Source organism: Onychomys torridus, chromosome 14 (genome assembly GCF_903995425.1).
Source record: "Onychomys torridus chromosome 14, mOncTor1.1, whole genome shotgun sequence".
In the NCBI taxonomy this organism is placed as follows: Eukaryota; Metazoa; Chordata; class Mammalia; order Rodentia; family Cricetidae; genus Onychomys; species Onychomys torridus.
The window spans coordinates 47,496,599-47,568,687 of NC_050456.1; the positions used below are offsets into that span (position 1 = coordinate 47,496,599).

The window sequence follows — 72,089 nt, forward strand, 5'->3', positions numbered from 1 at the left end:
TCCAAATTTTTCTATACTCTGTGACATATGTTCATAGGTATAAAAATAACAGCACCTTTGATGATATGGTCTAACTCACACATAACTCAGAAATTACAAAATACACAAGATAAAAGAGAATGTTTTGGGATGGGCATGGTGGTACTAGTTTTTTGTTCCAGCACTCAGGAGGCAGAGGCAGAAGGATCTGTATGTGTTTGAGGCCAGCCTGGTCTATATAGTACTGTTATAGACCAGCCTGACTACCTAGTGAGATCCTGTCTCAAAGATCAATGATAGATAGATAGATAGATAGATAGACAGATAGATAATAGACAAATAGGTGATAAATACCAAGAGACAGATAAACACACACACACAGGAGAGAGAGAGAGAGAGAGACAGAGAGACAGAGAGAGAGACAGAGACAGAGAGAGAGACAGAGAGAGAGAGAGAGACAGAGAGAGAGAGAGAGAGAGAGAGACAGAGAGAGAGACAGAGACAGAGAGAGGAAGAGAGAGAGAGAGAGAGAGAGAGAGAGAGAGAGAGAGAGAGAGAGAGAGAGAGAGAGAGAGAGAGAGAGAGAGAGAGAGAATATTTTTCTCTTGATTTGAGACACTGCATGCCAGGCACTTGACAATGACTGTCTCAGCTAATCTCTCCACTTCTCTGAGAGGTCAGACTATTATTAGCTCCATTTTCAGAAGATGCGTAGACAGGTTATATAACATGCCCCAATGCATGAGTCAGGGGCCTAGAATTCAAATTCAGGTCCAAAGTCTGAGCTAGCTACCGAATCTTTTGTTGGGTTGTCAAGATGGACGTTCTAAGGGCACATGGGGTGTGGATGGCAATGTCTGAGGAAGGGGGCTGATGGTCAACATTCATGAAGGTGAAGCAGTCTGCTCCTTCCTGGTCGTTCCCTTTTGCTGTTCTTCCTCTTGTCCTCCCTCCTTCTAGACAGCAAAACCAGCAACCATCTCTGGGGGTGCAATACAAGCCAGGACTGAGTCAAGTCCTTCACAGCAGAGTTAGTGGAAGGGAAAAAAAAATACACAAATAAGTGGAAGGGATGGACAGACAAGCCACTCAGAAGACCGGGAGGCATTTCTTAGGATGTGAAGGCAGGCACAGTGAGATGTTCCTGCACACGGTGCCATCTGGTCCTGCTGGTCAGCAGGCATGAGATCCTGGGGGAACAGATTGAGAGAAAGTCAGCAAACTAACATCTCATGTCATTGCGGTTTCACATCTAAAGGGATCCAAAGAAAAGGCTTGCCACTTTGGTGTTTAATGGGTCCAGACAGGCTCCCAACTCCCATGCTTGGAAGCTCACACATTGCAGAAGCTGCCCATGAGGTGCTGGGGACTAGCTGACCTTGACTGCCTGTGTCTAAAGAACTCCTGTGTATCCCACCGCAGAGAAAGGCTGCAACTAAACTGGATGAATCCCAAAGGGATCGGTCTGTATTGTAGGGTGTATGTAAAATTCAAAAGGTCTGGGTGCTGCACAGTTACCACTTCCTCTGGCTTTCAGCAGTTAGCTCAGGAACAAGAGGAGCTATGCCCAGCAACTGAGCACAGACTCTGACAGGGCAGTTCTACCAGGAGAATGCTGGGAATGAGATTTGAGGCACAAATATTCAAGAATATACTTGCTAAATACATTCGCCAAATCCTGACCCAACCTTGAGCTTAAAGGTAGGTCAGCCTGACCTGCAGGTATACATATACGTTACAGGACCCAGAACCCACTGCTATTGTTCTCCTGTAATTGCAAGGCCTTCTGCTCCCCTCCCTGATCAAACAGCAACAGCACCATGGTGACACAACTGTGTCCTATTCTTTTTGTTGCTGTTGTTTGTTTTCTGAGACAGGGTTTCTCTGTGTAGTTTTGGAGCCTGTCCTGGAACTCACTCTATAGCCCAGGCTGGACTTGAACTCACAGAGATCTGCCTGGCTCTGCCTCCCTAGTGCTGGGATTAAAAGGCCCTGTGCCCTACTCTATGAAAAACTTCCATATCCTGTCATGTGCTAACAGTCATCACCCTCAACAGGAGGTACCAAACTTTTGGTTTTTACCTTTATAAAGAGGCCCCTGCTTGGGGCTCCTCTTTAGACTTCCGGTCATAAGAGTGCATGCCCCTGGCCAGGTTTGTGCGGCTCGATATAAACTTCAAATTCATGAAGAGCACATCTTGGTCTCCTCCTCTTGGGAGAGAACAGCCTGGTTACAACAATAACTCATGAGACAGGAAAAGAGTTTGAGGACGAAATGTATAAAGCAGAAGATCAAATGCTCTAAAAGGGGTTGGTAGATGTAGCTCAGTCCTTAGAGTACTTGCTTGGCATGTGTGAAGCACTGGAATCCGTCCCCAGCACTCCGTAAACGGGTAGACTGGTGTAAGCCTGGAACCCCAGGAGCCGAGAGGAAAAGTAGGAAGAACAGAGTCCAAGGTCAACCTTGACTACACAGTGTCACCTCAAGGCCAGCCTGAGTAACATGAAACCCTGTTGTGGAATATTATTTTAACTCAGCAAAGACATGTTACATTTGCTTGTGCTATGGAATATTACTTTAACTGTGTAAAGGTGTGTTACTTTTGCTTATGCTGCATTTGTTGAATGATGTAAGGATTGAATAATGTATGTCTAATTACTTAAAGATGTGTTGCTTTGCCTGCCTAAGGCAGCTGATTGGTCTAATAAAGAGCTGAACAGCCAATAGCTAGGCAGAGAAGGGATAGGCGGGCTGGGAGGGAGAGGGAATAAATACGAGGAGGGATCTAGGCGCAAGGAAGAAGAGAGAGAGGAGAGAAGGGACATGCCTGGGGCAAGAGGTCAGGCAGCCACCAGCCAGCAGACAGAAGCAGTGAAAGTGAGATACACAGAAGGAAGGAAGGAAATAAGCCCTGAGGCCAAAGGTAGATAAAGAGAAACAGGTTAATTTCGGTTAAAAAGAGCTAACCAGAAATGAGCCCAAGTTAGGGCAAACATTCAAAATTAATAATAAGTCATGATTTGGGAGCTGGTTGGTGGCCTAAAAGAAAAAGCCTGATATAAAACCCTGTCTCAAAAAAACAAAAAGCTCAATAACAAAAAATAATTTTAAAAAAGTGAGGTGTGTGGCAGAGATTTGAACTGTCCACAGAGCAAGTTCCCATTGCTGTACAGAGTGGACAGAAGGGCCGTAGCAGCAAGAAAACCAGTTGATGGAAAACCAGAAGGGATGTTGTTGGAACTCATGAGGGGAACTCCCCAGAGTCAAAGGAAAAGCTGAGAAAACAACAGAAACCCAAACTTGTAGCCGGAAGGTTTCTCCGGTCCTGCCTGGGACCCAGGTTCTGCAGCTGCTTATAAAATAATCACTCAGAAGCTTAATATTATTTACACACTGTGTGGCCTATGGCAGGCTTCTTGTTAGCTAGCTCTTATAACTTAACCCATTTCTATTAATCTATATTTTTCCACGTGTTCCATGGCTTACCAGTTTGCTGGCATGTGTTCCTTGGGTGTCAGGCTGGTATCTCTCCAGACTCTGCCTTTCTCTTTCCTGTCTCTCTCCTTGGATTTTCTGCCTGCCTCTAAGCTGCCATGCCATAGGCCAAAGCAGCTTATTTATTAACCAACGGGAACAACATATATTCACAGCGTACAGAAAGGCATCCTATAGCACATGTCTAAACATCCAGATAGCAGGAATTAGTGGACAGCCAGCTTAGAGTTTGAGTTGAGGTTCAAATGAAAGAATGATGCTGTTTGCTCTGGTTCAGACCTGAGGAGAGGACCCTCCAAGACCACATCCAACAGGAGAGAGGACATTTTGCCAAGTGGTGTGTTGTGACTAATAAGAAATATGTTTCCACTAATGTGTTTGTTTTTTGTCAGTTTGGGTGTTAAAAGTCCCATGTCCTGGGACCCCTTAGCCTCAGACACTCTAGGATAGCTGGCCATTCTGTAACCAACAAGGTAATGGGATAGAGTGAAAAATCCCCCAAAGACTTTACCCACACGCTGCTTAGTAATATGGATGTGTAACATTGTGGTTCAAGACACTTGCTAGGCCGACTGGAACCCAGTGCCCTTCTTGCTGCACGAACCGTTGCCATGGTTACTTTCACACTAAGCATGGGGGTTGGAGGGTCGGTATGTATTGTCAATAAAGTGAACCAAATCTATGAATGTTGCTGTCAGAGAGCACTGTCTCAGTCACTGTTGTCACATGCTGTCTTAGTGACTGTTCTATGGCTGTGAAGAGATGCCATGACCAAGGCAACTCTGATAAAAGAAACCATTTCATTAGGGGCTTGCTTACAGTTTCAGAAGTGTAGTCCATTATCAACATGACAAAGGGCATGGTTGAAGGCATGTCAGACATGGTTCTGGGGAAGTAGTTGAGGGCTACATCCTGATCCGCAGGCAGAGAGAGTGAGCCGAGGCCTGGCATGGGCCTTTGAAACCTCAGAGTCCACCCTCAGTGACATACTTCCTCCAACAAGGCCACTTCCACTCCAACAAGGCCACACCCACTCCAACAAGGCCACACCCACCCCAACAAGGCCACACCCACCCCAACAAGGCCGCACCCACGCCAACAAGGCCACACCTACTCCAAGGCCACACCCACCCCAACAAGGCCACACCCACTCCAACAAGGTCACACCTTCTAATCCTTCTAATCCATTCAACTAGTGCCACTCCTTGGTGACTAAGCAGTCAATATATGAGTCTATAGGGGCCATTCTTATTTAGATCAACACAAATGCCATACAGCTGGTGAGTGGCAGAAACAGAGGTTAGAACTAAAATCCGTCTGGCTTAACACATGTGCTATCCACCACTCATGCCCTTCTGTTGGGTGTTCTATAACACTGCCGAGACCCCGATACTTCACAGGTCCATAGGAAGGATGGGATCTGAGTTCCCCACCTTTGGGTGGGGCATATATGTTTGCAGATTCGCAGGCCCTCAGAACCCATAGGTGCTGTCTATCACAGAGCAGGGGTGCTCATATAGTTGTTAGAGAAAGGGTTGCAGAAGCCAGGGAGGCCTACCTTTCAGTCCTGTTGACCTCAATCCATGACCCAGCCTCTGAGAAGGCAGGCCAGGTGCTAAGGGTATGAGGACTTCCAGGATGTCCCTGCAGCCTGCTCTTGGTCTCACTCCTCAGGAAGGATTGTAAGGACCTGGGCAAGACCTTGCTTCCTTCTTAGAACTCTGATATGTTTTAGGTAAGTCTCCTTCTTAGGTCTGTGTAGTAAAGGTCTGTAGCCATCAGCAGCACTGGGAAGTGATGGACCTTTAACAGGTGGGTTAGTTACTGGGGTGTGCTTGTGAAGGGGGTCTTGAGGTTCTGACCCTTCTTCTCCTTTGTACCTGGCCGTGGGGGCAACAGGCCTCCTCTGACACGCACTCTTGTATGATGGTCTGTGCTGTTACAGGACTAAGGCAAGGGAGTCAGTTGGTAATGGCTTGAAATCTCCAAAACTGTGAGAAATCAACCTTTCTCTTCACCATATGGTGGGTACTTACAAACCAGAAAACTTCCTGTTCAGAAGAGGCAAAGGCTATACATCCTCAGTGGATTTTCCTTCTGTATACAACTTGACTGTAAAATGTCTTTTTTTTTTTTTTTCTTCAATATCAAGATAACATGGGTTGGGGATTTAGCTCAGTGGTAGAGTGCTTGCCTAACAAGCGCAAGGTCCTGGGTTCGATCCTCAGCTTAAAAAAAAAAAAAAAAGATAACATACCACCAGAATGAACCAATGGGCAAATCAGTAGAGCTGGGTCTCGGCTAGGCAAGAAAGCTCCAAGAGGATGTTGGCAAGGCTCGGGGTCTCGTGGATTTGGAAAAGGGAGCAGGTCTGTCAGTTGCTCCATGATTGGGGGCACAGACAATGACTGGGATATAGTTGCTGGAACAGAATTCTTAGCCTTAGGTCCCCAAAAGAGCATATGAAACTCTGGAACACAAACATCATTTACCAGTTGGTCAAGTCGATAGCTCATGCATGCAATCCCAGCGTTAGAGATGCCGGGGCAGGAGGATCACGTAAGTTTTAGGCTACATAGTAAGTTCCAGCATAGCCTTGGTTACAGTGTTAGGCTGTGTTTTAAGAAAATAAAATGAAAAAGAATCATTCACCAAGAGATCCTTCAAGCACTCACTGTGTTCTGGCCTTGTCTGCTCCATACTCAGCTGAGACTGCCCAGGCAGAGAAAACATTTGTGTTTTCAGGACAGTGAGAATCCAGCACATCTCTGAGAGCATCAAAGAATGGCATTCAGGACAGCACTGTGTTCTTTCTGGGTACCATTACCTGTCCCTGCAGACAAGCAGGGTCTCTGCTGGAGATTCCCCCATGGAGAAACAGTCAGTGGTACAAGGGCATAACTGTATGAGGTCCCTGTCAACATCCTTGATCATCCATCATTGCCACTGGTCCCTACTCTTGGAGGTGTCCAATATGGAGTTGAAGGGCTGAAAGGGTGGGTCCTCTGGCCTGTCTGAGTTTGCAAAAGGGCCTGGCAGAGGGTTCTTGCCACGAAGAGGTTTCATCTGGTAGTTCTAAGCCCTCTGAGAGTACATACAGCCAGAGGCCCGGACTTCTCTTCAAGTTGAAAATAGGATCATTGAGAAAAGCCTGGGACAAAAATAAACCTGTGTAGGAGGGACAGAATGGGTGTCAGGGATAAATCTAGCTCACCCGAGGCCAAAATTTCACAACCTCCTCCACTAGGAGGGGTCTTTGGCCAGTTGTCTTGTCTTGGCTAAGATGGCATTCCATTCTGCCCACATGGTGGCCCCCTGAGGCTCTTACCCTGCCACTCACAAATATTCCCATTTAGCTTTGAAAATAGCATTCACAGGTGGTGAACTCAAGGCATCCAGAAAGTCCTCAGTACCAAAGGACACCTGACTCCTCACAAATCCCCCTTGAAAGATCATGCATCAAAACAAGTCACAAAGCTGGGAGCCTGGCCATGTGCCTGTTGTCAGTGGAGACAGAAGTGCTTAGGCCTAGGAGTTTAGGCCAGTGTGGGCAATATAATGAAACGATGTCTCAAAAAAAGGGACTAAAGGGGTTGGAAAGGAATGTGGTGAGTGAATCCAGGCCAGGCATAGTGGTGTACAGCTTTAATCCCAGCACTTGGAAGGTAGAGGCAGGAGGATATCTGTGAGTTCTAGGCTAGCCTGGTCTACGTGGCAAAATCCCAGAAAGGACTACACAGAGAGAGCCTGTCTTAAAAACCAAACCAAACCAAACCAAAAAATTAAACAAGAAAAAAATGTTGTGAATCCAAGGTTGTAGGCTGGATGTCAACAGTCTTCCTGTACAAAACAGGGATATGATGGTACCCACCTGAAATGGGAGAACAAAAGAATGTGTGTGGGTACTTGGTGCCTGGCTGCAGTGCCACAGGAACCACCAGGAACCAAGCTGAAGTCAAATGAGACCCAGTTCCTCCAGCCTTTGACCAGCGGCTCCATCTTCTTGAATCACCATCACAAGGAAGGAACTTGACTGTCTTTTGCTTGTATCAACACACAGGGCAGAAACCCACACTGAGAAACTGCTCTGGGAAGAAAAGTCCAAATTCTAGTACTTTCTTCGCTGTTGCTAAACATTAGGTTTTTCAAATGCGAGAAAGATTTTAGAAGATGCAGACCTTGGCTCTCCTATGCCATGAACTCATGAACTCACGTGATCATGAACTCACGTGAACTCGGAGTCTTTACCCTTTGGATTGGATCTGAGAGGGGAAGATGGAGGGGTGGGGCAAAGTGTAAGAAAAGCAGCTGCCTGGCTGGGGAATGAGTGGACTGTTGGCAAAGAGCTTGATTAGCAGGCATGAGGGTTTGACTTTGGGCTCCAGAGTCCACATAAAAATGTTCTGGCATGGTGATGCATCTCTTGTGGTCCCAGGGCCAGGGAGGCAGAGACAGGAGGGTTCCTGGGATTTGCTGGTCAGCTCATCTAGCCTAACCAGTGAGTTCCAGGACAATGAAAGACCCTATCTCAAAAGAGGTGGACAGCAACTCTGAGGAGAGATACCTCTGGCCTTCATATACCAGCACACACGTGTGCACCTGCACATACATACATGGGGTGGGGATAACAGAAAAAAAGCCACTCTCATTGAGCTGGCTACTTAATAAGTCTTACTCTTATAGAATTGTTTATATTAACATGCAAATGACTGTTAGGATGCTTTAGACTAGCCTAGAACAACTTTGTTTTTGAGACAAGGTCTCTTTGTGTACCCCTTGCTGTCCTGGAACTTGCTCTGTAGACCAGGTCTGGGCAATTTTGAAGCCCTCCATTTTTCTTCCTGGAATCATGAAAGTGGGCAGGGTATGGTGTGTGCCAGGGGTCGGGTAGAGGAGCTAGACAGAGCCAAGATACTTGAAGTAGGAAAGGACTACTTCCTCCAACAGCCAGCCCTTCTCAGGGCACGTAGCATTCCTAGGGAGAAGGAAGGAGCTGTTTTTTCAAGTGTGATTTTCATGTTGTGCAAAAGGGTTCTGGCCTTTTAGGTTTTTTTTTTTTTTTTTTTTTGGAGTACTCCCAAGCCTTTTCTAATTATGGGGCATACCAAGTTATTGCCAGTACGTCTAAGCGCTGCTCATCACATGGACAGGGATAGGCAACCTTGTATGCTGCTGAGACTCTGTATCTACCTTTGGCTTGGGACTACAAGAGCTATGGAGCATTGGGGTGAATTCAGGCTGCTAGAGAGGGTCAGGGCTGACAGCAGGGCCACACCCTCCTCACCACCAGCCATCCTGGTTCAGGAAGGTGTGATGCAGATAATGAAGGGCCCAACCTCCAGTAGCCCCTGGGGAAAGGGCCCCAGAGTGGAATAGATGAGTCACAGACAGTCCAGGAACACAAACACCAGTATATTTTATGTGCACAATTATGAAAAGGAAGAGATAGACAGACATAGCAGGCAATGGGCTCACACGTCAGTCATGCGCCTTTCTCAAGAGCTGTCCAGTTGGAAGACAGTCCTATCCATTTCAAAGGGCCTGTTCCAAAACTGGGGCCTCCAGCTCGTCCAGGTGTGGTGGCCTCAGGGTGGAAGGCACACTCTCTGCCTTAGTCATAGTTCATGGCTAGGTCTCTCCTCTCACCTGCCTCCTGCAGCATCACTTGGCACAGCCCAGAGCTTCAGACATAGATTCTCACATGAACTGACCCACTCAGCAGCCTCCTGGGAGACCCATGAAGAGTAAGGGAGCAGGACAAAAGGGACCCACAGACGCTCCCTATGTATTATTGCTGTGAATAAGCACAGGTCATTGTGACTCTGGCGTGAGGAGGGGACAGGGCACTGGAAGCCTGGCAGACATCCAAAGCAACTCAACCATGCAGGGCAGCATACTTACGATCCGCAACTCCGAGAAGGCTGCCACGGGCTCAGAACATCAGAGGCTCCATAAACAGCCAGCGGACTCCCCACTGCTCGGGAAGGCTTGGTGACCCCAACCTTTGTGTCCCTGTGCACTAAGGGGTTGGAGCCTTGAAGATAGCCAATAAAGCAAGAGCTGAAATCTGGGCTACACTTGGTGAGATCTGTGGGTCTGTGGTCAGGCCTTACATACATTGCAGCTTCCCCTGGCTGGGGATTCTGTGCCTAGGAGGAGCCACAGGAGAACGGAAGACCTGCATAAGCAGATCACATTGCTAGTATTGCCAGGCAAGCAGATTCACTCCAAGAAACCCTTCTGACAGGGGACCGAAGGGGCTTGAGGAAAATGGCGCCAGGGAATGCCTGTAAGGTAACATCTGGAGTGCTGAGACTAGGGGCCACCCAATGGCTTTCTCTGGTTGAGAACTGGGGTCATAATTAATGCTGGGACACCTCAGCAAGCCACTAGATTCAGTTGCGAAGGTAAGTGTGAGGTGGCCTAGAGAGGCATTAGGATTCAGGGAATTGAGATAACACAGCATTGGAGGAAGGGGCCTATAAAATAAAGTCTCACCACTTGTAGATGGAAAGCAATCACTCCCATTGGCAGCCTGAATCCCTGGAACCCACAAAGTCCTAGAATCTGGGCTACAACAAAACCAGAAGCAGCCCCCAACACACACACACACACACACACACACACACACACACACACACACACAATGGTGTTTGATGATGTCTACTCAAGGAAACACTTCATTCTGCCCTGGACAGAGAAAACTGTGGGGAAGGATGCCACAGAAGGCTGAGTCTTTCTCCCAGCCCTGCTGCTGACCCTCGCCTGGTGCTCTCTATATGCTTCTTTCCACAGTGGCACCATCCCTTTTTAAATGATCTATAAGAAAGAAAAGGCTGACTGCTACCTCAGAGTCCCCAGGGTGGCCAAGAGGAGACTGCCACGTGGGATGAACACTCTCTGATGGACTGACTCATCCTTTCAAAGAGTGGAGGACAAAATCAGAAGGGCCTGGAATAAGGATTCCACCTGTCCACTGCCAGCAATGGACCCATCATGGGGGCAAGCTAAGACAGCCGCGCTCACAACGCCCATGAGTATGGCAGGGTTAATACTATTTGAGGAACAAGCTCAAAGGGTCAGCCTGGCCAGGAGGAGTTGTAGGAGGAGCAGCCCCGAGAGTTAGCTGCTGAGCTGAGGCTACAGTAGAACTCATCTTTTTCCAGAAAAGGGGCTCCAAAGAACCTTCCATGGTCTTCCACATCTAATTCCCCATGCATCTCCAACTAGATAAACCTGCTCCCCTATTGACCTGTAAATAAACCAATGTGGGCAAATAGGACCTAGAACTCTGCCTTTTCCCCTCCCACTGTGGAGCCACAGAACACCTCTAGGCCTAGATGGGCATTGGGGGAATACTATGCATGTTTAGTAGGATCTCTGCAGGCAGGGGGCGCCAGACGACCATCCCTGGGCCAGGGAGACAGGCTGGCCCCTGGCCCCAGATGAAGGGGGTGAGGAAGGCTGCAGGAAGGCAGATGGGGCCCATTTTAGAGCTGTGCCTCTGGCCACGGCTGTGTTCTGTAGGGAGCTGGGAGAGGGGAATCCAGATATGGTGACTGACAGAAAATGGCTGCCTGCTAGTGGGAAATGTCTTGAACGTAAGAGAAAGGGGAAACGCCACCGAACACACGGGATTGAAACCCCCAAAGCCCAAGGTTGGTGGGGATCCAGCACCACAGGGGCCCCCCCAGAAGGCCAAGGGAGCAGCGTGGGGCCCTGGGGAAGGGAGACGGGCCAGAGGAAGTTTTCCCAGCCCTTGTACAAGAGCAGTGCCACCAAGCAGCCTGCTGGCTGCTGGGTCTCTCTCAGGCTGCAGCTCAGAGGCCCCTGGGGGAGGTATTGGTTGCAAGCAAGCACCTGAATATTGCCTAATAGGACCAGCCAAAGCCCAGCTGAAGCCAGGGGACAGGTGGGGTGGTGGCCCCAACAGCAGCCAAGGCCTCCTCAGACCTTGTCTCCCACCTGTGGCCCCAGAGTTCATGTCCCTTCATCAGGACAGGCCTGCTGCTTCCAAAGTCATCCACGAAGTCCAGTTGTTCATTGCCCAGGCCCCAGCCCCCAGGATGGGTGGAGAGCCATGGACCAGTCCCAGTGTCTTTCTGTTGTCTGGACACCCAACTCCCCAACACCATCCCACTGCCCACCATGTGTGGTTGTGTTTGCCCTACTGGACTAAGACCCAGTTGGGGACAGGGCTTGTGCTGAACCAAGGGGTAACCCCACCAGCTTGGTCTCTCTGTCATTGAGTTCTTAGGAGAGACCTTAGGCTCTCACATTAATCTTCGGACTCAGTCGGTCTTCACGTGGCCATTGGCCAGGGCTGGTGGACTGGCGGGCTCCCCGGGCTCAGCATCCTTGTCAAAGCGTAGGCGGAGGGTATTGCGGATGATGAACTGCTCCATGATGAGGGCCCCACAGAACCAGGGCACAGCGTACTCCAGGGTGATGAGACCCATGAAGTCAAAGTCAAACTGGGAGTAGTCCCAGGGGCAGGCGTTGAACTGGCGCAGAATGAAGCCTGTGGTGAATTCCCAAAAGTAGGTCCAGAGCGTGTAGATGAGGCAGCGCACCAGCAGAGGACAACGGCCCCGTAGGCGCAGGTACATGCGCTCCACAATCAGGATGGAGGTGCCGTAGATGAAGAGGGCCCACACGCTCGTGACCCCCGGGAACTTCCAGTTAAAATTCACCACGAACTCCCAGGCCGCCGTGAACATCACCTCGCAGAAGTAGCCGTGGATGGCGTATAGGTACCAACGGGACAGCGCTGTCAGGGGCTCAGCAGAAGCCATGGTGACGACTTGGACTTCCTGCTGGGGATACAAGGAGACAGATGAGGGGAGCCACCCTGCACCTTCCCCTGCCTTCTGCTGCGCATCTCTGTGGTGACCAGGCTGGAGGGTATTTCAAATCTGCTTTTACTTTTCTCCGTCCTCTTTGGTGCTAACCATAGTTTCAACCTTCTACTCCTTTGCATCCCCTCAGTTCTGTTATCCCTTAGCCAAGTGGGCCTGGGAAGAGACAGGAAGAAAGCCTAACCCACTGGCTTCCCCTGAGCAACTCTACTCAAATACTGTGTGGAAATGTCTACTGAACTCCATCACATTTATGGTCATCTGAAGTCAGTTGAAGAATCAGCTGCCCTGACCCACAGGTCTCTCTCCCTTTCTCACCAGGCCAGTCAGGGACCCTGTTTCTCTCTTTACTTCTTTCCCAACAGTTCCAGGTCACTCATATTCTGAAATCTAAGCAGTCTTCTCTCTATATATCTATATCTATATATTTATAGATATAGATATAGATATTTTTAACAGCTTTTGAGTCTCATATATTTCTCTCATATATGTATCTATATATAAAATATCAATATCATAGCTATATATTACAATTTTTATAGTTTTTAAGTGTACAAATCAATAGCATTAAGAACATTCATAATGTTGCACAATCATTGTTGCCATAATTTCCAGAACCTTTCTAATGTCCCAAACAGAATCTCTGCACCAGAGCTGGGATGTTGCCTAGTTGATAGGGCTTGCCTAACACCATGCAAACTGGGTGTGGTGGTATATACTTGAAATCCCAAAGAGGTAGAGGTAGAAGGATTAGGTCATCTTCAGCTACATAGAGAATTCAAAAGCCAGCCTGAGCTACACTGGACCTTGTCTCAAAAGAGAGAAGAAAACTATATTGTTAAATGCCAAACCCCCACTCCCCCTTCCTCCAACTCCTGGCGGCCATTGTTCCAGCTTCTAAATATGAGAGCTCTCATAATTCTTCTCCTGTGGCTAATCATTTGACTTAGTGTAATATTCTCCAGGTTTATGCAGGTTGTAGCCTGTATTGGAACAAATCCCCTTTTGAAAGGTCGAAGGAATTCCACTGGATGGAATGTTCTGTTTCTCCACTGTTCGTAGACACCTGGATGGCTTCCATTTTTGAACTATGCTGTTACACATGGGTGAACATGCATCTATTCATGACCTGCTTCCAGCTCTTTTGGGTCTATACCTAGAAGTAGAGTCATTAGGCTACATGGTCATGTGTGGTAGCCTTTCTGAAGAACCGCTATACTGGGTTGGAGAGATGTCTTAGCGGTTAAGGACACTTCCAGAGGACCCGAGTTCAATTCCCAACATCCACACGGCAGCTGTCAACTGTCTGTGACTCCAGTTCTAGGGGACCTGACACTCTGGCCTCCGTGGGCACCAGGCACACATGTGGTCTACATTACATACAAAACACAATATACACTAAAAAATAAATTCTCAAGAACTGTGGTTCTGCTTTATACATTTCACATCCTCAGCAGAACATGTACAAATCCCAGTTTCTTTGTATAACTGTCAACATTTGGTTATTGTTTTCTCCGTAACATCCATCCTAAACTAGATACCTAAATAGGATATCCTTGTGGTCATGTTCTAGTTTTAACTGCTACAGTAGATGGGGTTTGGCTCACCCTTTCTCACTCCTTCTCTCTCCAACCTCACTGCCAGTCAAGGCCTGGCTTCCTCCCATCGAGCTTCCCCACAGCCTTGTCTGGCTCCTAGGCCTCTGACTTTCTTCTGTCTTAGAGGGTCTGGGCCACTCATGAGGCCCACTATCAGAAGCTGGTCTATTTACTTTTTGATGCTCGGGCCCTGTGATTCAACTCTAACTTCTTGAATGAACTCCTTGAGTGACTGTTTGACAGTCTTGTTATCCAGCTATTGCCCGCGGCCTCTCCTCTGTAAGCATCTAAACACCTCATCTTTTTTATGTAGAGGGTAGTGTGGGAGAACTCACAGTGCATCAAGAATGAGAAGTTTCGTCAGCTACAGTAGGCATCCGGCTTGACATCTACCAATCTTCTCTCCCAAGGCAGGACAAGGGACAGAGGTTACCAAGATGGCACCTGGAGTTTGCCTACCCAACTGAGAATCCTACCATCAACTCGTAGCTACATAGGCCTCATTGCAATGATACTTATCTACCCTAGTGCAGAAATCACATTTTTAAAAACTTGCACTTAATTAAAACTCATATGAAGCCAAGTGTGGCATCACGTGCCTACAGTCCCAGCTCTTGGAAGACTGAGACAGAAAGATTGCAAGTTCCAGGCCAGCCTGAGAGACACAGAAAGACCCTTTGTCAACACAATTAAAAAAGGGGGAAGGAGAGCAGGGGTCAGTTTGCCTACTTGATTCCCAGCCCTGTGTAAACCGGGCATGGCAATATATGACCGTGATCCCAACACTTGGGAGCTGAGGAGTGAGGCAGGAGGATCAGAAGTTCAAAGTCATCCTCAGCTACATAGCGAGTTCTGTCCAGTCTGAGCTGCAAAAGGTCTGAGAGAGGGTGGTAAGGGGGAGAGAGAGGAGGAAGGGAAGAAGGGAGAGAGGACATCTTACTCCTATTTTTTATATGAGACTGGGAGGGAATGTCATCTGCCCCACACCTCCAGGGTCAGTAAATAAGAGCTTAGACTAGACCCAGCTCTCAATCCCACTCCGGATGAGGCCTCCTGCATAGACCTGTATGCCTCCTGTCCATTCCTCGCTCAGAAACATGTGAGGCTCCCCCGCTTTCCTAATGGAACATGATAGCACCCTTGGCCTGCCATTCAAGGCCCCAAGTGCATCTCTTCTACCGTATTCTCACCACCCAGGCCTCCCTGTCTGGGTCCTGTTCATCCTGTTTGGTGTGCTTTCTCTCATCCTTACAAGCACAACCCCAGTGTCTGGGTGATCTTTAGAACAAATCTCTCCTCTCCCCAGCCACAAATCCTCTTCCTCCTCTGAGTTTCCACAGCACCCCACCCCGCTGATGCTGATTATTTTGTTAAATTCCATTGATAATTTTCAGTTCCGAGCCAGACCTTATCCACTTGGCCAACACAGCCTAGACTTCTTCCTTCAGGAATACAAGTAGATTCCTTCTCTTTCCCGGGAACCTCTTCCAGATGCCCTGCGGTTACCTCAAGCTCTTTCCTAAGTCAAACTCAGTATCTTCCCCCAAACTGGTTTCTCTTCTTTAACCCTTCCTGATTAATGGCTCTACCAAGCAACCAGTTAGAACTGAGAGGCCCTTTGTTATCTTAACCCAAGTTTCTGGGTGTCAGGATCTATGTGTCAGGTCCATTGACACCCCACAGTGTGAACACAGGACTGCATTCAGCAGAGGGATGACAGTAGTTCTCAATCATTAGCAAATGCCACCACGTGTATCATCCCCAAACCATATCCGAAATCACCCATCATTTCCTATTGCAGCTCAGGCTTCCGTGGATCAGAAGATCTCAGCTGGCCTAAGTCATGAGGCTGTGAGTCATGAAGGCTCTGTTCTGTGCTCAGCTGGGGAGGTTAAACTGGAGTGACTATGTCCCATCAGTTCTTATCTTCCTCCTGGACACAGTAGACTAACACTTATCTCATGGTAAGTGGTAAGTCATAAGCCGAGAACAAGCCGGCCCAACCACACAAGTGTTTTTCACTCTGGCCAAGAGGAAGAAAGAAGGGAGGGAAGTCACTATTAATGGTCCAGGGGTACAACTGAAGATAAGGAATAATGTCTGATGTTCTGTAATACAGTAGGTTAGCTAAGGTTGATTGTGATTCATTGTGTATCTCAAAATACTGAGTCAGGAGGATTTTGAGTGCTCTCAAAAAAATGACATGTTCCAGGCAATGGTGCCAATTACCCTGATCAGATTATATATTGTGTACATGCACGGAAATGTCACACTATACCTCATAAATATGAAAATTTACTATATGTCCCTTAAAGAGTTTTGTGTTTGGCAGAATCTGATGTATCCCAGTTTGGCCCTTGCATTCACTGCACAGTGCACAGTGATGCCATGGGAATCGAACCCATGGCTTCCTGTATCCTAGGCAATCAATCAGCTGAGCTGTGTCTTCAGCTCCCATTCAACATCTTTTTAATATTATCATTATTTAAATTGAGCCCTGCTTAAGGCCTGTCTGCGAACATCTCATTGGTCAGAGTCAGTCACATGGTAAAGCTAGTAGCCCCTGCACTTTGCACCTTTTGAATCTCTTGGGAATCCATCGCCTCATGGCTGGTGTTCTGGTTCAACTGTATCTCACCAGGTAGCTCTAAAGTTTCCCAGCCTTGTCTTGCCTACTTCCAGTTCAAATCCATAGCCAAAGTGTCGAGCCAGGGCGACCTTTCTACAAGGCCAGTCTGATATTGCTCCCCATTAAAAATACATTTGTGCATCTTCAACATCAGCATCCCTCAGAGACAGCTGGCAAAGTCCTCCTGGGCCCAGCTCCACCTCTGGATCCTAGCCAGCTCTGTGCTTTGGATCCCAGCATCACTGTCTTTACTGGGATGCCCTTCCCATTTGCTGCCTTTGCACCCCTTACCCCACCCTATCTGCCACAGTCAATGAACCTGCCGTTCTGCAAGGCTCTAGTGCTGTCCACCAGCCTGTGCACCACCTCCACACACCTTGTTCATCTGTCCCAACAGCCCACCCTCACTTTGCTGTGATTCACCCAAAAGCTAACACCAGTAACCATCTGAGGAACATTTCACACAATGCAAAGAGAAAAGGTCAGGATTTGAAGCTGTGTAGCTGGATTTTGCAAAGGTGCATTCCTGGGTAAACGTGCAGAACATTCAGCACAAATTGTCACTGGATGAAATTATATAGGATTCTTCATCACATTTGTCTGTATATTCTAAACTTGACAAATAAAATGGGCCCAAGAAAACCTGAAGTCATGCAGAACTGATATAGGTTTCTCCCTCCTGCACCATCCTCAACTCATAACTTAGATGTGAACACAGGGTAGTGACTGAGCTCAGCAACCCTACATCCTAACTGTTCTGGCCAGAGTCCTCCTGCCTTGATATCCCAAATCTGTAAGATCTTTGGCAAGCTTCCTCCTGCCTCCAGCCTCAGCTTCCTTTTAAATAAAGTAGGGGTAATATAAATGACCACCAGTTATTGTGAGGAGGAATTATCTAGCTGCTACTAAACACTGCAAATACAGCAATGGCTCACTCCGGTTAAGATCATTTGCCGTTCTTCCAGAGGGTACTCAGCACCCACATGGTGGTTTACAACTGATTATAACTCAAGTTCAAGGGGGTCCAATGTCCTCTTCCGGCCTTTGCAGTAACTTCATGCACATGGTACACTTACATACATGCAAACGCACATATAAAATAAAAACGTCATAAAGCACACACACACACATACACATACACACACCTGCTAAGATCATGTCCTTTCTGGCATAGCCTCTCTTGCTCTTAGGGTCACCTTCTACTTCAGGCAGTGTCACTAGGCCCCTGGCCTAGTCAGCTTGCTGGCAGCTTTCCCTGCTAAGCAGGCTTACGAGACACTGAGCCACAGAACCAGGAAACCCTGTGAAACAATAGTCGTACACACATAGCCTGGGAGAGCAAATGTGAGGTCTCTGCTTCCCTGTGGCTGCCCACAGCTGAATTAAGGGGAAAGGCCTGAGGGTCAGGCTTGAAAGTGGATAGAATAAATGAGAAAACCTTCCCAGGACAGCCTTGCAAAACTCCACTGTTTTGTACATTTCCTCCACAGACCAAGAAAGAACAGACTTGGGTCACAGGGAAATGCAGGAGGGGCTGACAGGTTTAAGGCAGGTGGTCCAGACAGAGTTCCAAGACTACTGGGCCTTCTAACTTGACTCAGGCCTTAGGACTCAGGCCTGTCCACTTGCCCTGCACTCAAGCCCCTGACTCCTCCCTAGGCAGGGGATCCTGGGATGGGGGCTTCCCACTCAAAGGTCTGCCCTAGAGCAACTGGATATGACTATGTGGATCTCCTTATAAGCCAACGTGTGTGTGTGTGTGTGTGTGTGTGTGTGTGTGTGTGTGTGTGTGTGTGTGTGTTGCTGGGGATCAAACCCAGGACCTCGGACATGCCAGGCCAGTGCCTTGCTATTACACTCCTTCCCTGACCCAATCCTCCCGCTTCTTCATGTTGATTTTAAATCCTGTTCTACTTGTCTCTGATCCCGCCTTCCTAGAATGGCCAAGAATGGTTTCTCAGCTGGGAACTACCAGCTCTAACTGTCCCAGGTGACCTGGAAGAGCTGGACCTCAGGACTTTATCAGCAGAAGCAAGATGGAAAGAGTTCATGTCTAAGGACGAGAGGAGCCTAGGACAAAAGGGAGCCAGCTCAGAGAAAAGGGGGGGGGGCAGAAGGGAGGGAAGCCCCGGCCTGGCTCCATTTCTTGTCATCAGGAAGCACCTGGGCAGATGGAGGGACGCATACCTAGACAAAGTCAGACCTTGTCCAAGGGGTGGTGTCAGGGGAACACAGCTGGTCCACGCTGTAATGTGAATGGAATACAGCTCTGTGTGGTGGGGGTGCTCAGACGGAAGACAGCATCTCAGAACATCACCCTCAACTCCCGTTTCTAAGAACTGTAGGTGCTATGCCTGAATTGTACCCATCCTCTACTGGGTCCGACAGGCCTGCTCCTTGTCTTGCCCTCCCTTCCCCTTCTGGCCCTTCCAAGAACTCCTTGCTCAGCTTTGGAGTCAGAGCCCTGGGAAAGTCTACAGCAGGCGTGGGTGGTGGCCCCGTTCTCCTGATGATAAGTACCAGTATTCTAAGGACCACGACATAAAGATAGGTAAGTGGGGTGGCACAGAAGAGAGTGTGGCCAGGATTGGAAGCATGAGGGAAATATTTGGAGAATGTGGATGGTTTCACCCTACTTGTGCCTGTTGGTAAAAGAACACAACATCCCCAGAAGGATCAAAACTCAAGTGATCCGTCAGCGTGAGGGAACAAGTGGTGGGTGGCTTCTTGCATCCTTGTAGTGGGTAGCCATCCCAGCATTGGCCTGGAAGTTCCAACCCCCATTGAGGCTTCGGTAATGGTCATGCCCACGAGGCGGGGCTGAGGGAGGAAGTGGAAGACCCAGGATCAAGAGGAGAGCTCTCACTTGGTTCTGGGACCCTGGACGCTGGAGGTAGACCGAGCAGAGTTCTCCAGAGAACACCGCTGGACTACGCCATACCTTTGCCAGACCCTACAACCTATCCCTTCATTTGTAAGTTACCCCACAAAATAAACCTCCCTTTTAACTATGTGGAGTGGCCTTAATAATTTCACCAATACATCCTGTTCCTAGGACTATCTCACCTGAAGCTCTTAGAGTCTGCTGAGGCTCTAACGCAGGGTAGCATCACACAGAATGGGCAATGGAGACAGGTGAATCAGTCTTAAAGAGACCAGGATAGGCAAAGCCAGGTGGAATGGCCGCCTTCAGTTTTCCCATAAATTCTGATTTTATTCCAGGAAGTTAAGATGCCATAACACAATGGCTCTAGGGATTCCTGCCCAGGGGAGCATCTTGCTAGACTTAGCATCATCCCATTCTCTTCCCGAGCTTCTTTCCTCACACCCAAGCACCCGGATCACTACCATTCCATGCTCTGAGGAGCCACACAAGCCCATCTAGGAGATCTCTGGGTGAGGATCTTGAGTTCTGACCCTAACAGGATTGGGGCCGAGGGTCAGAGGAGTCAAGGATGGCGGTAGAGGTGGAGGGCAAGCGTGCAATCATTGTACATCTGCTCTATTGGCAGATCTGAAATGGCCATGGGCGTCCCTTGTCATCAAGACAGAGGAAGAAAAACAGATGTACTTCAGGGCCAGAACGAGTCAAAGGAGGCCAGTTCCTGTGGCCAGTGGCTAGCTCAGATGCCACCAACTTCTACCCTTCTTTCTCTTGACAGGCCCCTGGGATCAGTGACCCTGAAGGCCTTGATGAGGTAGTTCCCTTACCTCTCAAGTGACAATAACTACCAGGTGTTGTCAGCACTTTCCATGTTTTAACTCAGAGAATTCTGAAGCCCATTTTACGGCCGGGGAGGTGAGGGGAGTAAAAAAGACAGAAAGAGGTTAAATAATTAGCCTATGTTTTTACAGCACTAAATGGCTGGACTAGGAACTAAATCCTCATAAGTCTAGCTCCAGAGTCTTCATCCCTAATCAGCACCCTGTGCTCCAAAGACTGGCTCCAGGCTCCTCAGAGGTACTACATCTTCCAAGGTGCTATCTCTAGAGACTGAGAGGCATCTGGAGTATCAAGAAGATCCATGGGAATGGATGTGTACTTCTCACTAGTCCATCCAGCATGCTCAGAACTAAGTGTTAGACATATCACAGGCTCCTGGCCTATTTCTCAGACCAAATTCTGGCAGGAGCCATGTGTAAGTACTCCAAGGTCAAAGCTAACCCTCACAGGACGATGACAGCAGCCAACCTTCAGGACCTCAAGTCATGAACCATTTAAAGACCCTTTGCCAGGGCACACATTACCTAGTGCTTTCCTAACTGCCAATCCACCCTGGTATGGAAATCTGAGACAGCTCAGCCCTGCTCTGGAAATGCCAGCCAAGAGCAGTGGCCTGTGTACAGGATGTCCAGAGGAGCCCTCTGTCCAGAGCAACAACAGCCAGGGTGTCAGAAACACCCATCCCACACAAGACTTGGGAAGGATTCAGACACCAAGCACATCCCAGATGGGAAGGATGACGGTGGTAGTGTTCAGGGGAATGAGAGGGCCTGGGAAACAGAGTTTGTCCTGGCCCATGGGAAGCCATGGGCAACTTGCAGGTTGGGGGCCATGGGCTGGGCATCTTGTGCACTGTCTAGAATGCTCTTCTCGGACCTCCATGTGGCTGTCTCTCTGCTGTCACTCAGGTCTCAACTCAGCTGTCACCCTTCTGAGACCTTCCCTGAGGCCCCAGTCAAAAAGTAGACTTCAGCTGGGCAGCAGTAGTGCACGCCTTTAATCCCAGCACTAGGGAGGCAGAGGCAGGTGGATCTCTGTGAGTTCGAGGCCAGCCTAGGCTACAGAGCGAGATCCAGGAAAGGCGCAAAGCTACACAGAGAAACCCTGTCTCGAAAAACGAACAAACAAACAAAAAGTGGACTTTTTATGATTCAAATTATCCCATCTTATTTTCTTTGGAGCATTTCTAATAGTGTGTTACTGTTTATGCCCTTGCTCCACTTGCGGTGAAAATTCTATGAGGGGAGAGGCTTAGTTTTCTTCCCTGCTGTCTGGCAATGATGCCTAATAATTTCTGGGGTAGATGAATGAATAGATGGATGGGTGGGTGGACTGACGGGTAGATGGAAAGCTAGGCCCAAACAGACCCAAGGCCTTAAACACAATAAGAACGGGTATATAGAGCTAGCTAGCTCAGTCTTTCTTCTCTCCTTTACTTGGGAAATACAGTCTTTTAAGACATTTTAATTCTAACATTTAAAAATATCTTATTCTTTCAATTACTAAAGTAACGTGTGCTCACTGCTAAAATTTAAATATTATAGGAAGAAATGACTTAGTGACCAAAAGAACCCCTCCCCCGACCCCGACATCCCACTTTTAGAGAGAGTCACTATTAATGGTGCCTTCTGCAGCCACCCTGACTAAACTGTCGTAGAAGAAGCCAACCCTGGCACCACAGAAAGGAAGAGCACTCGTAAGGAAACGGAAGCCACAGAGCCAGAGTCTGTCCCCTGTGCAGTCTCCCAGGTGCACTTTCTACGTCACTGTAAAGGACAGTCTGCCCCTGCCATTTTCAATAGCTCAGAACCGTCTTTGCCAAGTTCTACAGCCTATGTGCTCATCCTTACAATAGCTATATAATATCCCACCAAGTGGAAAACTATAATTTCCTTGACTAATATGTTCAACAAAGGTAATAATGGTTTTCCATTTCCCCTATTACAGAGAACACCACGGAAATACCTTTCATGCCTGTAACAAAGGAAATTTAGTCATTGTCTTCTTTGAGACTATTTCATAGTAAAAGATCCATCCCTCCCTTTCTTCCTTCCTTCCTTTCTTTCTTCCACCATTTTTCTTTATTTGAAACAGAGTCTCATTGATCCAAGGCTGGCCTCAAACTACTGATCCTCTTGCCCTTCAGCTAAAGACATGCGCCCCCCCCTTCAGATAGCTTTCTTGTTCTCTTTTTTCTTTCTTCCTGCCTTCTTTCTTCTTCTCTAACTCAGACAGGGTCTTGTTATATAGCCTAGTCTGGACTCTATCCAGATATCTGCCCGTCTCTGCCCTCCAAGTGGGGTTTACAGGCATATGTCCCCATGCTTGGCATGAAAGACCTCTTCAGGAGTAATTCCAGATGTGGGACTATTGGATCAAAGGTGTGACAATCTTCAGACTAATGGTGTCGATTGCTATGGCAACCTGTGACATGTGACGAGTAGGTGTCACATCTAGGTCACTACATCCCCACAGTGACCTCCATGAACCTCTTCCTCCTCCCAGCCCCCCTCATGACCAGGTTCGCTCATCCTATTCTGGCTGCAAATCAAGAACACCCCCCCCCCCCACCCCCCCCACCCCCCCCCCGCTTAAACAACCTGTTAGTAGCACACTGATTTTGCAAGCATAAGCACACTGGTAAACAGGTTCTAACCCTCAGCTAGAAAAGTTGAGATCTATCTACAGCTGAGGAATAATCCAGTTGCCCTCTTCCCCCATTCCTGCATATACTGGTATGGAATCAACTCTAGGCTCCAACTCTGGTCTCAGCCATGACCTCTTTAGAGGTTGTCCAATCCAGATGGTCTCAGTGCTAAGACAGCAGTAATGTCAATTGCCTGCCCTGCCTCATTGGAACTTCCTTCTTTCGGGTCCCCATCCCACCACTGTACTATCTGCTCTGCACTGACATAATGGCCTTCGGGCCTCTGGGGCTTGGGGATATTCAATTGTCATTCTTTAAAGTATCATCAAGGCAGAGACAGGGATAGAGGCCAGATGGAGACCGACAGGTACTCTCTGCAGTCAAGGCCTTTTGCCCTATGTAGGGCTTGTCTGAACTAAGGAGCCCCTGCTGAAAGTGACCAAGCCCTGGTCACTTTTATGGTATCTAAGGCCCTGGATGCTCTACCCAACTCCTTCAGGGCCAGGATATTAACTGCTCTCAGTGTGAGGGCAGAATTCAGTTTCTAGGTAAGGCATAGCCCTCACTGTTTGGATGGAAAGCATCCAGGAGCCTCTTGAAGAAAAAGAATATGAGTGTCTGGTTTTATCTCTGTCAGTCAAGCTGGGTCTGGCTCAGTTTTAGAAGTTATAAGACAGCTCCAACAGTGACATGGCCTGAAACTGCTTAGCACTCCCCTCCCATTCCAGAATTGTAGCCCTGTGACAAGCAGGCTGAGAACTTGAACCCCAAGAACTGTACCCATGGTGATGAGGTGACAAATAGGGGGGCAGACAGGGCCAGTGATCCCCTACATGTCTGGGGCACACTCACTTAACACAGCCTTGACTGCGTGGCTGGGAACAGACATCAGGATCGCTGTGCAGCTGTGTCTTGGTTTAACCTTGTCTTGGCAACAGACTGGACCTTGGTGCCATTCTCAGCGATGTGGAATTCACTCCAGAGCTCAGCTAACTCTTGGGCTGGTTGGCTTGCTGCTTCCACGTGTCTCTGGGAATAGAAGAGGAGACCATCATTAGCTTAACCCACCCCCAGCGCTCAGCCACCAGGACAACTGAAAGGTAGAGCTAAGACCAAGTACTCAGCAACAGGCCACCAAGGTTCCTTTCCTAGAACCATTCTGCCATCCTTTCTGCTCAGGGCAGGTCAACTCAGACATCAGAGGCTGGGATGGTTCCCTAACAATCATCTAGAAGGGTTAGGACTTAGGGGCATTTTGTAGCACGCATGAATGGATGCATGCTTTGAAGCCTAAAAAGAAGATACCATTTTTTAGAATCCAGCTCCACTCTCAGCTTCAAAGCATACCTCACCATGCAGTGGAGACATCTCTTTGCAAGGGTAGTCAAGAGCTTCATGGAAGGCAGTCAACACAGGATATTTGGTTTAGCATTTAGAGAATGAAGTATACCACACAAGCAAACAGAGAAAAGCAGAAAGTGTACTAAGTACCGCCCCCCCCCAACCTGAGTTGAGCCAGGTAGTATACCCCTTTAATCCTAGCACTTTTAAGACTTAGGCAGAAGAAATTTCCCAAGTTCAATGTCAGCCAGGGCTACATAGTCAGTCCACATCCAAGAAACAAACATATCAGCAAAACGCCCCAAACCTTACCTGCAACCCACTATTGTAATACTCTTCTCATATTAATAACCAGACTATTGGTAAGGTCCTTTATGGTAAGGTTGAGAACTGGCTATAAGCTGATATGAATCTTATATCATATGGCTGTTTGCCGCATACATTCTCTCAGTAATATCCCTGAGACATTTTTTTCCTTTTTACAATACTGAGGATTGGACCCAGGACTTGACATATGCCAGGCAAGGGCTTGACCACTGAGTTATATCCCCAGATCTTTAAAAATTGTCTACCTTGAGGAAGAAACACACAACCCTCCTACCTCCCAGAAGATAGAATTACAGGCTTGGCTAGCAAGACTAGCAAGACTTGACCATTTACTTCACGAAGACTCCAGAATTACCTTGTTCCAAAAAGAAGGTACCAGAGCTGCCTTCCCGCTCCCTTTGATACCGCCCCATCTATGCAGGTTCCCAGATGGGACTTGGCCCAGCACATGTGGCCACTTAAAAGCTGACAATAATGTGGGGGCTGGCTGAGAGGCGGCACTATCACCCCCACGAGTGGGTAGAACACAGAGGTGCCGACTTGTACTGATACCCTGACATCTTCCTCCCTCCCAGAGGCTCTGAGTGAAAGCAAATCCTCTCCTGCTGTCGCCTAAGCTGACAACTTGTAAGGCAGCAGATTGTTGACCAGAGCAAGCTTGAGGGTAGGGGCTAAGATGTGCCCTGCCAAGGCTGCTTTAGGGACACACCTGTCCCCAGGTCTGCTCTTTCCCTGGTCCCCCAGGCCTCTGCACAGAGGAAAGTGAAAGTACCCTGCTGTGTGTGCATGTGTAGGCTGCTATGCTCAGCCTGGCCTGTCTCTCCCCAACTCCCCCATAAACAGGAAGCTCAGCCCTCTCTCACCTGGTCGTCTTCCTCCCCTCTCCTGGCTGCCTGATTGGGGAGGGGACAAAGGTCACCCTGGCACCTACCTATCATCTTGAGGAAAGAGTCCTAATGAGGCATGTTCCATATCGTCCACCACTAGCACCGCCATGACATGTGGCCTGGAGGGTTCAATCCCACCCATGGGCACTTCCCCTTTCCTGGGGCCTAGGCCACAGCAACAGCACATGTCAAAACAGAAACAGAAACCAAAAACCACATCCTGCTCCTTCAGCCTGGTGCTGCAGCCCTCTGCAGCCAGCAGGAGATGACTCCACTGTGGGTGGGTCAGAACGGGTCTCTCTGGGAATCCACCTCTGGCTGGATACCTCCTGCTTCTTGGTCTGCTGGCTTTTTCTCAGGGGCGGGTAAGATGCGAGGGTCATAGCAGTCCCACCTTTTCCTGCAAGTGCGCAAGCTGTCCCCACATCCCTCTCACACTCCAGCCTTATCCAGGGGACAGACGCTCTGGAGCTCTTTTGTGGGTCACATAGCCCAAGTCAGAAGCTTGGGCAGCGTGTGAATGTGCCAAGTGCCCTCACGGCAGCTAACATGTAGGCAGAGTGGGACCTTCTCGAGCTTATCAACTCCCATGAATCTCTTAGGACACCTGTAGAGCAGGGAGGTGGTGGGGACAGTTACTAAGGACATTACAAGATTTGCTTGTGTCTGATTCAAGCCCCAGGCCTGGAGCACCGCACCCCTTTGAAGCCCTGTGCATTGTGCCTTCAAGCTGCTTCCCTCCTGAACCTCATCTTCAAGGCCCATGTCTACTCAGGTCTTACATATAGTGTGATCTACTCAGTCCATCCTGTGGCCAGTTTTTTTGTACAACAGTTTCTTTCCAGCTTCCCCATTAGCATGCTTGAGACGTTCCTGGGAGACAGAAGGATCAGGGATTACCACTCTGTTTCAAGTCCGCGTGTTCTAGCCCTCCTCCACAGCCTACAGCCCCCTACTCTTCCCACTGCTCTGTGAGGCCATCCCCAGCCTCTGGGTCATCCTATCATTACGTTCCCACAAAATAAGTCATCCCACTTGAAAATAACCTCACGTGTGTTTATTTCCCCTCTCACAGGATGAATTCCTGGAGACCACAGATCTTCTATTGGACGGCGAGACAAGCAGAATTAGAGAAGGGTTCAGCTAAATTCTCGGGTGATTGAGTCATCTAGCTTCGTATTAACCAAAGCCAGCAATGCCCGGAGTTTGTCTCTAATAGCTAGGGCACCTTCATGGAAAGGGAGCTCTCCCCTTAAGCAGCATCAAGAAGGTTCTACAAGGCTGTCTTTGCAGATAAGAGGAGCAAAAGGGTGCTCCTCCTCTTCTTCCATGTCCAAGCATCGTCACAGACCGGAAGCGGGTGTCCTGAGTCTGGACAACAGAGATCTGTCTGAAAGCACACAGGGAGAGTGAGGTTGGGAAGCGTGTCCCAGGCGGGCATCCCTGGGGACACGACAGGCTCCTAACTACATAGGCGGAGGTTTAGTGGGTCCAGGTCAGAGGATACAAAACCGGTTCTGTTGTCTCTACAATGTGCATGGGCAGTCAGTTCTCATGAAGAGGATTCATTTCCCAAAGAGGTTTAACCAGCAGCTGCTGGCAGGGAAGTCCCCTGAATCATTCTCTTTCCTCTGTAACTATTTAGGGTAAGCTGGGCTTGCAGGATTCAGTCTGCTTCTCTGACTACCATCTAAATCCTCTCACCTACTCTGTCTCCTTGGCCTGGGACCTAAGAAGGGAGTGAGACGGGGTGGAAAACACCATCCTTTCCATTTGCAGGCCTTTCCTCCCAGAAACTCTCAAATCTCCCAGGGGGGAAAAAAAAAGGTAGAGACCAAATATTCAAACCAGGCTTGGCATTTGCCTATAATGCCAGTGCTCAGGAGGTGGAGGCAGGAGGATCAGGAGTGTGAGGCAAGCTTCAGCTACTTATCAAGTTCTATGTAAGACCTTGTCTGAAAACCAAACAAGAAACAATGATAACAAGAAGCTGGCTAACAAAAAAATGGACGGTTCACCACCACCAACAACAACAACAAACACTTTCACAATCAATACAGAGCACTTCCCTAACTAGCTGTGGGGGATTCCTACACACACACACACACACACACACACACACACACACACACACACAGGCACACACACACATACACACACAGGCACACACACAAACACATACACACACAAACACAAACACACACAAATACACACACACAAATACACACACACACACACACACACACAGAGAGAGAGAGAGAGAGAGAGAGAGAGAGAGAGAGAGAGAGAGAGAGAGATTCCTCAGCAGATACCCACTGCTTATCCTAACAGTTTATTTTAACCCTGACATTATACCCTGAGATAATGCCAGATCCCACAAAGTTGAGAGCTCACCCCATATGGCTGCCTCACCTCAGATGCCAATCACAGACAGGTTTTCACCAACACTTCTGACCACTGACTACATTATTTCTGGCCCCCCGTTTCCGCCTGATTCTTTTACTAGGATGCCTCACAGAACTCACAGACACACATACCTTGCCCGGGGCAGCTGGATGAAGAAATAAACGGAGCAAAGGGAAGGTTGTGGGGTTTGCATTCCCAGTACCCTCTTTGCACTGGGAACACAGCAAATGTTGATGGGATTCTCATGAGTTTTTATACTCTGAGGGGTTGATGGCTAGGGCTAGAAGGTCCACCCTCTAATCTCTTTATCACGAGGTGTTTTGGTGATTGGCTCCATCCTAGCTAGGGCTCCACCCTAAGCAATTCATAAGTGAAAACTCACGTGTAACCGAAGTGGCTCATTCAACGGTGTGTGAGCTTATTCTATAGTGAGACCAGCCCTAAACACTATGGATTTGGCAGGTTCCCAAACCACAGAGTGACCACCCAAAGTTACAAACCACAACTGGAGTCCAGGTACCCTCAGGATTGGGCAGTCTATCATCATCCCCTGGGAAGTGACTAAGAGGCACGGACACACTCAGGATGGACGCTGACCCCACAATGCACTTGGTTTGGGCCCTCCACTTGGCTCCTTGCTCTGGGCTTGGACTCTGCCTGCTCCTGTCTCTCCCATCTTCTCTTTAACGTCTGGACTCCTTGTCCTGACACCCTGCTGGCCTCTCTCATTCCTCCTCATCTAGTCCATTCTACCTTAGCCAGCCCCTTGCAATCTCCCTCTCTAAGCACAACACTGATTGCCCAGCTAGTGCACCTGGGAGTGTGCTCTCCAACTACCCCCCCACAACCTCTTTACTTTCCTTCCTACCATGCTCACTGGCACCTGGTGGCTCCTGCCTGCTGTCTGAAAAGCTGGACAGCTGCTGAGCTTCCTAATTAGCCGCCTGGCTGCTGTCCCAGAGCTAGGCCTGTGTTACAGTAAAGCAACTTTTTACCCCCACTTCGTTTATAATCCCCCCATGCAGATCCCATCAGGGCACAGTCAGGGGCTCTAGAAGCCCCATCACATAACACTAGCAAACCACCTCCTGTCAGCCATAAGAGAAAAAATAGTGACCTTACAACCCCACAGAGTGACCAGGAATTTGTCTGTCCCCACTCCCCCGTTCCAGACCAGCCTGGTCTACAAATCGAGTTCCAGGATAGCCAGGGCTGTTACACACAGAAACCCTGTCTCAAAAACAACAACAACAATAACAACAACAACAACAACAACACAGTTAGACTGGCCTAGCAGTGTGGTGCCATGCCCTGCTTCCATAACTAAGCTACCCCAGAGATTTCTACCCAAGAAGTTCTATTATCCAAGTTCCCTGTAGGTCAGGCACTATATGAGGTGTGAATAAGACAATGCTCTCACCCCCTCACCCCACAGGCAATTTCTACCCCTTGTTGCAAGGTATCCAGTGTTCTGTACAGAGCCAGTTCAGCCAAGCAAAACCCCTTCCTGCTAAGCAGAGGTCCACCGGCTAGAAATGCCCCTTGTCGGCAGGTACTGGTTCCTTATCAGCCACAATTTAACAACAGGTTTAATATATGAAGACAAAAGTAAATGCTTTGACTGATGGCTTAAACTTCCATGTGATCAGAAGAATTTAAGTAGCCTTATCAAGCCCCACAACACTATATCTAACCTAATAGTTCATTTTAATGAAAAAGTTCTTGCTGCCTCCTACACACACACACACACACACACACACACACACACACACACACACACTCAAGACAGGGTTTCTCTGTATAGTCTTGGCTGTCCTCAAATTTGCTTTGTAGACCAGGCTAACCTCAAACTCATTGAGATCTATCTGCCTTTGCCTCCCAAGTGCTGGAATTAAAGGTATGAGCCACCACCACCTGGCTATTGAATATTCCTTTTTATCCAAGTTAATATGAGTTTTCTGTCACTGTCAATCAGGAAAATCCTCAGACAGGCATGAGGATCACACAGCCACATGTCCACCTATACTGCCCCAACAGTGGCGGCTCTGCTCCTTGCCACAGAAAGGGGAACATGAAGAATGGGAGAGAGGTCAGACCTCAAACATGGTGAGTCAGTTTGAGCAGAACAGTTATCACTTCAGACACTCCAAATCTCCCTTCTGGTCATCGCCTAGACTTCAGTTGGTAGAGGGGAAAATTTAGCTTCCCTTTGCCAGCAACTTAGCAAACCTTGACCATCCCCTGGAAACAGCACTCATGGGGCCCAGAGATGAGGCATAAGCCAAGAACAGGTAATACACAAATTCATTTTTTTTCCTGAAAATTCCAAAAATATACTGTCTGATTGGATAGTCGCTACACACAGGAGATTAAGTGTTAATAAGTAAAAGTGAACAAAGTTGAAAAAGTAAGCTCTCAGGTGACTAGGTACAATGCAAGTATCCAGAGCTACGTGTGGCCCTTGTCTGCCATATTGGACAGCAGACATGGGATATTTCTGATGTCACCGGAAATGTCACTGGATAGCACTGCTCTAGATCTGCTAACATTGAGTTCCACTCCCTTGGTTCTGGGATTCTTGGCCTTCTGAACAGGTATCTGCATTCTCTCACCAAACCAGAAACAGGCCTATGTGGCCAAAGCTACGATTTGAAATGAAGGCAAGATTAACCTTTCATAAAAGTCACCATCTACTTGTCTGAAGAGGGATTTCTTTTTGTCTCTTTTTAATTTTTTGACACAGTTTCTTTTTTTCCCTGTGTAGTCTTGGCTGTCCTGGAACTCACTCTGTAGACCAGGCTGGTCTTGAACTCACAGAGGTCCACCTGCCTCTGCCTCCTGAGTGCTGGGACTAAAGGTATGTACCACCACCGCCCAGCTCTGAATAGTGATTTCTATTCAAGAGACCAGAAGACAGTCATGGCTATTGATGAATGAGGCCAGGCCTTGGGTCTCTGCCTATAGCTCAGACTACAGGTATTGTCTTGAGTGTTGAAAATCATTTATTGCTGCTCTTCCATGCCAGACAGTGTCTAACAGGCCATCTCATCTGACTCTACACAAGTCTATGAGACATGCAATAGACACCAACTGATTGGGGAGGATAAAGCTCAAAGAGGTTAAAAGATTCGCTTAAGTCTACAGTAAAGCCTTGGAGGGCAGAAGTTTCTTCTGGTACCTACCCCACACCCACACCCCCACACACACCCACACACACACACATACATCACACACACCCCCCACACACACACATCACACACACACACATACATCACACACACACACCCACACACATCACACACACACACACACACACACACACACACACACACACACACACACATCACTCATGGAAGAGCAAAATCTAAGGGGAAGGCCTAGGAGGGCTTGGTTTGCCTATAGCAATGGGCCATTTATAATTGACAACAAACAGTTCTTCATAAAAGACAATCTCATATGAGCTACTGGAGATCACCTATAGGACCAGAAGAGCCACCTCCCAAGGGTCTGCCAAGCAAGGCTTGAAAGGCACCATACCATAACCACAGGAAGGCCACAGCATGGAAGGTAAATCTGTGATGGTGATAGGGGTCAGAAGACAGAGCATATGCCATTTCTCCAGGGTAAAGAGGAAAAGGCTGTAATGTAAATTTATTTTAGGAAGCTCTCTGGCCCACATCTTTGTGTTCCCAAGTTCTAGACAGCACTACTCATAGAGTATCCTGGAGGGAAGGCAGGTGTGTATCCTCCAAGAATGAGGAATTTTGGCCAAAAGCAGCCTGAAGGGCAAGGTATTCTGGGGTGACGGGCATGGACAGAAGACTGATGGTTCATCTGTGGAGCCTTGAATGCTTTCCACCTGATTCCATCTGGCCCATGTCCTATAAGTGACGGCACACAGGGAAGGTCATCAGACACATGGCAAAGCAGACACCAGCCACCTCAGGCACCTTCGTCAAGAGCCATGAGCTCAGCAATGCCGGCCCCTCCCTCCACCTCTTGCTGGACAGCTCCATCTACTGAGCAAGCGCCCAGCCTTGCAACATGCTCAAATTATGGCTCCACACAGCAGTTAGGCAAGAGTAATTAAAGGCAATGTTATCTCAGTCAGCCTCTCATTAGCCACATAATTAGACTGCTGAAAATAATTAACATTCCTTTTGACAAAGGAAACAGAGGACCCATTACATTCATTAAGGCAGCCTCAAGGCAGCCTCAAGGCAGCCCGAGGAGGCTGAAAAATAGAACTCTCATCACCTAGTCCCGCCCATGGCACAGCAGCATTGGGTGACTCAGACCGAGTGGCAAGTCCTGCCCTGGGCCAGGCTGCTGGGTGAGTGGATGTTTGTGACACTGTATACTTCCATGTGTCGGTTACAGATAATAACATGCACACAGGGAGAAAGCAACCAGGGGGAGGGCTGGAGGCCAAGGGTATGTATGCATCTGCCTCCTCATTACCCTGGGTACAACAGAAAAGACATTTTTTAGGAACAGTTCAGCCAGCAAAGCACCAGAAAACAAAAAGGAATCACAAGGACTTCCTGAAGACAGAAGGCAGGCGAGAATATGTTGAGGAGAACGGCCCCCTCCCAGTAAAACAATGAACTAGCCATAATGATAGCTGACATTCAAAAGCACATGTGAGGGCATCATTCCAAGGATTTGCCATGGATTATCTCACTCAGCGCTTACAAAAATCCTGTGAGTTAGAGACTATTACTGTCTCTCCTACATACAAAGAGACCCAGAGTCTCTAGAGGAAACTTCCTCCAGATGTTAGGGCTACAATGGCAACACCAGTGAGCATGGCTACAGAGTCTCTGTTCCATGAGAGGGGCACTTTCCAGGGTCCATAGTTAAAGTGAGCCCACGTGGGACACTTGGGTGGGGGAGCAGAGATGGACACTGGGGTAGAGAGGCCAGGACACATCTAGACTCCGACGCTACCTAGGATAGGTGTATCCTATCCCATCCTGGAAAGAACACGGCACAGTGGTGGCTGGTACCACTGCTCAGAACTGACGCTCCCAGAGAAGTGACCAGAAAACCGGAAAGAAATGGACACACAGTATTCACGCAAAAAAATGAACCAGCAGAGACAACAGGGTGAGATGATTGAAAATAGGTAAGAGTCGGTTCCCTTCTCCACCACGTGCTCCTTGGGACTGAACTCAGGTCATCAGGCTTGGTGGCAAGTGCCTTTACCCACTGAGCCATTTAGCTGGCCCCAGAAGCTACTTTCCAGAATAGCTAGCATGATGCAAGTACTTAATAGGATTTTGCTGAACAAATGGAAAGCTTTAGGTTCTGTCTTACACCAACCAGGCCTGACCAGGGCTGTCCATAACTGGCTGTCCCTTCAACACATATTCTAGCCTCTTGGGTCTCTGCTCAGAATTCCCACCCCTCACTCCATCTGGAAAGTCCCTGTCTCTCATCTTTTTTCACCTACTTGTCCTTCCCTGCACACTCAAAGGTTACTATCTCAAACGAAAAGGAAAAAAAAAAAATCACTCTCTGTGGAAAGAGTCCACCACAGTCCAGCCCCAAACTCCTAAAAAGCTCCTAATTCTCCAGGATCCCAGGACAGTACTGGCTGAACTGTGCAGTGAGTGGGCTCACAATATTGACAATTCGCGGGCCTCTTACCTTTCAGTAGGTTCAAGTCTTGTCTTGGTAGGCAGTAGAGAGCTAAAGAGAGGGCCCTGGGGCTCCTTTAATATCCCACTGTGTGCAATATCTCACTGTGTGAGAAACATAAGCAGCCACATTCTTCTATGCCACCTGCATGAGGGACAAACCAACTTCTACTGATGGGAAAAGGATGAGGAAAACAGGTGTGGAGAAGCCGTGACTCAGTGGGTCCAGGCTCAACACAGTCAGGCTCTTTTTGAACTCTGACCCATTGGGCTAACCAGAAATACCTGTGACCCAGTGGGCTGATCAGAAATACCGGTAGACACACGCTGGCTGATTGGGGATCGGAGCGGAACAGACATGAGAACCAACCAGGAAGAAGGAAGAACAAGAGACAGGCTCTCCAGACACAAGAACTCCACCCTGGGATGCCAATCATCTGCCAAAGTGTCTCTTGAGAGAACGTTCTCTCCTCCCCTCCCATCCCCTAGCTTCTCCGTCATTCTCTTCCTTCCTCTTCCTACGATCAGGTGGTCTGTATTCTAAAGCCAGAAGACGGGGTTAAACTCTTGGGGCTCCCTGTGTGTAATCAATGTATTCTGCCACCTGTTTTGTCCACCTACCCCTAAAAGTGAGTCAGGCTACTGGATAAAACCAGAGCTTTTGAAGCCCTCACTTGGGCTTCCTGGGGTGATGCTCCATTTCCAACACCCTCTACCATCCCCTCCACTGAATTCTGAAATAACCCTCCCCCACACCACAGGTACCATCCCCTCCTCAGGTTTACTGCCTAGCTGTGTGTGGGCCACTTTAAATAACACACGGCCAGATGGTGGAGTCTTTACAGAGGTTCACAGGAGTACATCAGGGGATGAAGAAACTACCCATTGCACAGATGCATTTACTTAGTGATGCGGAAATCCTTAGATGCATCTCAAATGTGCAGACCACTGAATGATAAACAGGCTGAGCAGGAATGCTGGAGCACAACATTTTTGTTTTTGTGTATTATGAGTGCTGTGTCTGCATGTATGCCTGCGTGCCAGAAGAGTACATCATATCCCATTATAGATGGTTGTGAGCCACCACGTGGTTGCTGGGAATTGAACTCAGGACCTCTGGGAGAGCAGCCAGTGCTCTTAACTTACTGAGCCATCTCTCCAGTTTTAAAAACTGGCTGTTTTTAAAACAAACTTTTAGAGGGCTGAGGGTGTGTGGTGGCCCACAGAGGCTATCTAGTGAGACCTTACTCAGGGTCAGAGAATCGGAGCTTGCTTTAACCAGCAGGGCTGCATAATAGGATGATTTAGCCAGGGGTGTGTTTACCAGGGTCTACATTTGGCTGTATGATGTGCTTTGATCTTTCAAGGGGGAGGTCGTTTGCCTCTCCCCTTGGCATATTATAAAAAGTCCTTTTGAATAAAGCTCTGGGTGACTGGGTATTGACCTAGGGTCCTCCCAAAGCTATCCTGTGTCTCTTTCTATCTTTCTACCTAATGTTTCCTCATTCCTCTCCCCTCCACCCAAGGACCCTTCAAAAGGTAGCAACAGGTCAGAGCTGAACTCCCACAGATTCCCACAAGGGCACAATATATCAAACCCCAGAAAACCAAACATGTGTTCCCTTATTACAGTGCTTTTCATTGTAATAATGGGATCTTTTAAGTTCATCTTATTATCCATGTATTCATCGGTATGTTCACTAAACAACCACTCAGTACCTATCTGTTCCCCCAGGTGTTGTATACGCAAAGACCATGGACTCAGAGATTCTAGCCCATGCCAAATGTCTTGACGCTTTATCAGGCACACTCATACATGCTTAAGACACCAGAGAAAATTATTTAATGAGTGGGATTGGGGGTGGGCTCAGTGGCATAACATCTGTCCAGCGTGTTTGAAGCCCAAGTTTTCATCCCCAGCAAGAGACCAGCTATCCATTCTGAAGGCCTCCAAAAATCTAAATTCAGCCTAGCAGTAAATTGGGGATGGTGATCCCAAATGCTATTGAGGATTGAGCAACTAACACGTTAGTTAAGACTATGAAGGAACCCAACCCTTGTTAGTGCAGAGCCATAATGAAAGATGACAGACAGGATTTATGAGTGACTATCTAGGAAGAGCTGAAGATTGCACCCAGGCCTCTGCCCCTGGCTATGGAGTCATTCCGAGAGAAGGGGGTCCAGGGAGAGGTGCAGCTCTGGGGACCCACAGTAGCTGTGTTTCAGATGCTCTTTGTGTTGGGGACACCAATAGGGGAGCCACCTCGAGGCTGGACAGAGCCTGAACAGGATGGAGCACAGCAGAGAAGGAGAGGCCCTGGGAAGGAGCCAGAGGAAGACACAGGAAAGCAGGAGCATACTCAAGAAAAGGACCCTGGGACCCCAGGGAGGTGGGGGCAGGAGACTGCCAGAGGCCGCGGCCAGCTGCAGAGGGAAGTTGTCCAGGGGATGACAAAAACTTAGCAAAGACTGGGAACTGCTTAGGAAGGTATGGCTGCAAAAATGGCCACTGGACTGGTGCAGGGATGTGCTGAGGACTTGAGAAATCAGCTCATGAAGGAAAAGCTGCTGAGGAAGACAAGAGAAGGCGCCCCCCTTCTTCCTTCTCTCCCCTCCCTTCCTCTGTCCCCATCTGCCCTCTCCTTTCTCCTTCCTTCCTTTTCTTCCCCCTCCTCTCCCTTTGAAGATAAGAGAAGTCTAGGGTGTTTGAGTACTAGAAAGAAATCACAGTGAGGGAGGGTCCATGAATGGGATGTACCTTGTGGGGCTCACACAGATGTCCTGGACTGGCCTGAGCATCTATAGAGAAAGCAGAGTAGGCAGGACACATGTGTCACTTTATTTTTTACCTTAATTTGTTATTATTAATATTGTTGTTGTTAGTAGTAGTAATAGTAATAGTAGCAGTGATAGGAGTAGCAGTCGTACTAGAGATGGACCCAGGCCTTCTCACAGGCTAAGCAGGTACTTACCACTCTATCTTTCACACATGCATATTGCTTAAATCTTCTTGACAGAGAAGACACCCAGACATATAGAATTAAGAGTAACCTGTGTAAGGTCACACAAAAATGTGATACTGTAAGCTAAACCTAGAACCCAACCAGCCAGTCCCTGGTCTTTGGCTCTTCCTCCCCAGGAGGGAGGGTTAGAAGATATGTATCAACACCACAGTAGGTGCTATAGGTTCTGAGAAGTGGGAACCCATATGCCAAGATTCTGCAATTCCTACACGACTTTAGAGCATTCTAAGGAAGAGAACACTCTAAATTATGATTTTATAATTATATTTCTTTTGAGGTGTTGGGAACTGAACCCAGGGCCACCTTATGCTGGGCAAGCACAAGCCATTGAGACAGATTCCCAGTCCCTTTTTGCATGGTTTTTGTTATTTTATTTGGTTTGGTTGACAGAGAGTCTCAGTATGTATCCCAGGCTGGCCTCCAATAAAAATCCTCTTGCTATAAACAGCCTATTAAGTACCGGGACCACTGGTGCACACCACCACACCCAACCTTAGTGTGGCTTTTCTGAGTGCTGCATTGGCCAGGAATGCCACTAACAGGTAAATTGAAAGGATATCCTACTGTATAGTCCTTGGAACGTTACCAAGAAATGTTCATCATCTTGGAGAATGACATCAGTCCGCAGTAACACCTTTCCGGATATGTTGAGTCACCCACAACACACACCTGTATCTCATTTCTGATCATCCCATTATCAGTGGTTACTATGTAAAGATTTCAGCCTCTGACTTCCAGGTGATTATGTCAAAGCAATTGCACACTAAATATAATGATATTACAGGACAATTAATTTCTTCCTTTATTTCTCTTTAAGATTAGAGTTGACCTTTTATACTGACTTTTAAAACTTAAAGTACAGGCAGCATGTATGGTTGCACCTGACTGTAATCTCAGCACTTGGGAGGCAAAAGCTAAAGATATGAGAGAGTTTGAGGTCAGCCTGGGCAACAGTTCAAGGCTAGCCTGAGTTGATCAAGACTATCTCTTAAAAACAAAACAACAGAAACCCCAAAGGCCTGGTGTGGTAGCTCATGCCTGTAATTCCAGATACTTGGGAGGCTGAGGCAAAAAGGATACAAGTTTAAGACTTTCCTGGGCTACAAAGTGCGTTTAAGGCAAGCCTGGGCAACTCATGAGACCCTGCTTTAAAATAAATATACAAGCCGTGCGGTGGTGGCACATGCCTTTAACCTCAGCACTCGGGAGGCAGAGTCAGGCGGATCTCTGTGAGTTCAAGGCCAGCCTGGGCTACCAAGTGAGCTCCAGACAGGGAAACCCTGTCTCAAAAAACAAAAAGAAAAAGAAAAAGAAAGAAATATACAAAAGGGGGGTTTGGGCTATAACTCAGTGGTAAAGTGCTGGGACAAGTACCAGGGGGGAAGAAAGAGGGAAAGGGAGAGAGAGGGAGAGGGAGAGGGAGAGAGAACCAATGATAATAAACAAGGGCTGGGGCTATAAGTCAGTGGTTATACCAGCTTTTCATGTACAGCCCTGAGTTTGATCTCACTGAGAAAATAGACAAAAATTTATGTATATATAGGTAGCTGTCAGTGTCTGTGAATTTTTTTATATAAGAATTTTTTTTATTCATCTTACATACCAACTACAGATTCCCCCTCTCCTCCCTCCTCCCACTCCCCCAGCTTGCCCCCACACCTCCCAGTGTCTGTGAATTTTATTCAGATTATGTGAAGTTTATTCAGAGTAATTCAGAGGCACTACAAATTAGCTGACTAAAAGGGTGTATCATTGCAGGCTGTGTCTTTAAAAGTAAAGGAAAGTGAAATGCCAGGCGTACAAGAAGGTGGACAGCATTAGGGTCGATTCAAGTGATCTGCCCCTCAGAGTGAAGATGTTGGTCTTTCTCTGATTCAGCCTGGAGCTACCAAATGATCAGTATATGGATGATATGTCCAGTCTCCATTGAGCACCTTTGGGAAATGCCATTTATCTAACTAATTCAAGTTATGCTGTATCTCAGCACTTTCCAGCTCAATGTAACAAGAGAAATTTCACAAGTGCTCTGGAGAGGGCAGGGAGATGGCAGATGTTCAGTATCTGGAGGCAGAGATGTGCTTAGAGGAAGTCCAAGAAACAGGTGCCAAGCTGAGTCTGTGGATATCTTCATGTCTTAATGGACAAGAAGATGAATACCCGGTATGCAAGAGGATGCTTAGGGATATTTATGGGAAATGCCATATCGTAAGGAATTGTGGACAGGAATAGGAACAGAGAAGGGGGCAGCCCAGAGAGCTTCCGATGGGTTAAAATGGCAGAGCTAGAAATGCTTACAGCTCAGCCTCTAGAGAGGGGCAGACTAATTAATAGTCAGGGGATGTGGCCAGACCTTCCACAGGCCTAGCCATCAGGTCTTAATAGGGACAAGTCGAAGGGTGTGTGCCCTGTGAGTAAGAGAGGATAGACTCTCATAACCCGAGGGATATGTAGGGGCCAAGTGGAAAGGAGAGGAAAGGACCTGCCTTATGAGAGGTCCACAAACAGGGCTTATGGCCAGTCGATGTGCAACTCTGCATCCTAATTCCTCCCAGTTTCCTAGCAAAAAGAAGAGGAACAAGAGGAGGAGGAGAAAAGGAACACGATGATATCTTACATTCTATCATTTTTGCATGTCTGTGTTGTTTTTGTGTTTCCCATGAGCATTTGAATCTCCTTTTTAATTTTCAGATGTGTGATCAAGCAGGAATGGTGGCTTATGCTTGTAGTTCCCAGTACTTGGGAGGATGAGGAAGGCAATCATAGCACCACGGGTTTTAGGCCAGCCTAGACTACCCAGTGAGACCTCATCTCAAACAGCTAATCTAAGTAAATGAATAACAAAATGCCCAGTCAACACAACTGTAGCGATCAATAAGTAAACCGATGATCAACAAGCAAACTGATGATCAATAAGAAGTTGCATCACTTCCCGGATGAATAGGAGAAATGAGGTCTTGGGGCTCCAAAGAAACACCCAAGTACAGGAGATGCTTCCAGAAAACATCAACCCTATTCATGCAAGCTAATATGCCAAGGAGGGAACAGGGCATAGCCTCTAGATGGTGTGCCCCAGTTCATCTTGGAGCCACAGCCTTAGAGGTCCAAGAGTCCTTCAGGGACCAACCCGTAGGTCAGGACCATGTGATGCAAGAAAGGCACTGGCAGCTAAGCGCTGTAGTGCTCAGTGGTAATCACAACACTTGGGAGGTTGAGGCAGGAAGGTTTCAAGTTCAAGGCCAGCCGGGGCTACATAGCAAACCTCAGCTCAAAAATGAACTAATACCACATGCTTAAAGTCCAAACTTTAAAGCAATTTAGGAATGAAGATTGTGTGTGTGTGTGTGTGTGCGCGCGCGCGCGCGCGCACGCGCGTGTGGGTGATTTATGTGTACATGTGCATCTTCTGGAAGCTGAAAGAGAGCATGGGATCCCCTGGAGCTGCAGTTACAGGTCAAGGTGAGACACCTAACATGTGCTGGGATCTGAATCTGGTAAACCATTTCTCCAGCTACCATAAATTGTATTTTAATGCAACATTTTAAAAACTCAGCAAACCATGGTCAGTGGCAGCAGCTTCATGGGGACCAGGGCTGGGATTCAGGAGAAGTCAATGAAATAGAGACTCCTCTGAAGTTCTGTAACATTTAAAGAGTTCAAGGACCTGCACCACCATCAGGGCCAACAGCAGCTCTGCTGGGAAACATAATATCCCACAGCCTTGGAAGTCAGAACGTTTTAGATTTTTGAAAAAGAAATTCTGAGCACATATTGTAAATGACACAATGCCCATAGCAGGGGTTAGGGAATCTTCCTTTAGATAAACATACTAACATCCTTGCCGTGACATCTATGAACACGCACACTCTGCCGTGAGAGTAGCCAGCCATTGATGACTTTCTTAGTCCAGGTCAGGTCCTCCTATCATCAGTTAACTCCTAGTTTAGGAATGATCACATTTTATTGTCATTAAAGAGACCTGTGGCACTAGCAGAATTAATTAGGTCTCTGAAAGGGGAAAGGCAGCAGAATGGACCTGGAGTGTTTGTTTTAAATTCACTCTGAAAAGAGTAAATCCATGGAGCCCTCACCTAAAACCATGATCACCCAGAGAATGTGATTTCTGAAAACTGGTCAAGTCTAGAACAGACATTGCAGGAATTATTTTCCCAACTAATAGTATACATGTCTTCTGCATGTGAACCTTGTGCAGAGTCTCAAACCCTCAGGATCTTAAAAGTAGAAAACAAAAAGGTTAAATAAGATGTGGCGGCTCCCAACCACCTGTAACTCCAGTTCCAGAGGATTCGACACCCTCTTCTGACCTCCACAGGCTCCATCTACGTGGTGCACACACATACATTCAGGCAGGCATAAATACACCATTTTTAAAAGGTAAATAAAATCATAGGTCAAGGGACCTAATCCACACCCATAGCGTAAATAAAGGTGATGGGGCAAAGGTGTAGAGAAGCCAGGGCTTTGCATGGGTTAGTGATGGGCAACTGGTGGTGCAGAGAGATGAGAAGCTATGATTGCCAACTTCCTGTTCACCGCCGCCCTTGGCATAAAAGCATGCGATGAGGGTAACTTCACAATGAAAAGACAAGAGAAGCTGAAAGATACTAGCAGAAGTGCTTTGGGCCAAATATACCTCTGTGGCTAAGATGGGTTCTAATGTAGACAGACAGACAGACAGACGAGGGCCCTGCAGCCAACGCATCCGTGGGAGGCAGTGAGGGCAGGTGCATGACCAGTCATTTAGGCAGGTGGATTCGACTCTGATAAAAAAAACACAGATGGAGTTGCTGGAATGGGGAAGTGGGAAGAGAGAAAAACCAAGGCGGGGAGAGCCCCAGTGCAGAGTGAGGAACCTACAGGCACCTCCTTAAACAGCATCTGTCAATCATAGGTGTGTCATCTCCACGGCCCCGCCCTCACGGGAAGCAGCAGAGCATTGTGGTTTAAAAGTGCACACTCAGGGGACAGATCTGCTCCACTTAAATCCTAACACCGAAGCCAACTATGTGACCTTAGACAGATTGCTTTAACCTGCCTTTGCCTCATTTACTCATCTGTAAAATAGAGATGGAGAGTGCATGTACACTCTATGAAAACTAACACTTAGCACTACAGTGACCCTCTTTGTGTCCAAAGGCGACTGCTTCTAGGAAACGTCCACAGGCACCAAAATCTGCAGATTTCCCCTAGGCACATCCTCCACATGCTTTTAAATCACCTCTGGGGGGCTTATCATACGTAATAAATACTACATAAACAGTTGCTGTGTTGTATTGTTTGGAAAATAATGACCAGAAGAATCTATACATGCTCAGCATAAACACAATATTTTTTTTTCTGAATAGTTTTGATCAGCAAGTGGTTGAATCCACAGATGCATAACCTTTGGATATAGAGGGATGACTATGTAAGAACTCAGTGAATGTTAGTTGTTCTCATTAACCTATTAGATCAACTCTGTGTATGTGTGTGTATTCATGTGTGTGCATGTGAGTGTGTGTGAGTGTGCATGTGTGCAAACACATCTGTGTAGAGGCTGTAAGTTGACATTAGTATTCCTCTACCTTATTTTGGAGGCGGAATCTCTTACTGAGCTCGCCATGCACTGATTCAGGTAGGCTGGTTGACCAGCAAGCTCCAGGGATCCACCATCTCTGTCTTCCTAGTGCTGGGATTGTAGATGTGTGCTGTGGCACCTCACTTTTACACAGGCTTAGGGATCCAAACTCAGGTCCTTGTGCTTGCATGGCAAACACTTTACCAATGGAGTCATCTTCCCAGCCTCAAATCCATGATCCTCTGTCCTGCTTCAGCTTCCTGAGTACTGAGTACATACTACCACACCCAACTTGACAGTTATGGTTTCCTTGTTGTTGTTGTTGTTGTCTATTTGGTTTTTGGTTTTTTGAAACAGGGCTTTTTTGTGTAGCCCTACCCATGCTGGAACTTGCTCTGTAGACCAGGCTGGCCTTGAACTCAAAGATTTGCCTGCCTCTACGTCCTAGGTGCTGGGATTAAAGGTGTGTACCACCACCTCCTAGAATATTGTTTTAATTATATGTATGTATATGTGCCTGTGTGGGGGTATATGTGAATGAGTGACAGTGCTCACGGAGATCAGAGGCATTGCATCCCCTGGAGCTGGAGTTGTAGGTAGTTGCTGGGAACAGAGCTTGGGTCCTCTAGAGGAGCAATGTGTTCTCTTAACTACTGAGTTATCTCTCCAGCCCTGACAGTTTTTAAAGAAACACACATAACAAGATGGTAAGTCAAGAATATTAACTAAGGCAGTAAAATACAAAAGGTATGGTGTTCTCCAGTATGCCACCAGTCAAAAATGAATGTTAAAAAAAAAAAAAAGTGTGCAAGCTCCTCCCTCACCCTGAGGGTACAGTCGGTCAGAATCGGCAGACCCTGCAGAGCAGAGGAATGTGGAGGAGGCTGCCCCTGGGCTATGGCCTTGCCCTTCCGCCACAGAGAATTTGCTCACTCGGGAAACCTGGTGTCTGTTCCCCGCAAGTGGGAAGACAGGGTAGGGATATGCAGATGGTGAGCTGATTGGCCATCAGCTTCTGGAAGATGGATGGAGATGCTGGGCTGGGAGGAAGCCTGTACTCCAGGGTCACTGCTCCAAGGATTTAGGACTGGTTTCTAGGACTAACGTGAGTGCGTGAGTACAGGTCTCATCCAGACTAAAGAGACTTAGTGGAAAGAGTCTGGAGGTGAATCTCTGGCCGTGGGGACCCCAAGGCAAGAGCAACAATATGGAATGAAGGATAATTTGCTCTTTTTTATTTGTTTGTTTGGAGACAAGGTATCACTTTCTAGCCCAGGCTGTCCTGGAACTCACTATGCAGCCCTCACTGGTCTTGAACTTTTGGTAAAACCTCTTGATTCAACCTCCCTGATGCTGGGATCATAAGCATGAGTTACCATGTCCAGTGATAAATTTTCCATTGTGAATATCTCAGCAGCTGGGCGAAGAGCACTCCCTGAGAAACCCATGAGCGTGGGCACAAGAGAAAGAATCAGCATTTAAACACATGCTGGGCCCAGGAAACAATAGTGCTGGTCACTGAACACTTCCTTGTCCTTTGCAGTTGAGTGACAAAGACATGGAGGTATGCAGTACTGAACTGAGGCGAGGTGTGTGACTCAAAGTGACCGCAGGACCTTCGACTGCCCACAAATAACCGGGAAACTTAGAAAGCCTGATTGACTCTTCATCCCGGGGCAGGGAAAGAGACTCACTGAGTAAACTTAAAGGCATCATGCAACACAGAACTATTTCATAGATAGCGATTAGAATAAAATGTTTGTCCTCGTAGTTAAAATGGCAGCCCGCGGAGCTGGAGGGGTGGCGAAGTGTTTAAGAACACTGGCTGCTCTTCAGAAGATCCAGGTTTGAGTTCCAGAATCCGCATGGCAGGCTATAACCTTCCGTAACCCTAGTTCTAGGAAGATCCACTGCCCTCTTCTGGCCTTCATGGGTACTACATACAGTGGTGCATAGATATACAGGCAGGCAGAACACACATACATTTAATTTAAAATTTTTAAAAAGCCTCTCAGACCCTCAGAGGTAGGGTGATCACTATTAGAAATAAATGGTATAGGGAAACGGGGAGCAAGGAGGGAAAATAGAGGAAGCAGGGACAGAAATGATTGGTTTGGTGGGTTCGGTGGAATCTCACCTGCTCCTCCACCTCGAATACAAGAAAATAAAAGCAGAGGACGTAAAAGGACAACGAGAGAGCGGCTGGACCCTTAAATACATGGCCCTGAGCAAAGGAGACTCAGTTGGCTCAATTCTGTGAGCGAAGAGGTCAGGCTGAGTTCATGGTTTGGTCTTGCTTGGTCCGGCGGAGACCGGGCAGCAGAAGAGGTGGGGCCTCGCAAACGCTGCGTTACCCAGAACCTTTTGAGCCAGGTCCTCAAGTCCTGGAGACTAGGGAGCAGGAGGGGAGGAGGAGGACGGATGACTTGGCCAAACCCAAATGCAGAATGTGAAACACACACACACACACACACACACACACACACACACACACACACACACACACACACACGGCTGTAGACAGTCCCTGGAGACTGTCCTGGGACCGTGAGAGGGGACGCTTGAGGTTTAAGAGGAGGCAGGGGGGTACTCACTGTGCTGTGGGGCAGTAGGGGAGGAAAGGCACACCGACGCCTCCTTTCTGCTGCCTCAGTAGGACAAAGGCGAATACCAGTCCTGATACCCCTCCACTAGGAAGTTCTTACTCTCGCTCTGGCCTGTCCCTTAACCTCCAGTATGGCTTGGCTTCATTCTCCTTCCACTCAGCCTCCCCCTACGCCCAGCTGCCCAGCTCCGACTTCCTACAGTTGCAGATGAGCTGAATTCTCCCCCCAAAAGGCCAGAATTACTCCCAGCCCACCGGATCATCCAGCACACTTCCTAGAAGGGAGGTTAGAGACAGTCTCTTCGGCATTTCCTATTTTATACACAAGGAAACCAAAAGCCAGAGGATTCACATCCGTATACAGACTCACCAAACCAAGACCAGAACTCATCTCCTTGTCCTCACCAGGTGATTGTTGTAGAATATGATTTTAAGATGTGTTACATTTGTTTATGCTGTGCAACATTTGTTTAAGGATGCAAAGAGGTGTTCCATTCTTTAATATTGCATCTGTTCAAGGATCAAGGAAAGAAAGGGCTAGCCCCGCAGCCACCCAGCCACCCACAGAGTAAGAGTGAAAGTGAGACACACAGAAATAAGAAAGGAAAAAGCCCAGAGACAAAAGGTAGATGGGATAATTTTAAATTAAGAAAAGCTGGCAAGAAACAAGCCAAGCTAAGGCAAGGCCTTTATAATTAAGAATAAGCTTCTGCGTGTGATTTATTTGGGAGCTGGGTGGTGGGCCCCCCAAAAGAGCAAAAACAACCAACAACATGTGATTCTATCAAATAGCATTTCAACAACTCAGATATGGTCAGCCCACCTCTCCCAGGCCACCTCGATAGCCCTCATTCCTCTGCATAGCCACCCCCAAATGAAATGAGACATAAAGTCAAATTGTCTAGGAATGAGGACAGTTACCAATGAAGTAGCTGGTTATCTCTAAATCCTTTCTCAGAATAAGATAGCCTAATGGATATAGGGTAATCTGGTATAATGTATGGATACAAAGTAAACTGATTTTTTTTCAGTGCTGGGGATTGAACCCCCTAGTCTAATGTTTTCTGTGCTTTGCAAAGTGTATCTGAGATTCAAGTCATAACCGAATTCCCCAGATGGATAGTGACTGACAAGGGAGGAGCTCGGTGGGCAAAGCCTAGAGTCAAGGATTTGCTAAGATGAGCCGTTATGACAGGCAGGAAGGCAACAGAGAGGAAAATGCTGCCCAAGAGCCTGTTAGGCAAGAGGAAAATGCTAGTATAAGAATCAAACGGGGTTTATAAGATACATCGCTGTGCCAAGCAGAAAGCCTGTTCCCTTTACAATAACTTCCAGACCATCTGGTCTACTTCCCTACCGCAGGGTACAGACTTCACCCTCTCCTGAACACTCATGAGGATGCTAGTTCTCGTGAATCTGTACTTCCATCTTCCTCTGGCTGCTTGTGTGCTCACACCAGCTCCGCTTTCAGTCACTCACCAGTGTTGGTTCTACCACTCCACCAACTCAACACTCACAAGCTGCAGCAGAATCGGGTCTCAGTTCAAGCCCCAGTCCAGACACTCTCCAGCTGTGTGAGAGGTGCAATCACTCTTGAAGAAGCTCAGTCTTTCCCAGCTGTAAGATGGGGACCATCAACAGTAGCTTTCTCACTGACGTGAGAGGAGAGCATATGAAAAGTACTTAGCCCTATGCCTGGCATATAGCAAGTATTCAATACATGGTGACTGCCAACTGTTAATGCTCTGACTGCTGAAGCCAGGTGAAATTACATTTGTGGAATGGAGTCTCAGAGCACTGAAATGGGTCACCCAAGGTCAACTGAGCAAGTAAGTTGGGGAGTATTCCCAGATTTCCTGATTTTGGAGATGTTTGGCAGTCATTATTTCCTTAGAACAAGGTCATTGTCCAGTGACCCAGAAGCCTAGATGTCTGATGGCATCCAACTATCACAGCTGGTGATTTAATAAGTGCTCTCACATGCCAGGAAGTTTGAAGGTGCCTGTATTAGGTCAGCATAAGAAGGTCGCCTCTTTGCTCTGGGCAAGAAAAAAAAAAAAAAAAAAAAAAAAAATCCTGCACAATACCAGAGAAAACTCTGGAGCAGCTGCTTATGCTGCCCAATGATAGCAATATTTATTGTCCATATTTATATTATGATGTGATAAAAGTGTGGCCAGTGGCCAGGTTCCTTATTCCTGGCCGTGTGTGTGTGTGTGTGTGTGTGTGTGTGTGTGTGTGAGAGAGAGAGAGAGAGAGAGAGAGAGAGAGAGAGAGAGAGAGAGAAAGAACTGGGAACAACAAGAAGGGAGATTCTCAAGACTAAGAACTAAGATGAAGACTAGTTAAGAACACCTTTAGACAGATGATGGGGATTGTGCATGTGCTAGAAACTGATCTACGATCCTGCCTGAGGACTAACTCTCACAGTATTGGTGCCATGCAAGCTGCAAAGGGAGAGAAGCAATCAACGGCCCGACCCGGCTGGGAAGGCTGGGAACCACAGCACTGGCCTCGCAAGATATGCCCAATGGTGCAATAGCTGCACTTCCGTCTTGGGGGAAACCAACAGCTATCTAATTGGACTTAAAGGCCTGCTTACCAGGAGGAAGTCATGCCAGGTACTGCAAACTAGCCAATTACTCAAAGCTGGAGAGGTCACAAGCCCTAGAGAAGAACCTGCCACGGCCAGTTTCCTAAACCAGTATAATTTTTAACAGTATTCTAAATGCTGATCCTTCTACCCACAGATAAGTGGAGCTCTCACCCTCATGAAAAAAAAAAAGCTTCTTTTTGCAACAGGTGGAGGCCATTACAGAGATCCACAAGTGTCAATGTAGACAGCAGATGACCTGAGTGGTCCTCATCCCCTACTGATGCATCCGCAACACAAGCCCTAGACCTAAGGGGTCAGAGCAAATCACTGAATGGGGTGTGAACAGATTTTTAAGAACTAGAATACCAGATGTCTGCTACTAGCATCTTCCAGACATGACAGAGACACTGCACCCACAAAATCTCAACAACATGGTTGCCTATACAAAACCTGCATAATGTCAACACCATTTAGCATACCAACATGGGCGAGGGAAATTTCCTAAAGTCCTACCTACAGGCAATCATTGGCTTCTGAAAGAGGGGGAATCAGTTTTCTTTAGAGAGGAGTCCCTGGATTTATCCAAACCTAAGCGGTCAGCCCTAAACACATCTACAGTTTGCAACACTGCATAGACTCGGTAGGTTATATATGTAACAGTAATAGTTAAAGAAGTCATGAGACAGAATGTGGGTACAGGGGGAGCTGGAAGGGAAATGATGTAGATACAGTAATCATGTATAAAATCCTCAAAAATTTTAAATGATAACAAAACAGATCCCTTGTCAGTGGTCCATAGAACGGCCATTATTACCTAGAAGTCAGGCTTCTTGCTGCAGTGACTGAAGCCATATGTGTACATTTATCTCAAAGCATGAACTGCTTCCTCAGAAGTTCAGAGAAGAACCCTCTCTCTGTGGCCCTTCAATCTCTTAGCTGGCATCTCTAGACCCAGAGCTGGTATCAAGGCCCTACTAAAACCTCTCCTGTGAAGATGGACCAGTTCTAAAGCTCATGTGGCAGAGGCACCTCTTAAAAAACGGAAACAATGAATGGATAGGCCAACTAGAAGTCATTCATCATCTGAGCCCAACTACAAAAGTAGTGAGAAGGGATGATCCAGTATGTGCTGAATGTAGGGGACCTCTGGAGAGGAGAGGTGTGACAGAAATGTTCTCACCAATTATGCCCCTTATCCATTAGATCTCCTAACACTACATGGCCAGTGAAATTTTGTATGCTGCCAAGATTCCAGAAGAAAGAACAATTTTAAGACCCGAGCCCTGCCCATGTAGACTGCCATACTATTAATGTCTTTTCTACAACACCAAAATGACAGAGACAAGGTCTCAAAGTCCCCAGGAGCCATCAGAGAAAGAGATGGTGGGGGCTAAAAGTTCAGAAATGCAATGGCAATAACTGTGTTTATTCTTTAGGTTGCTAGACTTGACTATGTCCAACCCCATCACGAACTGTCAGCAATAAAAAGGGATGGAAAGTTTCCTTTGAGAACCAGTCTTTGAAGGCGCACCGGGCCAACAGCACCCTACAATTTCAACCCCACTAAATTTATAGGTAGGGGAACTGATGTCAAAACCAATGTTAAGTAGAACCTTTGCGTGGAGATGTGCTGGAGCCCACTCCTGCAGCCGAATTCGTGTGAGCAAAGAGAAGCGAGCAGGCTTTCCATGAAAGTCTGAGAATGAGCAGGGTCACTCACTCAGCCTCAGTTTTATGGTGGATAAGTATGCCAGAGGGAGAAATCATCTCCTTTTCCATAAATGACAGCAGCATGGAGCATCCTAGAGCTTGATCTGAGGCAAGTGTGTTATTTTTCCCAGCCAATGTATCATTATATAACCCTGGTTGGTCTAGAACTTTATGTGTAGATCAGGCTGGCCTCAAATTCTCCTTCTAAGGGCTGGGATTACAGGCATTTGCCACTATGTTCAACCCAAAGGCACATCTTGAACCAAACCTACAGCTCCAAAATTCTCTTCAAGCATCTTGGAAAAGTATAACCCACGACTCATAAGATAATTAATTCTAAACCTTCTCAAATCCCAAGAAAAGAAGGTTAGTAGACACAGCCAGTGTATGAGTGTGACTTAAGAACCATAACCAAAAACGCCGGTTCCTGTCCCTTCCCCTCAAACCGGCTTACACTTTACCTTCCAGTAACAAACATTCTGGTTCCTGAGGAGGCATGGGGGGGAAGAAGCCAAAAGTATAGCCAGTTTTAGATGATCTTAATCCCTTTCTGAAATCACCCCCCACTCGCCACCACCCCCGGGCCAGGTATGAACAAAAGGAGCCGAGAATGTGCCAAGGCTGAAATTATTCACACTTTAAAAGGAATGTTCTTGAATTAAAAACAAACAAACAAACAAACAAACAAAAAAACAACCAAAAAGTCCACTAAACTCCAAAACACCTTGTTTGCAATTACAGGGTGGACGGGGAGGAGGGGCCTAACTAAATGGACACAAATTTGAGAGCAGTCAGTCGGGCGGGAGGGTTAGCTATCCTTTTTCTCTCCCAAGGACAGCCAGATCTGATATGGCTGCTGCTAAGCCCAAGCTGCCTCACTTTACTGCCCTGAGCCAGCTCTCTCCCTGTGATACCAGAGCCCCTCCCCACACACATGGGAGACCCTTCTCAGAGCTCAGAGGGCAACTGTGGCTAACGTCCTGGCTTGTCATCTTGTCGGAAAGCTCCAACACGTCCCATGAGCAGACGCAGACAGAGGAACCACCCCACTGCCTGCATGCTAGAACAACTTTTCTGATAAAAATGACACTTTTAAAACCGACACCGACCTTTCCCTATCGCAAAAGCTGTAATTTCGCCCTTCCCTGTAAAATGACACTTTTCCCTTTAGAAACAAGACGCAGAGAAAATAAGCGTAGTATAAGGCTCACCTCACTCTTCTAACAACCTCTGTTGTTCAAGAACCTCCGGCTCTTAAATCAGTATATAAATGTAGGAAATCATGTCCCATAACTTTCAAAGAGGGAGTCCAAGGAGCTTCATCTTCTTACCTCCCAGTGTGGGTCCTGGGGAACAGTCTGCCCATAGAAAAGCCTTTTTGCACCCTTTCTGCTGGGGAGGTCAAGGCCAGTGCTACTGTCCTCAGCTGTGAATCAACCGCTCCGGACAAACCCAACCTGAACTGAACAACAATCAACCCTACCTAGCTGGAGGGCGGAGCTCTACAGAAGTGGGGCTGTCTGAGCCATCTGAGTTCGACACCTGACCTAACCTTGGCCACTTTAGTTCCAGGACCAAAGAGCGAGTGCTCAGGGGCACTTCATCCCCCCCCCCCCCCCCCCCGTAAACCCTCACAAGTCCTGGAATCCTCCTTGACCCTATCTTGAAGTGGCCAAAGTCAACACTAAATCAGCTTGTCATTTCTCTCCAAAGACCAGCGTTCCATCGCCCCTCTGTCTCTGCTTCAGAACACAGAGTCTCCGAAAGGGCAAAGAAGGCTTCATCTCAGCCCACCCCTCCATATCTCTAAACCTACTTGTCCTTACAGACCCACCCTTGGTCCAACCACAAGTGTCATTAGCTCACTCACAGAGACGCAGGAGCATCAACCTGTCTCCAGTCAGAACATGACAGAAAGAAGCAGATGTTGGTCTGCCTTCCAACCAGGTAAATGACCTGAGCCCTTGGAAGGCGGTGCTGCCATGGGACAAGAGCTAAGGGTCACATGCAAGCGCTCTGCAAACTGGAGGAACCCGGCTCCTGGAGACAAAGATTGAGGACTGGGATCTTGGAACACTGCCCATTTGTCTTCCAGAGAGAAAGATCCTATACCATTCTTAAGGCAGGTCCACCAGACCTCTCTTTGACCCTTTTTCCTGGTATGTGGTGGGGCTGGGGCTGGAGATTTAGGCTTCCTGGGGACCTCAGTCGGAAGATCGTTTGTTATAGGGGTGCGGAGATAATGGATGAGCAGAGTCCCAAGGTTACACTGGTATGCAGCTTCCAAGAGTCCTCCAGTGAAAGTCTAACCAGTGTCAGAACAGCCTGACACCAAACTCTGCCTGAGGCGATCATACATGCACCTCCTGAGAAACCCCAGGGAAGAAAGGAGAAACGGTGAGTGAAGGAAGGGAACCGGGTCAGTTTCTGACTGGCCATAGAAAGGGAGAAAAGAAGACACCTGGGAAAGAGTCCAATACCTCCCTGGCCTTGCCAGAAACAGGGCTAAATGGCTCCCCATCCCAGCCCTCCATTTGCCAACAGGAAACAGAGATGATGAAGGCAGATGAAGAACCTAGGGCACCGACCTAGGCATCCACCTGAAAAAGAATGGCCAGTGTGCACCCCCATCACCCAGCTCTTTCATGCACGCAGAAGAGAAGGCAAGAGGGTCCTTTTGACCAGCAAAGTCAGGAGAGTCTGTGGTTCCCACTCCCAAGACCCGGCTCCCCAGCTTCCATCCAGTCTGGCGCCCCCCTCTGTCCTTTCCAGAGGGCCTCGGGGTGCACTCTCCTGGGTGGGGGGAGGTGTCAACCTTCAGAGGTCTGAGATCCTCAGCCCGATCTTTCACCCTCGCCTCAACCCGGCACCCCTTTGTTTCAGGCAGGGAAAGTTGCCAGTGTGCACCCCTTTCGCCAACACGCCCCCCTGTGCGCCCATCCCCCGCAGGGAATCCAAGCTCAGACACACCATCTAATCTGCGGCTCGCTCTCCAGCCCCAGCAGCCGCTTCGAAAGCGAAAGCAAAGAAGAAGCGGGATCCCGGTAGTGTCCCTACACGGGGTCGTCGCCGGCTCTTCCCCATCACCGCCCCATCACCCGCGCCCCCGCGCTCGGCGCTGCCCGCCCCGCTCCGGCACCTCTCTCCGCGGCGGAAAGGCCTCTCTGCGGACATCGCGGGCACCTACCGGTGCGGGGCCGGGGACGAGAGTAGAGCAAGGCAAGGCAGGGCCGGGCGACCGTCTGCCCGACGCAGGTGCGGCCAGGAGCGCGGTCTCTCGGGCTGGCTCCCGCTCCTCCTCCCGCGCCGGGACTCGGGGCGCTCTCCTGCGCCGCCTGCTCCCCGCCCCCACGCCCGGCGCTCGGGCTCCCCCCGCGCCGGCTGACCCGCCAAGCCTCCCCCACGCCGCCCGGACGCCCGCCCGCCCTCCCGTGACTATTCCCGCATAGAGTGTCCGCGGCCGCCGGGGCGGCGCGGGGGCCCGGGCAGCTGCAGCGGCCGCTGCCCCACGGAAGCCAGCCCCAGGCGGCGGCGGCGGCACTCACCCATAGTACGGATGCGGCGCAAACTGCACATGCTCGCGTCTGACAGGCGCTCTGCCCCCGGCCCTGTTTAACTCCTTCGGCGCCCGAGTGTCCGCCGGGCCCGCTGCCCCCCGCCGACCCAGCCGCCTCCCGCCACCCATCCTCAGCCTCCAGTCCACCCTGCCAGGACTCCCCACCCCACCCCACCCCCCCGCAGCCCCGGTGGCTCAAGGTGGCTGCGGTGAAGATTCCTGGACCCTGCCTGCCCAGGCCACTTCTGCATTCCAGGTGTGGGGTGAGGGTCACCTCCGGATTTGTAGGAGTTGTAGGGAATCGCTTGCACAACATTCACTCTGCTTATCAGGAAGGCTCAGGTTGCCAGAGGTCCACACTTCACGCGGTGTTGCCTACCCACCGTGTGCCCATACTGTGTTCCATGCAAGTTAATCATTGAAGCAGCCAGACCAGGTCGGATTGTTTGGTTTTTAATCGTCATCATCATAATCATTGTTATTATTTTCATTTCTAAGATACGGAAACTGAAGCTTGTGAAAAACTAGAATTTGCCTCCACCAAGGCCTGAACCTCCAAGGTCCACGATTTGGTTCGTAAAGAGTAAATAGAATATATTCTTTCTGAAGTCCTCTTAGGAGGTGCACAACAACAGATGTCATGGTAAAATCCCTGGCGATTCAGAACACAGAACGTGGGAAATCGGCTCCGTGAAGCCAAAGTCAGATAGGCCTCTCAACTAGTCGTGGGTCCTGCAGAAAACCAGAATGAAATTTCCCGTTCCACACCAACCCTGAGTCCTGGCGCTTCAGCCAAGAGGAACCAGCAGTCTTGAAAGTCTATAATACCACATGGGGAGGTTTTGTTTTCTTTTTTTTTTTTTTTTAGCCAGCTCTGATCTTGAACTCCCCATCCCCCTAACCTCTACCTGCCGGATGCCAGGATTACAGGTTAACATGGAAGTGGAAGGGTGTCCTTTTTAAAATACCCAGAAGGAAGCCGGGCTGTGGTGGCACACGCCTTTAATCCCAGCACTCAAGAGCCAGGCGGATCTCTGTGAGTTCGAGGCCAGCCTGGGCTACAGAGTGAGTCCCAGGAAAGGCGCAAAGCTACACAAAGAAACCCTGTCTCAAGAAAGAGAGAGAGAGAGAGAGAGAGAGAGAGAGAGAGAGAGAGAGAAAGGGAGGAGGGAGGGGGAGAGAGAGAGAGAAAGGAAGGAAGAAAGAAAGAAAGAAAGAAAGAAAGAAAGAAAGAAAGAAAAAGAAAGGTACCCACAAGCTGGACAGCTTGTCCAAAAATGGCTATCGCCCAACAGACCGGTTAGAGAATCCAATAAAGAGAATCCAGGAAGCTGGATGTCTCACTTGATCTTCTGCATACATTGGAATCCCACAGAAGTAGGTTCTGATAGCAGTGAAGGAACGCCTCAGCAGCAGAGTAGCTGAAATTGCCATCGAGAATGAGGCCAAACAGGCAAAAAGCAAAAAGCTTCTTTCTTCCATGTCCTTTATATAGGCTTCCTCGAGAAGGTATGGCCCAGATTTAGGGAGGGTCTTCTCACCTCAAATGATCCAATCAAGAAAAATCCCTCTTGAGTGTGCCCAGCTGCTTGAGTTTTTAGTTAATTCTGGATGCTGTCAACTTGACAACCGAGAATATCCATCCCAATGGTCAAAGAAATTGTATCATTCAGGGTTGAGGATTTAGCTCAGTGGCAGAGTGCTTGCCTAGCAAGCGCAAGGCCCTGGGTTCGATCCTTAGCTAAAAAGAAAGAAAAAAGAAAGAAAGAAAGAAAGAAAGAAAGAAAGAAAGAAAAAAAAAAGAAGTTGTATCATTCACTTCCTTAAAAAAAATTATCCAGGTGGTGGTGGGCACAGACCTCTTAATCCCAGCACTTGAGAGGCAGAAGCAAGCACATCTCTATGGGTTCAAGGCCAGCCTGGTCTACAGAGTGAGTTCCAGGACAGCCAGGACTACACAGAGAAACTGTGCCTTGAAAAACAAACAAACAGTTATGCGTTTGAGTGTTTGCCTGCAAGAATGTGTACCACATTTGTGCCCAGTGCTCTCGGAGGCCAGAGAAGAGCATTGGGCCCCCTGGCACTGAGTTACAGGCTGTTGTAAGCCACCATGTGGATGCTGGGAACCTAGCCTGGGTCCTCTGCAAGAGCAACAAATGTTAATTGCAGAGCCATCTCTCCAGCTCCACTTACCCCTTTTTTAATAATGTGCCGGATGACCAAAGGGGTCTCAGAAGTCCAAGCCAACACAAGGCTTGCCCCACTCAAGACAAGAAGCTAGGCTGCTTTCTACTTTCTGAACCTAAATGGATTCCATGTCTCTGCTTGATTGCCTGATGAGACCGTAGAGCTTCAGTCTATGTCCCTAGCCAGGGTATTCAAAGATGAACAAAATCTCTAAACTGGAGCGGGCAGTGCAGACCAGGGGCTTTAAGCCCATCCCCATACATACTCTGTTCTTGACCTGGACAATCTATTCTTCTGTAAGAAACTGCCCTGGGGCTGGGGATGTAGCTCTGTAGTAGAGCATTTGCCTAGTACATGCAAGGACCTGGATTCCATCTCATACCATGGAGGAAGCATTGGAGTTCAAGTAGGAATCATGGGCATTATCTTGGGATCCTCAAACCAGTAGAGGAAGTACATAGCCATGCGATGCCACTGATAAGAACTTTTGACCTTCATTATCCTCTGTGTAGCAGAGACACCATCACCTACCTACCTTACGACTATGATGCAATAATTCAATGACATAATGCATGTGGAGTCCTTAGCATATAGTAGCTTTTCAATAACAGGAATCATTTTTTGTTGTGGGTAAGGCAGGGAGAAGGATTACAAGCACTCATGTGGGCTAGACCCTGGACCTTGTCAGAAAGACATAAGACTGCACTCCTGACAGACATTTGGCCGGAGTGACCTCAGAAAACCTAGCAGCAGGGTTGAGCTGATGGGGGTGGGTGGGCGGGCATCCTCTGCCCCTTGTGCCATGGACCAAAGTCTCCTAGACCTCTCTTTGGCAGCAGCGTGGCTCTCTGCTGGGCTCTGGAGGGCAGCACCGTGCAGAGGAAGGTGTGAAGAGCTACGGGCAGCATTCTGAATTCCCGGCAACTTAGGTATCAGGTCCAGAAGGCACAGTACCTAGTGCCAGCAATATTTTTAAGGGCCCACAAAATGCATTTCTTTTTCTTTACAAAAATGGATGCAAAAAATAAACTTTGAGGTCAAAGGAAACATTTTCATGTAATATTAATATTTCCATCCTTCGTCTGGAACAAGATGCCAGTGGCAAAACGCACAGGAAGAGTCAGGAATAGAGACACCGGCTGAGCACCGTGCCATCTTGGGTCACCATTCCCATGGGATTTTCCTCCCTTCTTTAAAAGGGATCATTTCCTCTTAACAACAGTTTACACAGCTGACCTCTCCTTGGGCAGGGCAGCTATTTCTATCTCTCATTACATAAATGGGGAAATAAAATCTGTGTAACTTCGTCAAGGTTACGCTGCCAGTAAGAGGAGAATATAACTCAAACTCGGGTCTTACAATGCCCTAACCAAGGTCTTTTCCACCTGCACTGAGATGAGAAATGAAATCAGTCATACCCAGGACAGAGCAGTCTGCGGCAGCAGGGAACCTATAAATAGCGCCCACAGCAGTGAGTGGGTCCCCAGGCTTTCCACCCAAAGAATGCTGCTCAGACCTTTGGGCAGTGTCGAGGCAAGGAGCTGGAGAGTGGCCCCAGCTGAAGGTAAGCACCATAAAATCATGGCTGTAGGACTCAAGTATGCATTAAAGGTAGAGGGGCCCTGAGAAAGACCAAGACCCCACACTCATATGGCCCGAGAATGCCAGTCCCTTTCCCTCGTCTTCAAAAGCCAATGGATCGGTGTGGTGGGCCACATAGGCATATATTTTGCACACACAGTTCTGTCGTGTGTGTGTGTGTGTGTGTGTGTGTGTGTGTGTGTGTGTGTGTGTATGTGTGTGTGTGTGTGTGTGTGTGTGTATGTATACACATAAGTACAAATGATAGGCATTATCTACACACACACACACACACACACACACACACACACCCCTTGGGTCCAGGGATATGGCTGTACTTGCCATGCAAGCCTGAGGACCAGAGTTTGGATCCCCAGAGACTCACATAAACATTGGATGGGCATGGGGACTTGCCTGTCATTCCAGCCCAAGTCAAAGACAGAGGATCTTTAAAACAAGATGGCAGGCAAGACTAGCCATATCAGTAGCTCTAAGTTTGATTGAAAGGCCTTGTCTCGGTGAATGAACTGGAAGAGAATGGTTCCTGAAATCAACCTGGGCCCTCCAAATGCATAGGCACACAGGTTTACCCACAGAAATTCATGCATACATGCACACCACACACACACACACACACACACATACACACACACACACAAATGGGGGAGGAAACTTAATTAGGATTTTTGCAGCACTGCAGGCCTGGATTTGAATTCAGACTCCACATTTTAGTTGGCTATCTTAAGGCAGCTCATCCATCTCAGCCTATTTCCTCATCTGCAAAGTGAACATGGCGACGATACCCACTCTAGGATGTCGTGTGAGTAAGATGATTTGTAAAAAGGTGCCTTGTGGGGGCTGGAGAGATGGCTCAGAGGTTAAGAGCACTGGCTGTTCTTCCAGAGGTCCTGAGTTCAATCCCCAGCAACCACATGGTGGCTCACAACCACCTGTAATGAAATCTGGTGCCCTCTTCTGGTGTACAGGCAGAACATTGTATAAATAATAAATAAATAAATCTTTAAAAAAAAAAAAGTGCCTTGTATGGTGCCAGGCACAAAGTACCTAATAGCACCAATAACACCATCATAGAAAGTCCCTGCCACAGCAAAGAGTTACCTTTACACCTCCTGTCTACCCCCACGACGCAAGAATAAAAATGCCTTCAGTGTGTGTGCTGGCTAGTCTTAATGTCAACTTGATACACAAGTTAGTCATCTGAAAGGAAGGAACCTCAATTGAGAAGATGCCTCTATAAGATCCAGCTGTGAGGCATTTTCTTAACTAGTGATTGGTGAGGGAGGGCTGAGCCCACTATGGGTGGTGCTATCCCTGGACTGGTATTCCTGGGTTCGATAAGAAAGTCTGAGCAAGCCAGAGGAAGCAAGCAAGTAAGCAGCACCCCTCCATGGCCTCTGCATCAGCTCCTGCCTCCAGGTTCCTGCCCTGTTTATGTTCTTGTCCTGACTTCCTTTACTGATGCACATCACTACAGAAGTGTAATCCAAATAAACCCTTTCCTCCCCAACTTGCTTTTTGGTCACGGTGTTTTGTCGAAGCAATAGTAATCCTAACTGAGACAGTATCTATGTAGCCTTTAAAATATATTGCTCAAACTAAGTTCTTGGGCATATTTTCCTAGGGATTTCTGCTTTTCTTATAAAGCAAACCATCCACAAAGGGCTTACTCTCGTCTCCAGCATAAGGGATGTTCTTGGTGACTTTTGAGGGGATTCAGAAAGCTTTCTTTCTTTCTTTCTTTCTTTCTTTCTTTCTTTCTTTCTTTCTTTCTTTCTTTCTTTTTTTTTTCCGAGACAGGGTTTCTCTGTGTAGTTTTGGTGCCTTTCCTAGATCTCGCTCTGTAGACCAGGCTGGCCTCAAACTCACAGAGATCCGCTTGGCTCTGCCTCCCGAGTGCTGGGATTAAAGGCATGCACCACCACCGCCTGGCCAGAAAGCTTTCTTTATGCTTGTTATAGAGGACTAGTTCCCTAGGGTTGCCCTTTGACCACGAGTCAGGAAAGATATGGCTCAAGAGAATAATTTCTGCGGAGACTGGCCTGTAGCCAGATAAGAAAGAGTCTGGGCACAGAAACTGGAGACCAGGAAAGGACCACATGCAGTCTGCTGAAGATGCCGTGATAAGAGAAGTGAGGCAGATCGGAGAGAACATTGGACGGGCTTTATAGGAAAACAAGTTAGGTGAGAGAGAGAGAGAGAGGAGTCTATTGCTCTTGGTGAGAGTCAAAGTAACATGCTAGCATTTAAAAATGGGAGTCTGTGCAACACCCTGGGCCCCCCAAAAAGGAAGTCTTCTCACTCTATTGCCTAGTCTGGCTTTGAACTCATGACAATCCTCTTGCCTCGACTTCCCACATGCTGAGATTATAGGCATGCCTTACCACTTCCAACTAACAAACTTTTCTTCAAAAAGGAAAGAACGGATACCCAAAGAGGCCCAGGACGATGACTCTGTATCTTTGACTAGGGTCTCACATAGGTCAGGTGAGCTTGCTGTGTAGCTGGAGATGACCTTGAAATTCTGATCCTCTACCTCAGGTGTATGCCACCATGTGCAGTTTATAGATATTGTAAATCTAAAAATAATAAATATTAGGACGATACGTAGGTGATCAGGAGGTTCACAGATAGAAGGGGTTGTTGAAAACAAAAACAAACGAACAAGCTTGCCACAATGACTTGGTGGGCCAAGGCCTGCCATGAAAGCCCGAGGACTGGAAGTAGATCCCTGGAAGCCATGGGAAGGTAAAGAGAGAAAACTAAGTCCACAGAATTGACCTTTGACCTCTACATGCGTCCCATAGCACACACGCCAATGTACACACATCATTTTTCAAAAGTTTTTGTTTGAGGAAGGGTTTCATTTTGTAGCCCTGGCTGGTTTGGAACTCATTATGTAGACCAGGTTGGCCCAAGTAAGACTCACAGAGATCCTCCTGCCTCTGCTTTCCAAGTGCTGGGATTAATGGCATGCGCCACCAAGTCTGGGTTTATGTTGTTTTTTGTTTTTTTGTTTTTAAAGTTTGCAGGAATTCTGATGAGGAGCCAGAGAGAATGTTCAGTTGGTGAAATGATTGCCTTGCAAACATGAAAAGCTATGTTTGAGCCCTCATCATATACAGAAAGAAAGAAAGAAAGAAAGAAAGAAAGAAAGAAAGAAAGAAAGAAAGAAAGAAAGAAAGAAAAGAAAAGAAAAGAAAAGAAAAGAAAAGAAAAAACAAGCTGGGCGGTGGTGGTACACGCCTTTAATCCCAGCACTCAGGAGGCAGAAGCAGGTGGATCTCTGTGAGTTCGAGGCCAGCCTGGTCTACAAAGCGAGTTCCAGGAAAGGTGCAAAGCTACACAGAGAAACCCTGTCTTGGGGTTGGGGATTTAGCTCAGTGGTAGAGCGCTTGCCCTGGGTTCGGAAAAATAAAAAATAAAAAATAAAAAAAGCTTACATTAGGGGCTGGAGAGATGGCTCCGTGATTAAGAAAACTGGATGCTCCCCCAGAGAACCTGAATTCAATTCCCAGCATCCACATGGCAGTTCACAACTGTCTGTAACTAGATATATATGCAGGCAAAATACCATACATTTTTAACAAAAGGAAAAACAAACACTGGGCATGATGTCATGGGTTTACCATCGCTATGCTGCGAAGACGTCGTCAGGTGGATCGATAGGAATCACTGGACAGGCAGCCTAGCCCACTTGATGAGCTCCTGGTCAATGAGTGATATCGCCTCAAAAAAAAAGAGGCGAAGTCACGTGTGTGCGTGCAATTCAGACTAGGTCAGTTTGGGGAGTGAAGCTCCTGAGAAGTTACTGAGGTCTATCTCCTCCAGGCTTTCTGCCACCAGAAACACTAGATTCCAACTTTTCATTGTTTCTGTTCACAGTTTTCCTGTGTTAGGTCAGACACACTTTTCCTCTCGGCCATGGAAAGTCCCAGCAGGGTCCTCCGGGTATCAGCCATTGTAGGTGAGAGGTGAGCAGTGAAACGGAAGTCGGAAGTCTGTTACCAACATGAAGGGGAAGGCTGCTGAGCAGATTCCAGACGTCCCTGAGAAGGCAAGCAAGCAGCTTTACTTCTGAGTTACTCCTGACCTGGTGCCCTCTAAACTAATGCTGTCTTCTTGTTGTTTTCTGACACAGGATTTCTCTGTGTAGCTCTGGCTTTCCTGGAACTCACGTTGTAGCCCAGGCTGGCCTCGAACTCAGAGACCCGCCTGCCTCTCTCTCCCGAGTGCTGGGATTAAAGGCGTGCGCCACCGCCTCCCGGCAGTTCTTGCCCGTTTCCTTTCTTTCATCTCTTCCTTTCTTTCCTTCCTTTCTCCCCTCCCCATTCCTTCATTTCTACTTTATCTCTGTTTTATTAATTTAATTAATTCTGTAGTTTACTGTATCTTAGTAGCAAAGTTACAGGGACGGTACAGAAGACTAACAATAAAAAGAAAAGAAAAAACAAAAAACAAAACATGTACTTGAGGGCTGGAGAGATGGCTCAGTGGGCAAAGGCATTTGCCACCAAATTTGATGACTCCTGAGACCCACGTAGTAGGAGGAAACAGTCCTTCAATCTCCATAAACACTCAGTGGCAGGAGCACCCATAAACAGACACACACACACACACACACACACACACACCCATACACACACACATATACCCATATATACACACACACACCCATACACACACACATATACCCATATATACACACACACACACCCATACACACACACATATACCCATATATACACACACACCCATACACACACACACACACACATATACCCATATATACACACACACACCTATACACACACACACACACACACACACACACACACACACACACACACCCCACACACACAGCCCGTGCACATACAATTTAGAAAAGCATGTATTTGCCTGTAGGACAACTCAGAAAAGTATAGTGAACAGACAGAATCTGCTACAAATACCATTTAGTTGCCATCAATAAGACATTTTATTTTGTTCTTGTTTTTTTTACAAATCCAAGTACTGGCATTGTCTAGAAAATTTTATCAGGTTTATTTACAATTTTATCAGGTTTATTAAAATTCTTGAACCTTGTTCACAGAAACATTGACTTGCATTAACATTTTAACATCCTGCATTTATATTAAACATTTACACAAAAATGAATGAGGGGAAAAAACTACCAGTAGATGATTTCTGTCCCCTATTTTTCCCTTTACAATCATATACTTAGGTACCTTTTGATTGAAAGTTTAAGAAGAAAACCTAATGCTCATAACTACCAATGACAGGAGGAAAAGGGAAAACTTGTTTTCAAAATGAGATTTCCCCCTCACAGCCGGCCCAGCCTTAGGGAGGGATGTCTTCTGGCACAGTGGCTACGGGCTTGACTTGGCTAGCACATAGGCTGGTGTCTTCAAAAAGCCTCGCCAGAGAGGTCTCTTTTGCCTTCTGCAAAGCACTGAGGGCTGTGTTCTGGAAGCCCAGATCTGGTTTGACAGCCAGAGGAATTCCTCACACCAGGCCCTGCAGGAAGAGTCGGTGAATCCATTCTCATTTCTCCCAGCTCCACCATTCCAGGCCCGTCACGATGACGTTTCTTCACCCCTCCAGTAGAGGGCGCACTCTTCCATATGGTTTTTGTAGCCAGTTGCTTCCTGGATGTTTTGTATGAGCCAAAGTGTGAGGGACCCCTAACTTATCCAGTTCTCCTTTGACCGCAGCTTAGAGAGCTAAAGGTAGCTCTGGTACAGTGGTTAGGGACAAAATTCAATTTTATCGTTGTTTGGTTTTAAGTGAGAGTCTTGTGTTGCCTAGTCTGAGTTCTCCAGAACTCAGGTAATCCTCCTGCCTTAGTGCCTTGAGTACCTAGGATTATGGGTGTGCACAAGCACTCTGAGCTCTCCCACAACCCTCTGTACTGGGGATAGAACTCAGGGCCTCCCACATGCTAGACAAGCGTGGTGCCATTCAACTATACGCCTAGCCTTAAAGTTTGTGTTTTGGGAGTGTTTTCTGGTTTACAGCAAAACAGAGCAGATGCTACAGAGGTTTTTCTATATATTCCAAGACAATCCAAGCCAAACACCACCCACATCAACATCCTTCCACCGGGATGGCACATCTACCACAATCTGCCTGTGGAGGTTTGAATAAGAACAGCCCCCATAGGATCATATATTTAAGTTTTGTTCTGTTGGTGGACTGTTTTAGGAAGGATTGGGAGGCGCGGCTTGTTGCAGGAGGTGTGTCACTGGGGGTGGGCTCTGAAGTTTAAAAGCCTCTCTCTGCCTCCTGCCTATAGATCAGGATGAAGCTCTCAGCTACTGCTTTAGAGCATTGCCTGCCTGACGCCATGTTTCCCTCCATGATGATCATGGACTCACCTTAAGCAAGTCCCCCACTAAATGTTCTCTTTTATAGACTGCCTTGGTTGTGGTGTCTCTTCACAGCAATAGGACAGTCACTAAGACACAACCTCAGCTCATTGTTATTACCAAAGTCCATAGTTCACACGAGGATTCGCTTACACATTCCAGGGATTTGGATAAGGATGAGTGCCTAGCAGTAGTGTAGCATATTATACAGAATATTTTCACTGCCACAGAAATCCTCTGTGCTTGCCTTGGCCACTAGGCCCATGGTGACCACAAATCTTTTCATTGCCTCCAAAGTCTTGCCTTCATAATTTCATATATTTGGAGCCATACTTTCTATAGTCTTTTCAAATAGGCTTCTTCCATTTAGTAATATGTATTTATATCTTCTCCCTATTGTCCTATGGTTTGGTAGTACATTTTTTTGCATAAGGAATTTAAATATTCCATATCCTAGCTTCATTGTGGCAAATCTTGCTTCACTTATACACCCACAAACTCCCCCTGTATAGTTTTTATTTTATTTATTTATTTTTAAAGATTTATTTATTTATTATGTACACAGAAGAGGGCGCCAGATGTCATTACAGATGGTTGTGAGCCACCATGTGGATGCTGGGAATTGAACTCAGGACATCCTTGTGGTTTCCACCTTTTGGTAATTAAGAGCAAGATTATTAGAGTTGGGGCTGTAGGCATGTGCTTCAAATGAGCAAGCCTAATCTGCAACACCGTGACAACAATCTGGGTGTGGTGGCACAGGTCCCAGTACCCCAGAGGGAAAACGGGGGGGGGGGGGGGGGGGGCTTGGGAGGTCAGTGAGATGGCTCAGCAGGTAAATGTGCCTGTTACATGTGGGATCCACATGGTGCCGGAAAAGAATTCATTCACACAAGTTGTCCTCCGACCTCCACATATGTGCCCCCCAATAAATAATAAATAAATAAATAATAAACAAACAAACAAACAAATAAATGTAATACAAAAAGGACAAACATAGGAGGGTCAGGCATGGTGGCACCTACCTTTGATCTTAGCACTTGGAAGACAGAAACAAGAGGATCTCTGTGAATTAGTCTAGCCTGGTCTACATAGCACGTTCAGACCAACCAGAGTGACATAGTGAGACCTCAAAATGAATAAATACATAAGAACAAAGGCGATAGAAATGATGTGTGAGTTTGGATATGGGCATACTTTTTTCAGCTGCTTTGGGTGAAGACCAAGGATCTTAAGGGCTGGATCACACAGTGAGAATATGTGTGGTCTGAGAAGTCTCCAAACTGCCCTCTAAAGTGGCACAAAGTCCTGGGTTTGACCCCCAGCACCATGTGACTGGGAGTGGTGGGACATGCCTGTAACCTCAGCCTGTGAAATCCCGGCACTCTGGGAGGTGGAGGTGCTGTTGGTTATTTACTTTTTTACTCTTTTAGGGGGCCCACCACCCAGCTCCCAAATAAATCGCACACAGAGGCTTATTCTTAATCATAAATGCCTGACCTTAGCTTGGCTTGTTTCTTGCCAGCTCTTCTTAACTCATTTATCTTTTGCCTCTGGGCTTTTCCCTTTTTCTGTTTCTGTTTATCTTTCTTTCTGTCTTACTCTGTGGTTGGCTGTGTGGCTAGGTGGCTGGGTGGCTGTGTGGCTGTGTGGCTAGGTGGCTGGGTGGCTGTGTGGCTAGGTGGCTGGGTGGCTGTGTGGCTAGGTGGCTGGGTGGCTGTGTGGCTAGGCGGCTGGGTGGCTGGGTGGCTGTGTGGCTGGGTGGCTGTGTGGCTGTGTGGCTGTGTGGCTGTGTGGCTGTGTGGCTGTGTGGCTGTGTGGCTGTGTGGCTGTGTGGCTGTGTGGCTGGGTGGCTGTGTGGCTGTGTGGCTGTGTGGCTGGGTGGCTGGGTGGCTGTGTGGCTAAGTGGCTGTGTGACTGTGTGGCTGTATGGCTAGGTGGCTGGGTGGCTGGGTGGCTGTATGGCTAGGTACCTGGGTGGCTGTGTGGCTGAGTGGCTGTGTGGCTAGGCGGCTGTGTGGCTGTGTGGCTGGGTGGCTGGGTGGCTAGGCGGCTGGGTGGCTCGGTGGCTGGGTGGCTAGGCGGCTGTGTGGCTGGGTGGCTGTGTGGCTGTGTGGCTGGGTGGCTGTGTGGCTGTGTGGCTGTGTGGCTGTGTGGCTGTGTGGCTGGGCGGCTGGGCGGCTGGGTGGCTGTGTGGCTATGTGGCTGTGTGGCTGAGTGGCTGTGTGGCTGTGTGGCCTTATGGCTAGGTGCCTGGGTGGCTGTGTGGCTGGGTGGCTAGGCGGCTGTGTGGCTGTGTGGCTGTGTGGCTAGGCGGCTGGGTGGCTGGGTCACTAGCCCCTAATGTCCTCCTCCTTGATCCCTCTTGCTCTTCTTTCTTTCCTCCCAGTTTTCTCCTTCTATTTATCCTCTCTGCCTGTCAGCCCCACCTATCCTGCCTTGCTATTGTCCATTCAGCTCTTTATTAGACAATTGGGTGTTTTCCACAGGCACAGTAACACAGCTTCACAGAGTTAAACAAATGCAGCATAAACAAAAGTAACACACTTTGAAATAATATTCTACAACCGGAGGTCAAGAGGAAAAATGCAAGTTGTCCTTGGCTATATAGCAAGTTTGAGGCCAGCCTTGAGTAAAACCTGGCCTCAAATCAATAAATAAAATATGATATAAAAGGGGAAAATGTAAAACGAGAATAGGAACACACATCGAAACCACATCACTTCAGACATCTAAGTGTGGGTTTAACTGGGAAGAGAGTTGACTAGAATCATGGGGAGAGCTCCATTTCACACCACACACACACACACACACACACACACACACACACACACACACACTTTTCCACCCCTATTCTGCTGTGGTCCTTTCTGATCCAGCCAATCCAGACGCTGGCCACAAGGAACAGAATCTCCGCCCTGGAGATTAAAAACCAAACTCTAAGCTGATGGCTTCCCTCCCCTCTGTGCCTCCCTTTGCCAGGATACAGGGAGCTCAGCCGTCTGAGGAGGGACAAAGGAGTATTGTTGAGGAGAGCATGGCCGCAGAAGGCTTCTCAACTCAAAGCTTTCATGCAGCTGTCTCAGCCATCCTACACCAAGCCCCGCCCCCACCCCCACCCCAGGGACACTGTGTGCTTGTCCCAACTTTACCATATCAGTTCAAAGGGAAATTTCAGCCAGACATAGCAATCACAGAAAGGTATCTTGGGACTTGGCAACATTAATAGGCTAAGAATTTCTATCACAACATCTCATTCCAAGCCCAGATCACCAGCTCTGCTAGGTCCTAGGATGAGGTACAATGGGAAAATATTTTTTGTAGATGTGAGTCCTGAGATTCTTTCCCCAGGAGCTGGTTGAGAGCTGGTTGGAGCTGGGGCACCAAGACATGTGGATTGCATCCCAGAAAGTAGGGTAAAATCTGGCTCCATGCTTGTCACCATCCTTGTCTTGGCCCATGGAGAACTCAGTCACCTTAGGAAAAGCCACATAATTCTGGGGAGCTGATGATCCCATGGAGTCTATCCTGCCTGGGAAACTGATTTACCTGAGACATCCTATTAGCTTCAGATGCTAATTGATTAATAAATCTGCATTTACTGGCGGGGTGGTGGTGGCACATGCCTTTAATCCCAGCACTCGGGAGGCAGAGGCAGGCAGATCTCTGTGAGTTCGAGGCCAGCCTGGGCTACAGAGTGAGATCCAGGAAAGGCACCAAAACTACACAGAGAAACCCTGTCTCGAAAAACAAACAAACAAACAAACAAAATGCATTTACTGTCCTCTCTTGCTTAATTAAGACTGTGCTGTTTGGGGGACAAGGTTCTAGAAACTTCTACTCAACGTCCATTGATGTACTATGAATTTTGCTGAAAATTTAGATCCCATAGGTAACAAAGATTTATACCTATGCATTCTGGATGGGGAGAACAAGAAACAACAATACAAGATGGTTTGTAACTTACCCCAACTCCAAGAGAATGCTTCAAATTCTCTCCTTCTGTGCAGTGAAGAGCCCGTGGTTATTTGTGTTCTGTTGCAGGGCTGATTCCACAGCCAGGCCTTATTCTTTACTACACTTTGTTTGCAAAGTAAACTCTCTAGTTTGAGCTCCAAAGTGACCAGCGTTTACACATCAAGGCACCTCCTCTCCCTCAAAACACTACTGTTCCTCTTTCTGGCTCACATCACAGGTCAAGGTCAGATAGATATACTCTTCACAAAGTACAGGTCTGGGGAAGGCACAGAAAGGTCTTTGATAGGATATTTCCCCCTTCTTTATAGGCCTGAGCAGTGACATCAAAATACAGATCTGTGAGTTCCCCCTGGGAGACTAGGGGGAGGGCTGGGATTAGGAAGGGGGAGAACTCGGGGTTTCCAGTGACTCAGAGATAGGAGCACAAATGGGGTGTGTCTTTTGTAATGGATGTGTGTTTAGAGGATAGCCTAAAAAGGAAACTGTTACTTAGTGGGGTACCCTCCTGTAACCCCAGCTTTTCGGGGAGTGGGGACAAAAGATCACCTTTGGTTTGAGGCCATCCTTGTTTGCAGAGTGAGGTCCTATTTCAAAAAAGCAGAATTGTCCTTGTATGCAAAGTGAGGTCCTATCTCAAAAAAACAGAATTGGTGTGGTGGTGCGTGCTTGTAATCCCAGCACTTGGGAGGTGGAGGCAGGGAGATGAGTTCTAGGCCAGAACCTGGGACACAGTTCAGTGAAGAAGAAAAAAAAAAAAAAAAGCACCAAAAACAAAACAAAACACACCACCCTGTTGCACATAAACCTAACAACCTGAGTTTGGGTCCCCATAACTGCCATCTGTAACCCCAGAGGCCCCACCAGAAACAGGAAGTAGAGACAGGAGAGCCTCCAGGAGCTTGACACCAGCTACTCCAATTTATGGAGCAGCCAAGAGCTCCTCTCTCAAACCCAAAGCCTGCCCTCTGACCTACACACATGCTCCACAGCACGCGTGCACCCACACTCACACATACAATAGTGCACACTCATGCATATGACACGTACACAAAATCACTTAAAGCAAAACAATTTTAAGGAATTCAAAATGAGCCCTGGAGACATACCAGGCTAGCGTCAACCTGAGTTACATGAGACTACCCTCAAAACAACCAAACAGAACAAATGGCTTGCTCAGTGGAACATGAGGACCAACTCATGTTCTCTAGGATGTATGAGAGACTGTTAATATTTCATTACATCCTTTATTTTTCACTGTTTCAATCTAAATTCATGTTCTAGAAACACACTAGACCCTGTGGGTTCCAATCCCTACCATAACTGCTGGATTGAGCTTGATGATACCCTGGCACTAAGATCAAAGGAAGGACCACAAGGGGATCAGGGGGTCGGGGTGAAGAGTAAGGACAAATATGGGTGGATATAAAGGGTGACAAGAGGCAGACAAGGGAGACAGATTCAGGACTTCCTCCTTAGAAACCACTGGCTGTGTTATTCCCCAGAACCTCTGTAAACTAGGCCTCTGGGCCACACCCAACCAGCACTGGCTTCCTTCTTTTCTCAAGTGCAGAAAGTGGCTGTAAAGAGCCTTTCACTGGTGAGACGTGAGATGGGCTCGGATTAGAAAGAAAAGGCCAGCTTAACTCTGTCCCCAGACTTGTGTCTGCTGCTTCTTTAATCCTTGGGCAGTGGCCAGACCACAGGAACATAGTGTATAATAGGAACCCGGTAATGCTGTTGTGGTCATAGTTTAATTGCTTTGAAGAGATAATAGGGGATCCACATAATACTAGAGGCATGTGAGTCCCCTCTGACCTAAAATTGATTCCTAACTCCCCCGGGTCCCTGCTGCCATATTGCTCTCCAGTATCGCATCCAGCTGGAGACAGGACATAAAGGGCTGGCGCTAAACCTGAAGGATAGGGCCACATTTACTCTTGGACAGGGAGGCTGTGGCTTTATTGAGTTGGTTGTCAACTTCCCTGAATCTTAGCTTTCTCCCTTACTCATGAGATCAATACTTCTTAAACATTTTAGTAGCTTTTATTAGAAAAATGATTCATGCTTCTTGTAAAATGTTCATATAATATAGAAAAGAAATATATATATATATATATATATATATATATATATATATATATATATATATAATTTTTTGTTGTTGTTTTTCAGACGGGGTTTCTCTGTGTAGCTTTGGCCCTCCTGGGACTCCCAATGTAGGCAAGGCTGGCTGGCCTCAAACTCAGAGATTCACCTGCCTCTGCCTCCTGAGTGCTGGAATTAAATGTGTGTGCCACCACCGGTGGGCTTATATTGAATTTCTTTATCCAAAGAAAACCCACTGTAATGTGTGTGTGTGTGTCTTCCATATATGCTTATAAATCATATTCTATATACCTTCATTTACTTTTAAATATTTGTATTTAATTCTTTGGGAATTTCATACAATGCACTTTGATCGTATTCATTCCCCTCTCCAACTCCATTTTTTTTTTACATTTATTTATTTTATTTTTTGTGTATGAATGTTTTCCCTGCATGTATAGCTATGCACCCCATGTATGCCTGGTGCCCTGGGAGGTCAGAAAAGGGTGTGCTGGGTTCCCTGGAATTGGAGTTGCAATGTTTGTAGCCACCATATGGGTTCTGGGAATTGAACCCAGGTCCTCCACAAGAGCAATAAACACTCCAAACTGCTCAGCCATTCTTCTAGGCCTTCTCTCTCTCTCTTTTTTATTCTACATACTTTTAAAGAAGTTGTTTCACATGACATTAAGTAATGAATCTTCCCATATCAATGAATATAACCTCTTACCTTAAATTTTAATACTATATGGTCTTTATTATCTAGTTGAAACACCATAATAATATTTATTTACTAGGCTATAACTGAAGGTTCGCATCCTTCCCCTTCCCTTTATTTTGCTCCTATTGCTGTTATAAATACTAAGGAGATCCCTCTGTCTTCTCTTAACATGATGTGGTGGTGGTCTGAATGAGAACAGCTCCATGGACTCACGTGCTTGAATACTTGGTCCTCAGTAGGTGGAACTGATTGGGAAGGATTAGGAGGTGTGGCCCTGTTGGGGAAGGCGTGTCACACTGGTGGCAGGCTTTGAGTTTTCAAAAGACCCCTGCCAGTCTCCGTGTGTTCTCTGCCTCCTGCTTGCAGTTTCGAGCTGTGATCTCTCGGCTGTCCCTGCTACTATGCTTTTATCTGCTGCCACGGACTTGAACCCTCTGAAACCATAAACCCAATTAAATGCTTTCTTCTATAAGTTGTCTTGGTTCATGATGTTATATCACAGCAACGGAAAGTATCTAAACACATGATGTATGGGAAATAGTCAATGGATCTAGCTCAAGAAAGGGCACAATGATCACAAAATAACATGTCAGTAAAAGCAGGGGTTTAAGATAAAGACCCTAGGAAAAAATGTCATCTTCCTTTTACATAATTTCTGGTCTTAGATACATTCCTACACATGTCCATTACCATTTGATGGGTAAATACAAATACATTTAGGTAAAGTTATTTTCAGCATTGCAATGGGTTTATTTCAACACTGAAAATTTTGCTTCTCCAATGAATCACAGTTTTCACACGAGTGTCCTTTGTTCTGGAGACCCTGGGTCCATAAAAGTATGCACTCTTATGTCCAGAAAATCTGTTTCCAGGATCAGAACACCCTAGAAGGCACCTGAGCATTCCCCAGTGGAACATAGTGCATTGAGGAGGACTTGAAAGAAGCAGCTGACTTGGGTCACCCCAAGAACAATGCCATCCTAGGAAGCTGCCTGTACTGCTCCCCCTACAACCTCTTTCTGTAAGTACGGTCTGTCTGCTGTCTACCTGATGGTCGTGCTGCCTCAAAAGGGAAGCAGTGGTAGTTCTCTTCTGGACTTGAACTAAGAAACTCAGAGCCTAGGCATTTAGACATTTCATGTTCAATTTTTTAAAAAATTTAAAGATTTGTTTTGTGTTATGTGTATTTCTTAGGGTTTCATTGCTGTGAAGAAACACCATGACTACAGCAACTCTTATAAGAAAAACATTTAATTGAGGTGGCTTGCTTACAGTTTCAGAGGTTCAGTCCGTTATCATGGTGGGAGCATGGAGGCATGGTTCAATCCCCAGATCTGCAGAAAAACAAAGTAGAGATGGGCGGCGATGGCACATATCTTTGATCCTAGCACTCGGGAGGCAGAGGCAGGCAGATCTCTGTGAGTTCGAGGCCAGCCTGGTCTACAGAGTGAGTTCCAGGATAGGTAGCCAAAACTACACAGAATAAACCCTGTCTCGGAAAAAAAAAAAAAATAGAGGAGTAGGGACACTATAGAGAGTTTTTAAAGTCTTCTTCACTTCTGGTTAAGGATGTGGCTCAGTTGGTAAAGCGCCTTCCTGGCATGCACGAAGCCCTGGATTCAATCTCTAATACCACATAAACCGAGGAAGCACTCAGGAGATGCATACTGAATAATCAAAAGTTCAAAGTCATTTGAGCCCAAATGGGCTACATGAGACCTTTTCTCCAGCTTGGACTACAGAGTGAGTTACAGGAAAGGCACAAAACTACACAGAGAAACCCTGTCTTGAAAGAAAACAACAACAACAACAAAAAACAAAACAAAAAAAAGTAAATAAATAAATAAAACACCTGCATTTTAAGCAGAGCCTAAAGCTAAAGCTCCACTCTCGTCTGTTTGAAGGTGATGTAAGTACGCCCTGGTCAAATCAAAAGGGAACTGATCTGGCCCTTGGCACATCTGAGAGTCAGTGTTGGTGCTCTGGGCCTTTGGGAGATCAAACAGGCCATGGTGGCCACTAGATGGCACTGGGAGATAGCCTCTCATTTCCCTCTGGGTCATGCCCAGAAGAGGGAGGACAGGTTAGATCTGAGGTGATCCATCACCAGGAGCAGCTGGCAGTGTCCAGGAAGGCACGAGGCTGATGAGTGGAGAATGTGACAGCTGAAGTCGTGACCTGATGAAGGAGATAGCCGCCCTGTTGGCTTCTGACTAAACCAGTGTGGCCAGACCTATCAACCCCTGAGGTAGGCCCCAAGAGTGACTAAAGGCATGTTCCTTGGAATCGTCAGGCAGAGCAGTGCTTGAATCCTGGTTTGGCTGCATATCTGCCTCCTTAGTTCAGCTTACTCATAAAATGGAGATAAAAACAGCTTCAGGCATAGAGGATTGTGAGAACTAGGATCACGCCTTAGAATGTTTTCCTTCCTGATGTTCTTATTCAAATGCCCTATAAAACACTTAGCAGAGACCCAGAGGAACATGCAGTAAATATATGTTTCTCAATGAGAAAATCAGAGTGACTCTCCCTTGTTCTCAATGCCCTGGAAT

The 72,089-nt window shown here is 47.5% G+C and overlaps 1 protein-coding gene across 5 annotated transcripts; it reads right to left on the bottom strand.

Annotated features, from left to right (window-relative positions):
- Positions 1–8,866: 8,866 nt before the first annotated feature.
- Tmem229b (transmembrane protein 229B) lies at positions 8,867–52,622 on the bottom strand. 5 transcript variants are annotated; one of them, XM_036206471.1, is made up of 3 exons: positions 52,589–52,622; positions 23,784–23,960; positions 8,867–12,291 (listed from the first exon to the last, which is right to left on the bottom strand). In XM_036206471.1, exon 3 carries the CDS (start codon positions 12,268–12,270, stop codon positions 11,767–11,769), a length of 504 nt encoding a protein of 167 aa, XP_036062364.1. In that variant the 5' UTR covers positions 12,271–12,291; positions 23,784–23,960; positions 52,589–52,622; the 3' UTR covers positions 8,867–11,766. The 5 variants fall into 5 exon arrangements, with proteins under 5 accessions (XP_036062364.1, XP_036062363.1, XP_036062361.1 ...); XM_036206470.1 differs by lacking the exon at positions 52,589–52,622 and adding an exon at positions 52,231–52,410 and having other exon boundaries at positions 8,867–12,288; XM_036206468.1 differs by lacking the exon at positions 52,589–52,622 and adding an exon at positions 52,231–52,410.
- Between the last annotated feature and the right edge of the window lie 19,467 nt (positions 52,623–72,089).

Excerpts from the sequence above, each read along its gene's own strand:
- Tmem229b (XM_036206471.1), bottom strand. The coding sequence starts at position 12,270 with ATGGCTTCTGCTGAGCCCCTGACAGCGCTGTCCCGTTGGTACCTATAC.